We start from the raw sequence: 72089 nt of genomic DNA, 5'->3' as shown, positions 1-72089 counted from the left end.
CCCATAACTGGGTATTTGCTGGATATAATCGCAGGACCCCATAACTGGGTATTTGCTGGGTATAATCGCAGGACCCTCATAACTGGGTATTTGCTGGGTATAATCGCAGGACCCCCATAACTGGGTATTTGCTGGATATAATCGCAGGACCCCATAACTGGGTATTTGCTGGATATAATCGCAGGACCCCATAACTGGGTATTTGCTGGGTATAATCGCAGGACCCTCATAACTGGGTATTTGCTGGGTATAATCGCAGGACCCCATAACTGGGTATTTGCTGGGTATAATCGCAGGACCCCATAACTGGGTATTTGCTGGATATAATCGCAGGACCCTCATAACTGGGTATTTGCTGGGTATAATCGCAGGACCCCCATAACTGGGTATTTGCTGGATATAATCGCAGGACCCCATAACTGGGTATTTGCTGGGTATAATCGCAGGACCCCATACCTGGGTATTTGCTGGATATAATAGCAGGACCCCATAACTGGGTATTTGCTGGGTATAATCGCAGGACCCCCATAACTGGATATTTGCTGGATATAATAGCAGGACCCCCATACCTGGGTATTTGCTGGATATAATCGCAGTACCCCCATAACTGGGTATTTGCTGGATATAATCGCAGGACCCCCATAACTGGGTATTTGCTGGATATAATCACAGGACCCCCATAACTAGGTGTTTGCTGGGTATAATCGCAGGACCCCATAACTGGGTATTTGCTGGGTATAATCGCAGGACCCCATAACTGGGTATTTGCTGGATATAATCGCAGGACCCCCATAACTGGGTATTTGCTGGATATAATCGCAGGACCCCCATAACTGGGTATTTGCTGGATATAATCGCAGGACCCCCATAACTAGGTGTTTGCTGGATATAATCGCAGAACCCCATAACTGGGTATTTGCTGGATATAATCGCAGGACCCCCATAACTAGGTGTTTGCTGGATATAATCGCAGGACCCCATAACTGGGTATTTGCTGGATATAATCGCAGGACCCCATAACTAGGTGTTTGCTGGATATAATCGCAGGACCCCTTAACTGGGTATTTGCTGGGTATAATCACAGGATCCCCATAACTGGGTATTTGCTGGGTATAATCACAGGACCCCATAACTGGGTATTTGCTGGATATAATCGCAGGACTCCATAACTGGGTATTTGCTGGATATAATCGCAGGACCCCATAACTGGGTATTTGCTGGATATAATCACAGGACCCCATAACTGGGTATTTGCTGGATATAATCGCAGGACCCCATAACTGGATATTTGCTGGATATAATAGCAGGACCCCATAACTGGGTATTTGCTGGATATAATCACAGGATCCCATAACTGGGTATTTGCTGGGTATAATCGCAGGACCCCATAACTGAGTATTTGCTGGGTATAATCGCAGGACCCCATAACTGGGTATTTGCTGGATATAATCGCAGGACCCCATAACTGGGTATTTGCTGGATATAATCGCAGGACCCCCATAACTGGGTATTTGCTGGATATAATCGCAGGACCCCCATAACTGTGTATTTGCTGGATATAATCGCAGAACCCCCATAACTGGGTATTTGCTGGATATAATCGCAGGGCCCCATAACTGGGTATTTGCTGGATATAATCGCAGGGCCCCATAACTGGGTATTTGCTGGATATAATCGCAGGACCCCCATAACTGGGTATTTGCTGGATATAATCGCAGGACCCCATAACTGGGTATTTGCTGGGTATAATCGCAGGACCCTCATAACTGGGTATTTGCTGGGTATAATCGCAGGACTCCCATAACTGGGTATTTGCTGGATATAATCGCAGGACCCCATAACTGGGTATTTGCTGGATATAATCGCAGGACCCCATAACTGGGTATTTGCTGGGTATAATCGCAGGACCCTCATAACTGGGTATTTGCTGGGTATAATCGCAGGACCCCATAACTGGGTATTTGCTGGGTATAATCGCAGGACCCCATAACTGGGTATTTGCTGGATATAATCGCAGGACCCTCATAACTGGGTATTTGCTGGGTATAATCGCAGGACCCCCATAACTGGGTATTTGCTGGATATAATCGCAGGACCCCATAACTGGGTATTTGCTGGGTATAATCGCAGGACCCCATACCTGGGTATTTGCTGGATATAATAGCAGGACCCCATAACTGGGTATTTGCTGGGTATAATCGCAGGACCCCCATAACTGGATATTTGCTGGATATAATAGCAGGACCCCCATACCTGGGTATTTGCTGGATATAATCGCAGTACCCCCATAACTGGGTATTTGCTGGATATAATCGCAGGACCCCCATAACTGGGTATTTGCTGGATATAATCACAGGACCCCCATAACTAGGTGTTTGCTGGGTATAATCGCAGGACCCCATAACTGGGTATTTGCTGGGTATAATCGCAGGACCCCATAACTGGGTATTTGCTGGATATAATCGCAGGACCCCCATAACTGGGTATTTGCTGGGTATAATCGCAGGACCCCATAACTGGGTATTTGCTGGATATAATCGCAGGACCCCATAACTGGGTATTTGCTGGATATAATCGCAGGACCCCATAACTGGGTATTTGCTGGATATAATCGCAGGACCCCATAACTGGGTATTTGCTGGATATAATCGCAGGACCCCCATAACTGGGTATTTGCTGGGTATAATCACAGGACCCCATAACTGGGTATGTGCTGGATATAATTGCAGGACCCCATAACTGGGTATTTGCTGGATATAATCGCAGGACCCCATAACTGGGTATTTGCTGGATATAATCGCAGGACCCCATAACTGGGTATTTGCTGGATATAATCGCAGTACCCCCATAACTGGGTATTTGCTGGATATAATCACAGGACCCCCATAACTAGGTGTTTGCTGGATATAATCGCAGGGCCCCATAACTGGGTATTTGCTGGATATAATCGCAGGACCCCCATAACTGGGTATTTGCTGGATATAATCGCAGGACCCCATAACTGGGTATTTGCTGGGTATAATCGCAGGACCCCATAACTGGGTATTTGCTGGATATAATTGCAGGACCCCTATAACTGAGTATTTGCTGGATATAATTGCAGGACCCCATAACTGGGTATTTGCTGGATATAATCGCAGGACCCCATAACTGGGTATTTGCTGTGTATAATCGCAGGACCCCCATAACTGGGTATTTGCTGGATATAATCACAGGACCCCCTGGATATCACACGTCTCCATGAGGGCGGCCGGCAGGGCTGCTGGTCAGGGGGATGATCTGAGAGAGAAGTCTCTCCTCTAATTTACATTCCTCAGGGCTGTGACAGGAAAGTGCAGCTTAGGCAGTGCTGTAATTACCCTGCTATGTGGCTCTCAGATGCCTGGGCTGTGGGATGGAGGGAGCACTGTATGAGAGGCTTTGTGTACACTGTGTAAGTGGCAGGTTCCGGCCCAGCTTCCTGCATGTCCTGCTCAGTGGTTCAATCCCAGTAACATGTAATCTCATCCCTACATATCACCTTTACCTGCTGGATAATATGAGACTGCACCTCAGAGGACCACATACACCCCCATTCTGTGATATGTACGCGGGAATGGGCGGCGCCTTGCATTATATACTCAATAAATGTTATCATCAGCGATAAGTACACGAGACCGGTCATTACAGTCACACTGCACAAAACTCCCTGAATTTCAGATCATGGCTCCCTCTCTCTGGAGTGCAGCTCCCTCTGTGGAGTGCATGTCATGGCTCCCTCTCTCTGGGTTGCAGGGGGGTGTAGTTATGAGACCGCATTAGGATGGCACTCTCTCAGGAGTACAGGACATGTCACTCTCTCACTCTCTGGGGTACAGGCCATGGATTTTTATTGCTCTCTGGAGTACAGGAAAGGCACTCTCTCTTGCTCTCTGGAGTACAGGAAAGGCGCTCTCTCTTGCTCTCTTGAGTACAGGAAAGGCGCTCTCTCTCTTGCTCTCTGGAGTACAGGACATGGCACTCTCTTTGGAGTACAGGACATGTTCCTCTCTCTGTCTGGAGTAAAGGACATGGGGCTCTCTTTCTCTGGAGTACAGGACATGTGTCTCTCTCTCTCTCTGGAGTAAAGGACATGGCACTCTCTCAGGAGTACAGGACATGGGGCCCTCTCACTCTCTGGAGTACAGGCCATGGATTTCTTTTGCTCTCTGGAGTACAGGAAAGGCTCTCTGGAGTTCAGAACATTGATCTCTCTCTCTAGATTACGAGACTTGGCCCCTCTCTTTCTCTGGAGTACAGGACATGTCTCTCTCTCTCTCTCGCCCTCATTCAGAGGCGGTCGCAAGAAGCGATCGCTCTCTCTGAATGAGGGCGGCCGCTTCCTTTTTTTTAGTGCGGTCTCCTGGTCGCTAGCTAAGCTGTGTGTTACCACCCACAGCTTAGCGAATGACCAGGTTGATGGTCGCGATGGTGAACACCATTGGGGCTTGCCACGAGACCCTAAGGTTGAGTCTCGGCAACCGCAAGCCCCAGGGAGCTTCCTGCTCTGATCGAGCAGGAAGCTCCCCACTGACATCACTGCTGATGTCAGTGCGGCCGCCCACAAAACGGTAGGCGCCTTAAGGAACGCCTTCGTTTTTTGAACCACCCCCCCGGCCCGCCTACAAAATGGGGCGAGCTGTCAATCAACATCGACAGCCGCCCCTTTTGTAGAGAGCTCCAGAGTGAGTTTTTGTCTCGCTCCGGGGCTTGCGCACCTGCAGTGCGGGGATCACCATCGACCCGGTTGCGAGCGCATTGGCTCTCTCTCTCTCTGTAGTACAGGACATGACTCTCTCTCTCTAGTACAGTACATGTCTCTCTCTCTCTCTCTCTCTCTGTAGTACAGGACATGACTCTCTCTCTGTAGTACAGGACATGACTCTCTCTCTCTCTCTGTAGTACAGGACATGACTCTCTCTGTAGTACAGGACATGGCTCTCTCTCTCTCTGTAGTACAGGACATGGCTCTCTCTCTCTCTCTGTAGTACAGGACATGGCTGTACAGGTAGTTGCCCCTGCCGGATCAGATGCTGGCTCCTGTGCTGCTGGTGAAGATTGTGAGTGTGCACCAGTTGCCAGGAAGTGTGTTGTATGATCAGATTAGAGCAGCATTATACGAGTATGAGTCACTCTGTGCTGCGCCTTACTCACATTGTCATATTAATGATAATTACCTGTGTGACCAGAGCAGAGACCTATTCCAGGTTCCCAGGCACAAGGCAGTAATATCCGGCACAGCACTGTCATTACATTCTCTGCATTCTCTGACACGCCAGGTCCCAAGCACAGTCATTGGTGTAAGCGCAATGTAACTCATCACAGACATTATAAACTATTTCTATAGCGTGTCATTTTGGTATTGCTTTGTGAAGGCAAGTACTTGTCTGATATATAATATGTCACCCCCTGATTTGCATTACACTACTCATTATACAAATATCTTATTTTACTACGGAGCTATAAAAAGCATTCACTGTCCGAAAACTGAAATACTGAGAAAACAAGTTCCAGTTCAAATCAGGACAAGTTCTTAAGTACCCCAAACAGACACTATGGGGTAAATTCTCTAAGCTGCCGATTTCTATTTGATGTCATCCGAGATCAATCTCGGATGACATCGTCCATATTCATGTGTTTTCATTTTTCGAACAGGTTACTGAATTTACTAAGCTGCCGAGTTGCTATCATTCGTGTTCGATGGTGTATTCATTCGATATAATGTATTTAGAGTTCGATTTTGACTAACTCGAACGAACAGATACACGGACAGATCAGGGAGATCCGTGATACATGCATCTGTCTGTAAATAAACACAGAAACATGGATCGATCAGGGAGATCCGTGATACATGCATCTGTGTGTAAATAAATAAACACAGAAACATGGCTAGATCAGGGAGATCCGTGATACATGCATCTGTGTGTAAATAAACACAGAAACATGGATAGATCAGGGAGATCCGTGATACATGCATCTGTGTGTAAATAAATAAACACAGAAACATGGATGGATCAGTGAGATCTGTCTGTGTTTTCAAAAATTAAAGAAAATAAATAAATAAAAATCGGCATGGCCCCCCCCTCCCCAAAAGAACAACCAGCCCGGGACTTTGGAGACCCAGTACTGGTTGTGCTAAATACAGGGGACAAACGACGTAGTGGTCCCCTGTATTATGCAGAACCAGCTCCAGGATATTTAGAACCAGTCACTGATTGCCAAAAAACAGTGGACAAATGATGTTGGGGGTCCCCTGCATTTAGCGCAACCAGCACTGGGCTCTGATTCGGTCCTGGAAATACAGGGGACAAAAAGAGTAGGGGTCCCTTGTAATTTCCACAACCAGCACCAAACTTTTTCTAGCAGCGGGGGTAATGCCACAGCCAGAGGAACCCTTTCACATAAGCCCTGACCTCTAGTCAGCCCAGGCTGGGGATCCCTGGGGAGCTGGAGACCCCTCCCCCCAATAAATGGGTTGCCCTCTCCAGTGCACCCCAGGCCTTGGCTGATAGCCCAGGGGCTATCCCCGGAACCCCTGGAGTGGTGGGTGCCGGGTTGATTATGTAAATTGTGGTGCATTTGAAAGAGTTAAAAATATTGTCTGTTGTAGTAGAACTACTGGACCCGGCAAGCCTCCCACGCATGCTGGTTCTTGGAGAACCAGAAGTACCAGCATGCTGGGCATTACGGGCTCTCTGGTACCTGTAGTTCCACTGCAAAATAAATGCTTAAAAAACACAGAACACGTAAACAAGTAAAAGTTTAATTAAACATACATGCACACACACATGCACACTCACAATCTCACACACTCACCAGTGGCGTCACAAGGGGAGTGCGGGCCGCACACGGGTGTCACTCGCCGAGGGGTGACACCAAGGTGTAGACTGACACTCCCCCACAGTGATAGGAGCCGGGTGCTGCACTGTAGTAGTAAGTGCAGCACGCGGCTCCTGATACTGTGACAGAGCCGGCACTGCAACTCAAGCAGTGAGCACCCCCTGCACCCCCCCTCCTCTCCCCAGTAATAATAATGGGACCACAGGGGATCCGGATCGCGCCACGAGGCCACGCTCCTTTTCGGGCCGCGCTCAAAATGTCCCTCCCTGCACCGGGTGACACCTCGAGGAGGGACGCCACTGACACTCACCAATGTATTCCTGAAACCAATCATATCCCCTTCTCCAAGTAGATAATCCATACCTGTAAAAAAAAATTCCATACTCACCTCTCCCTATGCGTGGATCACATCCTCTTCGTTCCAAAGTAGGCATCCATAGGGCTTGGCAAAACAACAAACCGAACGGCCAAGCGGACATTAGTACTGTCTTCTAAGGTAACTACAGTGGAACTACAGCTACCAGCGGACCTGTAATGCCCTGCATGCTGATACTTGTGGTTCTCCAAGTACCAGCATGCGTGGGAGGCTTGCTGGGACCAGTAGTAGTCTACTGCAGAATGCAATATTTTTAACTCTTTTAAATGCACCACACTTTACATATCAACTCGGCAACCACCGCTCCAGGGGTGCTGGGGATAGCTCCGAGCTATAAGCCTAGGCCTGGGGTGCCCTAGAGAGGGGGACCCCTTTATTGGGGGGGTTCCCCAGATCCCCAGCCTAAGCTGATTAGCGGTCAGGGGTAATGCTTTGTCTGGGGGTCCCATTGAAAGGGTTCCCCTAGCTGTGGCATTACCCTCCCGCTAGAAAGTCTGGTGCTGGTTCTGGATAATACAGGGGGAGCCTACGCATTTTGGCCCCTGAATTTCCAGAACCAGATCAGAGCCCAGTGCTGGTTGTGCTAAATACAGGGGACTCCTACTTTGTTTGACCCATGTATTTTGGCAACCAGGGCTGCTTCTGAATAGCCTGGTGCTGGTTGTTCTTCTTTGGGGGGGGAGGCACTAAAAATGTTTTATTTATTTTTACACAGGTTTTCATTTTTTTAAACCCAGAAGCACAGACATGTCTCCCTGATCCGTACGTGCATAGTTGTCTATTGATGTCTATGGTAAACGGCTGCCGAGTTGGTTTATGTGTCCTAAAACATGTTACCGTCCGAGATTCAGGTGTTCTCGATCAATTTTTCCGCTTCCAATGGAGCAAAGTCGGCAGAGTTTAACCTTTAGGAAATTCCGAAAATTTATTTGTCCGATTTTGCCGCATTCGATGTCATTCGAGCTTAGTAAATTTACCCCTAATTCTGCAAAATCACAAGTGTAGTAGTGATACAGCGATGTTGAATGGATGAAAGCACCATTACTGTGGGGACTCCTCTGTATATAAATGACCGGCCTTGTGTAATAGTGATACAGTGGTATAGAATGGATGTAGCACTATTAGTGTGGGGACTCCTCAGTATATAAATGACTGGCTTTGTGTAATAGTGATACAGTGGTGTAGAATGGATATAGCACAAATATGGGGACTCCTCAGTATATAAATGACCAACTTGGTGTAATAGTGATACAGTGGTGTAGAATGGATGTAGCACTATTAGTATGAGGACTTCTCAGTATATAAATGACCGGTCTGGTGTAATAGTGATACAGTGGTGTAAAATGGATGTAGCACTATTAGTATGAGGACTTCTCAGTATATAAATGACCGGCCTGGTGTAATAGTGATACAGTAGTGTAGAATGGATGTAGCACAAATAATATGGGGACTCCTCAGTATATAAATGACCGGCCTGGGTAATAGTGATACAGTAGTGTAGAATAGATTTAGCACTATTTAATATGAGGACTCCTCAGTATATAAATGACCGGCTTGGTGTAATAGTGATACAATTATGTAGACTGGATATAACACTATTAGTGTGAGGACTCCTCGGTATATAAATGACCAGCCTGGTGTAATAGTGATACAGGGGTGTAGAATGGATGTAGCACTATTAGTGTGAGGACTCTTCAGTATATAAATGACCAGCCTGGTGTAATAGTGATACAGTGGTGTAGAATGGATGTAGCACTATTAGTGTGAGGACTCTTCAGTATATAAATGACCAGCCTGGTGTAATAGTGATACAGTGGTGTAGAATGGATGTAGCACTATTAGTGTGAGGACTCTTCAATATATAAATGACCAGCCTGGTGTAAAAGTGGTGTAGAATGGATGTAGCACTATTAATGAGGACTCCTCAGTATATAAATGACCAGCTTGGTGTAATAGTGATAAAGCAGTGTAGAATGGATGTAGCACTATTAATATGAGGACTCCTCAGTATATAAATAGCCAGCTTAGTAAATTTACCCCTAATTCTGCAAAATCACAAGTGTAATAGTGATACAGTGGTGTTGAATGGATGAAAGCACCATTAGTGTGGGGACTCCTCAGTATATAAATGACCGGCTTGGTGTAATAGTGATACAATTATGTAGACTGGATATAACACTATTAGTGTGAGGACTCCTCGGTATATAAATGACCAGCCTGGTGTAATAGTGATACAGGGGTGTAGAATGGATGTAGCACTATTAGTGTGAGGACTCTTCAGTATATAAATGACCAGCCTGGTGTAATAGTGATACAGTGGTGTAGAACGGATGTAGCACTATTAGTGTGAGGACTCTTCAGTATATAAATGACCAGCCTGGTGTAATAGTGATACAGTGGTGTAGAATGGATGTAGCACTATTAGTGTGAGGACTCTTCAATATATAAATGACCAGCCTGGTGTAAAAGTGGTGTAGAATGGATGTAGCACTATTAATGAGGACTCCTCAGTATATAAATGACCAGCTTGGTGTAATAGTGATAAAGCAGTGTAGAATGGATGTAGCACTATTAATATGAGGACTCCTCAGTATATAAATAGCCAGCTTAGTAAATTTACCCCTAATTCTGCAAAATCACAAGTGTAATAGTGATACAGTGGTGTTGAATGGATGAAAGCACCATTAGTGTGGGGACTCCTCAGTATATAAATGACCGGCTTGGTGTAATAGTGATACAATTATGTAGACTGGATATAACACTATTAGTGTGAGGACTCCTCGGTATATAAATGACCAGCCTGGTGTAATAGTGATACAGGGGTGTAGAATGGATGTAGCACTATTAGTGTGAGGACTCTTCAGTATATAAATGACCAGCCTGGTGTAATAGTGATACAGTGGTGTAGAATGGATGTAGCACTATTAGTGTGAGGACTCTTCAGTATATAAATGACCAGCCTGGTGTAATAGTGATACAGTGGTGTAGAATGGATGTAGCACTATTAGTGTGAGGACTCTTCAATATATAAATGACCAGCCTGGTGTAAAAGTGGTGTAGAATGGATGTAGCACTATTAATGAGGATTCCTCAGTATATAAATGACCAGCTTGGTGTAATAGTGATAAAGCAGTGTAGAATGGATGTAGCACTATTAATATGAGGACTCCTCAGTATATAAATAGCCAGCTTAGTAAATTTACCCCTAATTCTGCAAAATCACAAGTGTAATAGTGATACAGTGGTGTTGAATGGATGAAAGCACCATTAGTGTGGGGACTCCTCAGTATATAAATGACCGGCCTGGTGTAATAGTGATACAGTGGTGTAGAATGGATGTAGCACTATTAGTATGAGGACTTCTCAGTATATAAATGACCGGCCTGGTGTAATAGTGATACAGTAGTGTAGAATGGATATAGCACTATTAGTGTGAGGACTCCACAGTATATAAATGACTGGCCTGGTGTAAAAGTGGTGTAGAATGGATATAGCACTATTAGTGTGAGGACTCCACAGTATATAAATGACTGGCCTGGTGTAAAAGTGGTGTAGAATGGATATAGCACTATTAGTGTGAGGACTCCTCAGTATATAAATGACTGGCCTGGTGTAAAAGTGGTGTAGAATGGATATAGCACTATTAGTGTGAGGACTCCTCAGTATATAAATGACCGGCCTGGTGTAAAAGTGGTGTAGAATGGATATAGCACTATTAGTGTGAGGACTCCTCAGTATATAAATGACTGGCCTGGTGTAAAAGTGGTGTAGAATGGATATAGCACTATTAGTGTGAGGACTACTCAGTATATAAATGACCAGCTTGGTGTAATAGTGATACAGTAGTGTAGAATGGATGTAGCACTATTAATATGAGGACTCCTCAGTATATAAATGACTGGCCTGGTGTAATACTGATACAGTAGTGTAGAATGGATGTAGCACTATTAATATGAGGACTCCTCAGTATATAAATGACTGGCCTGGTGTAATAGTGATACAGTAGTGTAGAATGGATGTAGCACTATTAATATGAGGACTCCTCAGTATATAAATGACTGGCCTGGTGTAATACTGATACAGTAGTGTAGAATGGATGTAGCACTATTAGTGTGGGGACTCCTCGGTATATAAGTGACCGGCCTGGTATAATGTGCAACGTTATAGTGGTGTTCAGGTCGTGCATACATGTGCAACTTTATAGTGGTGTTCAGGTCGTGCATACATGTGCAGCATTATAGTGGTGTTCAGGTCGTGCATATATGTGCAATGTTATAGTGGGGTTTAGGTCATGCATATATGTGCAATGTTATAGTCGGGTTTAGGTCATGCATACATGTGCAATGTAATAGTGGGGTTCGGGTCGTGCGTACATGTGCAGCGTGACCGGAAGGTCCTTATCACGTATACATGTGTAAGGAGCAGACTATGGATGTCCAGTTCGGTCACATATAATAACGCTCTGATGTTTCCTGTGAAAGGGCATTAGTGTCACAGTTACAGACACTGAACAATCTACATGTGATATATGAGCAGCCAGAAAGCTGCTATTGATTTCCAGATAATCCTCTCTCTATTGCACAATTATCTTCTGGGACTTCTTTATAGAACGTGTTACAGGCGACACCTAATAAGCGATTACATGACCGATAAATCTTCTTGCCTGAAGTGACGGCTCCTGAGCATAAGCTGTGAAATCAGACAGCGGAAACACGTGCAATGTGGGGACATCATGTTACTGGCTTCCCAAAGACACAAGTATCCCGCAATCTGCACCGTCACACACACACCATTATAGCCAACGAGAAAATCGGCCAATAACCCAGCTGTAATCCCATCACAGATCGGGAGCGTAGGGGACCTGAGATGTACTGTTCTGATATTTACGCAGTTTAGCGTAAATCAATTGATTGCACGTGTCACAGTTGTACTGCGCATGAGCCAAGGTACCTATGTGATGTCACTCGCAGTGAGAATTATTTCTCAAAGTGACCATTTAGGGGAGATAACGGGAATGGCAGAAAAAAACCACAGGCGTGTCCCAGCCATTTTTATGGGCATGTTGTAGCCTGTTCCTGCGATCCCGTACGCAGATAAGTGTTCTTATAAAATATCTTATAACACTTCCCCTATCTAACAAGTCTGCTAGGGGTACGTTCAGTATCCCGACAAAATGGATACCGGCGGTCAGAATGCCGATGCCGTAAACCTGGAGCTGGAATCCCGAAGGTAAATAGCGGGGGCAGGAGATTTAGGGTTAGGTTTAGGCACTGGGTAGAGAGGGTTAGGGAGCGGGGGAGGGTTAGGATACCGACCGATAGGTGTCGGTATCCTAACCCTGTCGGGATGCCTGGCTTCGGGATTTTGACGGCGGGCATCCCGTACTCCTCTACGTTCCTTATCAGCTTCCTGTGATATATCCCCGTGTCTCAGATATACTAGTTGCTGTATTTCCTGCTCCCCCATAACTCACAGCATTTGCTGCACTGAATCCGCTTCCTGCGGTTGGGAGGTGTCCCAGGTCGGTAACGGCACCATACAAGATCCATCATCGGAATAAAATTATGGACAGAGATTACCTGCATATTTTTCCATTATTATTTAAGGCTTTGATTAATAAATATAACCTAAGGGTAGGCAACCTGTGGCACTCCAGTTTTGCAATTAGGGCATGATAAATTTGTCAGGGATGCTTGCTGGGATGTATAGTTCTACAGCAACTGGAGTGTCACAGGTTGCTTATTTCTGATCGAAGAGGAGACTTTCTTCTGATAAAGCGGTTACCGCCGGGGGAGGCAGATCGGAATTGCATGGAGATCCATGGTATTCCTGGGTGGTGACTTTCGTTAGCGGGCGTCAGGGACTGCATAGGAAGACGCAGTGCCATTGGCACCGGAGGCCAGGTACCGTCAGACATTCTGAGCAATCATAAGGTTGCTCTAATATTCGATGGCGCGGCTGATGTCCACTCGATGGTACGACTATTTGTGCACCGCAGCGGATTACAGCCGCAGCCAGTTGGAGTCTCATCGCCTGCGGCATTTGCGTGAACTTTGTGCCACCTCAAAACGGATGCCGATCGGGACTCGCCCAGCACATATAATGGAAACTATCACGTTGCACTTTGGAGCAGAATTACCAGGCGTACTCAAGAGTATTGCGATAAGACACAAACATAAAAACGCTGATTGGAGGATTCGCGAGGGAATGAAACAAAAAACGCGGTTTTCTTTTGAAAAACTAAATGTGCAGGTTTTATTTTCGAGGAAAAAAAAAAAAAAAACTATTGAGAACTATTAATAAATATAAAAAAATAAATAATTAAAGACAAATGTACAGCATTAACACTGAGAACAATTCCTAAATACAAACAAGGCACAGAGGAATAAATTAAAAATAAAAATCAGGACTGCGGCGATTGATTGGTGAAAGGCACTTGTCGGGAACAGAAACTGTTCATCAAACCTGTTCATTCATGTGAGATTTGATTGTGTGCATGTGATACATACACCATAGGTCTGTGCTGGATACAGGGTGTGATCTTGCTCTGAAAAAACGTCTCCAAGGATAATTTAAGGGGAAAAAATTTGGCAGGAGGGTAACAAGTGAGTTTTAAGGTCATTAAAACTTGCAGCTCAGTCTGTAAGTTTTAATGAACACAGGTGGAGGTAAATTTAGTGTTGGATCAGGCTAGCGGCTATCACGGGACACATCGGGACACATCAGGACACACACACACACACAGTATGTTTCTGAAATGTGGCTCCTGGCTCGTACCATGTCACAGAAGGCAGCCGCAATGAAAAAGAAATTTTTTTTTTTTTTTTTTTTTAACCAAGTCAAATATAGACGTCAAGCCCATGCCAACCTTGCAATTTACCAGGAATGCCCTGAAGTAGGTTTGTTTCATAATTGGCCAGATGTTTCTCCTCTCTCTCAGCCCTGAGCCTGTAGGTCATCAGGGACTGCTGTGGTTACAGACTCTGGATGCAGAGTGCTGCTTATTTTATAACAAAATATATATATTTATAGAACATCTGAAAGTGCTTCGAGTCCAGCAAACACGCTGCATTCTGCAGCAAATACAGCCCCTCATTATCTACATCCTAGGCAAGAGCTAGTTCTGCCGTTAGCCCCCGTGGTGGTGGTGAAGATGAACGGTTCTCCTGAAATGCCCAGCTGCGGTGTGATCCTCGCTCGCGTGGACCTCTTTCCTGAAGTGTAGCAGCTCGATGGGGTGTCCAAGACCCATAGTACCTGCAGGAAGCCTCATCGGCAGATCAGCACCACCTTATAAGGTCACATTGAGCAGAACACAACACCCTCAAGAAGGAAAGTCTGCATGACCAGCCGGGGGATGGAAACCACTTGTGTGCTGGTCCCCTGGGGTCCTGGCTCCAGTAGGTTCTGCAACTGTAGGAGAGTTCAGTCACCAGTAACGAGGGCTGGAGTTCTGGACTGCAACACGGCAGCAAACTTCATCGTAATAGTTCCTTGATGGACTGTATATCGGTCCTGCCAAAGAGACCATGCTCAGATCGGGATACCGATTTGGCTGGCCTGTTCCTTGAGCCCCAGGATACTGAATGCAACCCTCTTCTGGTGTCCTGGAAGACGGATGCCCAATTGCTTGATGTCCCTGTTAGAGAGAGAATTTGGTTTATCATCATGTGCTGTCCTCTCGGTGATAGTCGTGTCACATCTGCAGAGAAAAGTATTCCATAGAAATATAGAGATATGAGGCTTCTGTACCCAAAAGGCCACAGTGACTAACAGAAGAGAGCTTAAGCAATTATACAACTGACCAGATGGTGCAGCCGCTACGGGGATGGGATTGGGGCCTGGTTGTACTTGGTCACCCGTGGATCGTTCTTCCGAGCATGGCCAGAGACGGCACGGCTCTAGCCAAGGTTTTACCCTGCATTTGCTGAACCGGCGCCAAGCTAAAAAGAGGCCTCTAATGATCTTAGAGCAGTGTGGGGTCGGCAATCCTGCTATGGGACCTGCTGGTAACTAGTTCTGCTCCGGCATATGGACCTCTCTACATTTCGTACCGGATCATTTATACAGCTATAGGGTAGGAGAACACTCACTCTTGGTTCATCAGAATTATTTTGTCCATGGAGTTGAACTGGGAAGACATGAAACAGTCGGTGTATTGTTGCATCTTGATGGATTCCAGCCATTCCGCGATGCTTCTAAAGGGCATCCCTTCGGACCCACTGGTGCTGGGCAGACGTATGGAGATCCTGTGGGGTGACGGGAGAGGCTGGGGTCAGGTTCACATTCACAAATTACTTTTCATAAACCATAGAAGAAACTATATGGATAGGAGGCTCATGGGGGTATATTTCCGAAGGTGAAAGTTTTTAGAAGTGGAGATGTTACCCATAGCAACCAATCAGATTCTAGCTATTATCTTCTAGAACAGGGGTTCCCAACCACGGTCCTCAAGGCACACTAACAGTCCAGGTTTTAAGGATAGCCATACTTGAGCACAGGCAGCTTAATTAGTACCGCCAATATTTTGATTAAACCATCTGTGCTTTAGCATGGATATCACCAAAACCAGGACTGTTAGTGTGCCTTGAGGACCGAGGTTGGGAATCACTGTTCTAGAACAATGGTTCTCAAACTCTGTCCTCAGGACCCAACACAGGTCACGTTTTACAGTTCACCCAGCAGGAGCACAGGTGTATTCATTACTCGCTGACACATTTTAAAAGATCCAAAAGGTGGAGTTAATTATTTCAGCTGTGATTCTGTAAGGAGATCTGGAAAACATGTACTGTTTGGGGCCTTGAGGACAGAGTTTGAGAACCTGTGTCCTAGAAGGTGCCAGTGAAATGTTAAGTAGAATCTGATTGGTTGCTAAGGGCAATATCTCAATTTCTAAAAAACAGAACTTTAGTAAATCTATCCCATGGTCTCAATTTTCTACACAGTGGTAAAGGTGTTTGCATAAACAGATTATTATATATAAAAGCACATCTTCACCATTACAGTACAATAGATTACATAGATTTCACCCACCTTGGGTCAAAATCCGCCAACGTCTTCAGGGATTCTGGGGCTCGGATCAGTTTGTCCAGAATGCTGACTATGTCCGGGAACTTGGGGCGACGGTTGCGTTCCTGCTGCCAGCATTGCATCATTAGCTGATAGATGGCCGATGGACAGTCCATTGGGGCCGGCAGACGGAAACCTTCGTTGATAGCCTTCATGACCTGCGACAGACACAGATTGGAGTCAGCAAACATAAGTCGACCACCAAACCATAAAACTCAGCTCTGCGTTGGCACAGAAACGATACGTACTTCCTGGTTGGACATCTCCCAGTAAGGCCGTTCACCGTAGGACATTACTTCCCACATGACAATGCCGTAGCTCCAGACATCGCTGGCCGACGTGAATTTCCGGTAGGAGATGGCCTCTGGGGCGGTCCAGCGGATTGGGATCTTGCCACCCTGTAGGAGAAGAGGAGCGTGATTTTCACAGAATACTTTTTTTAAGTTTACTCCACAACAAAGCACCAGATCATCACAAAGTGATCATCTAAAATCCAAGAAAAATGAAGTAATCCAGGAATCGGCACAATGATAAAGACCCGTCTTCATCCCGAAACAGCCGCAGATACCAGGCCGGCTGCTAAACAGGCCCTGATTCTACAATTCTTCAGAGAGTTGTGACCAAATGTCAGCTTTATGCTGAAACGTGGCTCCATTATATTATTAACTATATGGAAAATATATTTCTGCCAAATGATAAAGCCTTTTTAATGTTTTCTCCTCGATAGCTCTCCCGGCGCGTCTATGCGACGCTGCGATACCATCTTGCTTTGTTTTTGTGAACCGGATTGAGGGACTGACTCAAATATATATACGTAAACCCGATGGATTCCATACATCATATCCGATGATGAGTCATCTGCGCGTGCGCAGGACCCGTTCTGCATATGTGTAGAACAGGACCTGCGATCACATTTGCATGCCCGCTTCCTTGCATCTGTGCAATACCGTCCACATCTAAAATCAGACCCTAAAATATCTAACATACAGTTCTGGCCACGTGTTCTTTCGGTACTCACACTGGTGGTATATGTGGCCTCTGGATCGTCTTCCAAGACCCGCGAAAGTCCGAAGTCTGAAACCTTGCAGACCAGCTGGCTGTTCACCAAGATATTCCGGGCGGCCAGATCGCGGTGGACATAGTTCATCTCCGAGAGATACTTCATGCCAGCAGCGATGCCTCTTAGCATGCCCACCAGTTGGATGGAGCTGAACTCTCCGTCGTTATCCTGCAGGGAGGAAACACAGGACAGCGTAAACGCATATCCGATATATCACGCCATAGTCTAGACGACAACAGCAATACACTAGTGGCTCTGGTACGTAGACGGACAGGTCCTTGTTGCAAAAGGCTTAAATACCTCCGTGGATCAGGTTCTGTTTTACAGCTAGTAGGAAGAACTTACCTTCAGAAACTTGTCCAAGGCTCCATTCTCCATATGCTCGGTAATGATCATCATGGGTTTATCTGTAGAGAGGAGGGAGTCACAGGCTGAGCACGGAAACACATCACAACGAAAAGTGACCAAACCACCCCAGAATCACCACCGGAGAAGCAGAAATACATAGTTGTAGACTGAGGATCATCTCCTTACATTTAGAGACCACCCCCTCCAGTCGGATGATGTTGTGGTGGCAGAACTGCCCCATAATACTGGCTTCGCTCAGGAAATCCGTGCGCTGCTTCTCCGTGTATCCGGCTTTCAGAGTCTTGATGGCTACGGGAATCTCCTTCTTTCCCGGCAGCTTGAGGATCCCTTTATACACCTCCCCAAACTCTCCTGAAATAAAATGGCACCGTCAGTTCCAGCACCAAGGGGATTTCAGGCACGGTTCTAGAGCAGTGGTTAACAACTTGGAATCCTTGTGTTGTGGTTCTAGAGCAGCCGTCAACAAAAGCGAAAGACACCCTGATCGTCGCTAGCAGGGGTCTACGTGAAGCGGACCCTTACCTGCCCCGATGACTTTCTGCCGGGTGACTGCATTGGGAGCAATCTCAGTGGTGAACTTCAGAACGGCCTTGTTAGGATCTTCATAAGTGTGTGGGTCTACGTAGGTCTTCAGGGGTTTCAGTTGCTCTGTAAAGTGAAAAACAGATGGGGACAATATGAGAAACCGTAAAGGTGGAGAACGCACAGCACGTGCCCACTGTCCAGAATGGAAGATATCTTACCAGATTTGGAGAAGTACACATCGTCGGAGGACTGCCGTGTTCGGCCATTTCTTCTGCTGCAATATAAAAAAATATTGCGATATTAGCACCACAGCTTTACCAGGTGGAACAGTGATCGCACAACGTACCCGTTATTCATTTCTGGAAAGTACAGAATGGCTGCTGGGGCCAAGAAAGTGGGTGAAAGCCTCAGGAATGAAAACGAAGTATGAGCATCACAGGGTCATATAAAGAGAACACTGGTTTGTGGAGTGATCCTGGGATACCTAGAGCCAGTGCTTGGTGAAATATAGGGGGGGGCGGCACAATGCTTACCTTCGGTGTAAAAGAATGGCAATCGTTATCACCATTATAATTAAGAGCACACCAGCTGCTGCTCCTCCTATGATGGCAGCCTGACTGGTACCTTCTGGCTCTGCGGGAAAGATAACAAACATGAAAGCCGTGTTCTGCATTTTCATTGGTTTTTAAAGCAACCAGATTTCCCTTTACAAGTGTTTACAACGGGCATATTTAACAACCATGCACAGGGTTCCATCTGCGTGTAGGAACACCACCATTTTCTGACCACGAAACTTGGCGCATTCTAAAGCAAGGACATAATCTGAGTGGTAGGATGATTGTGAAATCTAGGAATGGACTGGAGCCAAGACATGGACCCCAATCTATGGCGCGTACATACGGGGTGCGCTGTGAGTCACGTGGCTTCGCCTCGCAGCACACCCCGTCTCAGTATGCCTGATGAGCAAAGCCCTGGGAGAGGACTGGTCAGGCCTTCAGGCGTCCGGACCGGCCTATTAGGTCATCAGTCCTTCTGATATTTGCCAGAAGGTTAGTTGAGCCATGGTGGAACCAGTCTGGTGTGATGGGAACCGTGTTCCACATTCACTTGTCATTACGGTGATTCAGCATGTACTCTACCTAGAGAACGATGCAACTGGTCAGAAAATTGTGGCGATCCAAAGTCCCACTGTGAGCGCGCCCTAAGATCAGCAGGAAGGTCATTTAATTGATCCCAGTCTTGTACTGCATTCACAATATTTATATAAATTCTTTAATGTTCCCCAAATTCACCTGCAGGGAGGGTTTCAAATTCATACTCCATGCTATAGGTGCCAGATCCCTCTGGGGTTTGGGCCTGGACCCGGACAAGGTAGATTGTGCCAGGAGAAAGTTTTGGGATAGTTACGGAATTCCCATCACACCGATGAACGGAGTAACTGTTCTCATCATTCTGGAACCGAAGAGAAGGGTCATGGTTAGACTTTATCACAAAAGGACAGAGCAACTTAAGAGGCAGAAGTTATGAAGGAGAACCCCTACCTTTTTATTGTAGGCCACCTCATACTTCAGGGCACGGTTCTGTTGGCGGGGTCCAACCGTCCAGGACAGGCTCAGGGAGTCCTTACTGCGGCCATCCAAGTTCACAGACGTCACTTTAGGGGGATCTAAAAGACAGAAACTTAGTCCACCTGCATACGAAGACATCATCATCATCACCACCACTACCAGTCTCCTGACGAGAGGGAAGCCCTTACCTGTCTGATTGACACTGACACGCAGAGATGTATAGCTTCGGCCTGATTTGGCGCTTGACACTCCATTGCGTGCCTCTACAATGAAGGTGTAGTTCAGGTGCGGCTCCAGATCACTGATGGTCAAGGTGGTGCCTTTCAGGTGCTGAGGGTTTTCAGAGTACCGTACACTGGCATCACAGGGCTGGCATTCTCCTTGCTCGGGCCAACACTGCTCACAGGTGATTACGTAGGTGATATCCTCGCGGCCTCCGGTGTTACTGGGAGGTAACCAGTGCAGCATTACCTTGGAGCCATCACCCACCACACGAAGTTCACGAGGAGCCGAGGGGGAACCTAGAACCGAACATTCAATTAGAATTTAACTCTTTAAAATGTTCTTCCCATACTTCAGTCAGACCTTTCATTACTCACTGGTGCAGGGAGAAGAAATGGGGTCAACTGTAGCCCGAAAGTAGCCATCTTTACAAGGACAGGAAGTTGCACCTTCTGACGATAGCTCAGTGTGCTCCGGGCATTGCTGGCAGGGACTGTCGGAAGCATCGGCTTTGAAGAATCCAGGTTTACAAACTGGAGAAGAGAGACACAGTAATGGTAAATATCCTACAAGGAATGGTGTGCCGCACAGATTCGCTTTGCAGGCGGAAATGTACAAGCGTTCAGTAGCACACACAGAAATCCAAGCTAAAGCACAGAACAAGATAAGTATTTAACCACATAGTCACGTAACATACAAAAGGACAAATTAAGACGCCTGACAATTAGCCCTAAACCCTTCCAGGGCAGCGGATACATCTTTTCATATGAGAAATGTCTGCTGATCCCTGGAGCAAACTTTTCTGAGGAGCAGAGGGAGCTCCTGATGTCTGGCCGGCCCTACTGCCTGCACTTTACAGGTGTCTGGCCTGGTTATTAATTGTTTATAATGGAATCTGCAGAGCTGTCTGGCAAACACTCAGACACAGCGTGCGGAAACGAAGCCTTTCCCAGGTCTGTCCTGGGCTGTGGATTAGGTCTGAGAGCTAGAATGTGGGACATTTCCCTGTGTCACCACTAAAAAGCTTCAGCTTCCCTCTGCTGCAACAAGCGGGCACCTCGTTCTAGAGATGTGTGTTCCGTCACCCCACCAGAGGCCTCTCTAGGTGCAGCTAGTCCAACCAGTTCCTCAGCAATTTTCTCATCGTAGCTTATTTCAAGCAGTCAGCAGATACGGGGGGGGAACTTCCCTCTACCTGGTCAGACATTTTAGTTCCTAAGCCAGCATGGCCTCCAGTTGGGCACCTAACAGCATAAAGAGACCATACATTCCGGCACTCGTGCGCTTTTCAGGGATCATATAAATAATAAAAAGGAGGGAAGGGGTGTTGGGATTTTATTCTGTAAGGCCCCAGAAGTTTGCCCGGGTTTTTCCGACAGGCATTTTAATACACTGCCTAGACAGGTAATGCAATTCGCTCATTTTAAAATGCTTTAACAGTAAGCAGTTTGGCTGGAAGAGAAGCCAAAAGCGCTTCTCACCGCAAATGAGAAACAGATGCAAAATATCCGATGTCCCAGAAGGAAGGGTCCAGACATTAAACATAAGCATTTAGTGGTCTGGTCTACGGACAGTCCACAGCCTGAGGTACCCGGTCAGCTACAAAAGTATATTCATGTCCTCTCAGTCTGGAGTTAAATAAAGACAACGCAACAATGGAGAAAGGGATCAGAGTAAGACGCAGGATTACAACCAAAACCCCCAACTTCCATTCTCTTTGAACACGGGGAGAGGATGGGGAGAGGTGGGGAGGAGGAGCTGGGAGTACAAGTGTTTTGTCCTTAAAATAAACGCAGGTTTCCTGCCGGCAGCTAAGGCCTGGATCACATGAAAGGCAGCGGCTGGCAGGACACATTTCTAAAAAGTTTTTCTGAACACCAAAAATATATTCCAGAAAGTGGAAAAAATGTCAAATCTACAGCATGTATCCAGGCGCAATCATTACCGAGGCGGCAGAACGGATCACGTCACCGAAAAAGGTGATCGGGGTTTATTGTTCTTCAGGCTTAATAAAATGTTATTTACTTAAAAATAAACGAAAAACAAAAAAAGAGTTTTAAACCTTAATACGGTTTTCCAGAAAGCGACAAAGCCGTCACTGGACACCAAGATGGCTTCCAGGGCATATATACGCAATAAATAGGCACCTCCCACCACTCTCTAGAACGCCAACTTTCCCAGCTTAGATTGATGGAGGTCATTGGGAACCCTTGACCCGACTTGTCGCAAGAGTGAAATAAAGCGCACATTCTGCACACCAGACCGAGGAGGAGTCTTTGTAAGCAGATTAATTGATTGCAGGACAATGGGTGGAATAATAATGAGCAGGGGGTCTCGGAGCATCTGCCAGCAGCAGGGAGGCCCTCGTGACTCCAGCGAATCCAACGCAGCTCTCCAAAAGCATTCTTATACGAGGACTGCCGTATCCGTGGGAAATGGCTCTGTAGAGACGAATGCATTGTCCTGGAAACTCATCAAAAGGATCAAGGGTCTCTCTCTAGTACCGAGGGGTGGGCAATGTACAGTAACACAAACACACCCCCGCACTCTGTGTATCCAGGAGGCTCCCAGGCCTGGCAATGTTCCCGAGATATCGCCGGCGGATCTGGGCAGATGTAACTGAGCAGAAGACTGACAAGAATATACCAAAGAGGCCCATTATACAGTAACCAAATCAGCAACACACTGACTAAAAAAAATCCAGACACTCTCCAGCACCATGAGACCTGACGGAGAAATGTATAAATACAAGAACAATATCATAGGGCTTGTATTAAGCCAAGAAATAGGACACTTTTAAAACTTGTGAATACCGTGCGCTAGTCTGAAGCGATTTCCCATTTATAATATAATCCTCCTACTTGTGGACTGGTGTCAGAAATTCCTATGAATAATGGTGATTGTGAATCAGCCATTAAGAAGAAGTATTTGGGTGGGGGTAGGGGGTGTTCCCACACTCTTCACCTCAATCAACACGTAAGCGTGTAAATTCCCCCCTCTGACAAGGACGGACAATAACAGCTGTAGCTGTGGTAACACTGTCCAGTCACCGGCCGGGAGAGGCCAGAGGACGTGGGGGATCCTGAGCAATGTTCTACTGAGCAATGTGGCTCCAGCACCCCATATTCCAGTCCTCAGGAAGGGGTCCCCTCAATGCTCCATGTCACACAGGGTGCATCAGGAAGGGACTTGTGTACTTATTCCATTTACTCCAGGTCTCAGATAAGGTGAAACGGGCCAAGAAGGTATTCTCAGTTGTGCTGTTAATTCGGCTTCATCAACAGATAAAGAAGTCCTGTGAGGTAAAGTAAGATTGTGGACGAGAGAGGGAGCTGGGGTGACGGATAAAGAAGTCCTGTGAAGTAAAGTAAGATTGTGGACGAGAGAGGGAGCTGGGGTGACGGATAAAGAAGTCCTGTGAAGTAAAGTAAGATTGTGGGCGAGAGAGGGAGCTGGGGTGACGGATAAAGAAGTCCTGTGAGGTAAAGTAAGATTGTGGGCGAGAGAGGGAGCTGGGGTGACGGATAAAGAAGTCCTGTGAGGTAAAGTAAGATTGTGGACGAGAGAGGGAGCTGGGGTGACGGATAAAGAAGTCCTGTGAGGTAAAGTAAGATTGTGGGAGAGAGAGGGAGCTGGGGTGACGGATAAAGAAGTCCTGTGAGGTAAAGTAAGATTGTGGACGAGAGAGGGAGCTGGGGTGACGGATAAAGAAGTCCTGTGAGGTAAAGTAAGATTGTGGACGAGAGAGGGAGCTGGGGTGACGGATAAAGAAGTCCTGTGAGGTAAAGTAAGATTGTGGGCGAGAGAGGGAGCTGGGGTGAGGGATAAAGAAGTCCTGTGAAGTAAAGTAAGATTGTGGGCGAGAGAGGGAGCTGGGGTGAGGGATAAAGAAGTCCTGTGAGGTAAAGTAAGATTGTGGGCGAGAGAGGGAGCTGGGGTGAGGGATAAAGAAGTCCTGTGAGGTAAAGTAAGATTGTGGGCGAGAGAGGGAGCTGGGGTGAGGGATAAAGAAGTCCTGTGAAGTAAAGTAAGATTGTGGGCGAGAGAGGGAGCTGGGGTGACGGATAAAGAAGTCCTGTGAGGTAAAGTAAGATTGTGGGCGAGAGAGGGAGCTGGGGTGACGGATAAAGAAGTCCTGTGAGGTAAAGTAAGATTGTGGACGAGAGAGGGAGCTGGGGTGAGGGATAAAGAAGTCCTGTGAAGTAAAGTAAGATTGTGGGCGAGAGAGGGAGCTGGGGTGAGGGATAAAGAAGTCCTGTGAGGTAAAGTAAGATTGTGGGAGAGAGAGGGAGCTGGGGTGATGGATAAAGAAGTCCTGTGAGGTAAAGTAAGATTGTGGGCGAGAGAGGGAGCTGGGGTGAGGGATAAAGAAGTCCTGTGAGGTAAAGTAAGATTGTGGGCGAGAGAGGGAGCTGGGGTGAGGGATAAAGAAGTCCTGTGAAGTAAAGTAAGATTGTGGGCGAGAGAGGGAGCTGGGGTGACGGATAAAGAAGTCCTGTGAGGTAAAGTAAGATTGTGGGCGAGAGAGGGAGCTGGGGTGACGGATAAAGAAGTCCTGTGAGGTAAAGTAAGATTGTGGACGAGAGAGGGAGCTGGGGTGAGGGATAAAGAAGTCCTGTGAAGTAAAGTAAGATTGTGGGCGAGAGAGGGAGCTGGGGTGACGGATAAAGAAGTCCTGTGAGGTAAAGTAAGATTGTGGGCGAGAGAGGGAGCTGGGAAACAGTGAGGACACTTGGGAACACTGCAATAAATAGCACCACAGTCAATATTGTGCCGACAGCATGAGCAACAGTCCCAGAAGAGCGGTTTATGTGGTTGCTAAGGGCCTCCGCTGCTCTTGTGAATTAGGGGCATTAGCATCAGACGACTTCACAGAGCAGCAGGTGAGCACTCTCAACATGTCAATTACACCAACACTAAATTGCTTCCACACCGAGATTAAACTGCAAGCTCTGCGAACAAGCACAGTTTGCTAATTCACCTTTTGTCTCGGATAATCCCCAAACCTTTTGACAGGTACCCACCAGTCTATACAAGGTCCCCTGTGACCTGAAAGGAGTAAAGCCCCCGCCCTGCCTCGGGGGCAAGAAATGGTTGAAGCAGCTGGAGTAAAGCAAACACTCCCCCCACCCCCCTTTACCCTAAGGCTTGGAGTACAGCCCCCCCCCCCACCCACACCCCAACTGACCTCTGACTCCAATTTGTTATACAGAAGACAAACATTCAATGCAATACTTAGAGGAGAACCAGCGTTATTAGGCTGCAGACTTATCCAAGAACCACCAGTTGGCATTGGGATCTGCAGACGCTCAACGCAGACTATCCTAATTCCACATTCAAGGGAGAGAGAGACAGATTGCACTGGATCAGGGAGCGCACTGGCTGTGGGGGAAAAGGAGAGACAGTCCCAGATCAGGGAGTGCGCAGGCTGTGGGGGAAAAGGAGAGACGGACAGTCCCAGATCAGGGAGTGCGCAGGCTATGGGGGAAAAGGAGGGACAGTTAGTCCCAGATCAGGGAGTGCGCAGGCTATAGGAGAAAAGGAGGGACAGTTAGTTCCAGATCAGGGAGTGCGCAGGCTATGGGAAAAGGAGAGACAGTCCCAGATCAGGGAGTGCGCAGGCTATGGGGGAAAAGGAGAGACGGACAGTCCCAGATCAGGGAGTGCGCAGGCTATGGGGGAATAGGAGAGACAGTCCCAGATCAGGAAGTGAGCAGGCTATGGGGGAAAAGGAGAGACAGTCCCAGATCAGGGAGTGCGCAGGCTATGGGGGAAAAGGAGAGACGGTCCCAGATCAGGGAGTGTGCAGGCTATGGGGGAAAAGGAAAGACAGTCCCTGATCAGGGAGCGTGCAGGCTATGGAGGAAAAGGAGAGACCGTCCCAGATCAGGGAGTGCCCAAGCTATGGAGGAAAAGGAGAGACAGTCCCTGATCAGGGAGCGTGCAGGCTATGGAGGAAAAGGAGAGACCGTCCCAGATCAGGGAGTGCCCAAGCTATGGAGGAAAAGGAGAGACAGTCCCAGATCACGGAGTGCGCAGGCTGTTGAGGAGAAGGAGAGACAGTCCCAGATCAGGGAGTGCGCAGGCTGTTGAGGAGAAGGAGGGACAGATTACACTGGGAGGGAATCTACATTTTTTGTTTCTGGCTACAAGACAGACACAGGGTAGTCACCAAGGTCAAGAATATCACCCCCCACCACAATCATCCCACGCACACAGCTGGGAAGTAAACTTGTGGCTATCCGCGTTCTTTTTGTAAGAACAAGCAGTCTCTTGATCGCAATCCAAACTTTATGATGATCCCTTATTTGCAAGAAATATATTCTTATAAAAGTGCAATGACAGATCCCTTTACCCAGCCCCAATGTACGGCAAGGCACTGTACAGCCACCGTGTGTATGCGCTTCTCTCTATAATAGGCCGGCACGAAGGCTGAGGACCCCATAACTTCCCAGGATCCCTAAAACAGAAGGCAGGGACCTGGGAAACGGTCAGGAAGTGGGATAATAAGGTCGCTCTGATTGTGCAACAAAACTGAATCACCAGAAAAGAGAAAGATGTTTACTTGGAGGAACCTGCGGAATTTAATCTTTACTTATAAACATGATAACAGCACATTCACTCCGTGAGGGGGGGGGCGGGAAGCCTCCATTAATAACTACTAATGACCGTGTTACTGGCAAGTTTTGGGTCAAAATACTTTTTGGGCGAAATAAAAAGATAACTAAACCTGTCCATAGTGCAATATTTGCAGAATATCTGTCTACAGGTAGAGCAGGTAACACCTGACATGATCCATATAAATCTGGGTGAAGTTGGAGCCGTCTGTTCTTAGAATGTACAGTTTCCGTATTCATATTGCACGCTTAATATGCAGAGGGATAAAGTGCAAGCTGCTCCCGATTTGCCCGAATGAACAGTTCCCCAGAATCCACAGGACCAGAATACGTTTTATTCCAGATATCACTGCGATATTCCCTTTTCAAGTCGACTACTGGATCTTCCCAATGACAATGGTCAAAGATTCTCTATTGACATTGCCAGAGGCACTAATAACTCTAGTAACTGGGAGAATGACCCCCTATTAGATCCGGAGGCGAATTCTGTATGTAGAGACTCTTTCACTTCAATCTACCCTGTTGGAGTTTATTATCCGGTACAAATTCCATCATATCCACATCGGATATCCCACACAATCAAACTTTCCTGTTTGCAGCCCGGGTGGGTTCCGTCCTCCGGCCCGACGTGGCTGAAAGCTGCTATGAACTAACTGACCCCGGGATGCAGAGAGGAAGCTCTGCTTCCTCCTGGAATTCTTCCTATTAAGCACAACATGCCACATATCTCCCGGAGCGTTCCCGTGTCCGAGCCGCGCAGCTGCCACCTGCGCATTCTATTCCTGCATAGCCCCTTCTGTCACCACTGTAAGCCCCAGGGAGCAGGGTCCCATCTCCTTCTGCTGGCTCTTAATGACCTGTATAGTGAATCGTTCCCCTTTAGGGTTACATAAAACTAGACAGAGCTGCAAACGCAGCGGAATTACGTAAACAGGCTACATGCAATCATTTATCAAATAGGCAACACGATATGGACGTCTAGGGGTAAATTTACTAAAGTGAGAGTTTTTAGACGCGAGTTTTAAAAGTGATGTTGCCCATAGCAACCAATCAGATTCTAGCTATTATCTTCTAGAAACTGCTAGTTAAATGTTAAGTAGAATCTGATTGGTTGCTATGGGTAACAGCACTTCTAAAACTCACTTCTAAAAACTCTCACTTTAGTAAATTTACTCCCTAGAGTTTAAAGAGCGCCGGTCATAGTTCTGGAGCACCGGTCTGCATTTTTTACAGAGAGGGGGCGCAGGCTGTTAACGGAGATGGGCCCAGCGGCATCGCAGTGGGGGTCAGTAGTCTGAAGGCATCGATAAGCAATTTGTTCGCTGAATAGACGGCCTGGATCTGCCCTGGAGGTGACAGGGGACCAATAAATAATAATCCCTCTTAAATAAAAGGAAATGAAGGATTATAGCAAGAAGGGAGCTTTACACATCCTGAAACCCAGCCTCGTCGGAGGTGATAACATGCCCATAAAATGGAACATTTGTGCTCTCTGCAGTCACCCTACAAGATGTGTGCTGAGGACTTATCCCGGGGACAGGCCCAGGCCTCCTGTCTGCTCTGGGAGTGAAAGACTGATGGGACCACACTTGTCTCCATATATTGTTTGATGAAGGTCTGGCACCTGCTGTCACACGGTGAGTGAAGCTGGCGTTTGTGGTGGGAGGGAAGGGAGCTATAAAAGTGGCCTCGGTCACCCCACTACAAAGGTGCTAGTCACTGCTCCCTGCCCCATTACACTGACGGCACCTCCCAGTTCCCACGGATCTGGCAGAGTTTAATGGAAGCTTCGGCAGATCACCTGTCCGCACTGAATCACACGCTGACAAATAAAAAAGGAGTATCGCTCCTTAAATACATCCGCTCAGCACACCTTAGAGAGGTTGTGTCTACACTTCTAATAATCCCGCAGGTCGGGACTGAGCTGCCTGGTAACAGAGGAAGAGTCCTGTAAATCCGCCCAGTGAGATGCAAACATTGTGATTAAGCATCTGTCTGTGTGTTCCGGGGTGAGAGGAGACTGGGATAGTCTGTACCGACCTCAGGACAAGAAGGCACCAAAAATAGCTCCACGGTCTCTTTCCCACAACCCCGAGTCAGCTCCCTGCAGACTGTGCTGGCACGTACAGAGGATGGGGGCCCCCGGGGGCCTCGCAGGAACGGCAGCTTTATTTACACAGTCATGGAAAGAGGTTTAGAGGGCACTCAACTTTATTGGGATCGTGTCTATAGTCACAAATGCACCACTTTCACATCTCCCTGGAAGAGGTAACCGGCCCCTAAATTCAGCGCACTAAGGCGTACCGAAAATTAGCCCACTGGCAGCTCCCTAACTTTGTCCCACTGGCTTCAAACTCTGACACTATCTGCCTCCCTTCTTATAAACACCCACATAACCTTAGTCTTTGCTTTACTTTAAAAACAGTCTCCATTAGTTGATACAACAGTCACACACCCGTCACTTCTGGCCTGGCACCTGGGTACAAATCTAAGACTTGGGGCATATAAATTGTCTGCACCCCCATAAAAAGTTTGCATGAACAATTGTCCACATTCTCTGGCTCGTCCTGGTCACTTCCTGCCTAAACCAGACAATACCGACCAGTCCTAACACCCCCAGCACCCTCCAATTATCCCTATTGTAAGAACTAATCCCGCTTACTGCAGATCACCGGAACAGTTGCTATATCAGCCGGACTCTCCGCTGCCAGGTCGGGCGGAAGATATATTCGTGGGGAAAGCGCAGGATCCCACCGGATGTGTCCAGGGCAGACGACTCCCAAAAACTTCGGGAAAAAGACTGACTTTATCTAAACAGTAGAATGTTCTATGTAAAGAAAAATGTAAGTCGTCTTTATGCCCCTCTCCCCGAGGGATATTTCCATACCCTTCTCCCACCCTAAACTCTGCGCAGCTTGTACACCTCTGCTCGGAAGAACCTTTGCATAAAAAAACTCAGCCATTCCTGGCATATTTGAGCAGAAATCCCGCAGGCCTGAGGTTTAAGGACACCTGCAGGCTCTCCGTCTGCCTCCCCCATTGTACTCAGGCTTGTGAGTTTGACCTCAGTGCATGCTCTCTACAATAAGACACAGACAGAAAACCTGGATCTAATAAAACCCTCGTTAATTCCAGGCTTCTGAAAGCAGCGAGACACCCACCGAGCCCCCTCCGCCGGCAGCAGGAAGAGACGGGTCCTCTTATTAAACTCTGTTCCTTCTCCAAATTCATTTCATGCGTGTCCTGGGATGGCACGAGGAAATGAAGAGATTTGCCTAAATTCTGGCCTCGGGAAACTACTGAACATACACGTTCTGTGTATTTAAGACAAATAACTCCGGAGACATTAACAAACCCGACTCCGCAGGTCCTGTTGGCAAGGCGCAGAGAGAGGATGGGGTACAGCGAACTGGCGAACTGGGGGGTGGAAGACCGTATTAGTCTCTGCAGACTGAAACTGCCCGTCAAAGGAATTAAATAGCCTGATCTCCAAAGCAGAAACACAAACATATTTACACAGTGGGAGTTGATCGAATAAGAATAAATAAATCTTTGGTTTCCTGAACATCCTAGCAGGATAAATAGGCTTAAAATGACATGAGGAAAAAAACAAAACACGTCCCACAAGGGTGGGTGTATGAATGTAGGTGATCAGCCCCCGGTGTAGTCTGTATGTGGTGCTGAGAGATCTATAGCTCTAAGCAGTGTTAGGAGACAGAGTGAAAAGTGATAAGAAAGTGATAAGGTGCCAGCCAATAAGCTCCCAGCTGTCATTTTTCAAACACAGCCTGTGAGATGACAGTTGGGAGCTGATTGGCTGCCACCTTATCACTTTCTTATTACTTTTCACTCTGTCTCCTAACACTGCTTACGGTAGTAAATAGGCCCCTAGGATACTTAATGCTACTAGTTGGGCAATGAGAAGCCATGAGCCAGCTACGTCACTTTGTTCTATTACACAGAACAGAGTGACGGGACCCTTGCACCGAGCCCCCCCCCGGACTCTCAGGCGTGATCTGTAGCTGCATACAGCTCCTTCCAGTGGTAAAGCGAATACTGTGTCAATACACTCAGAAAGTGCAGGTCCGAGTGTGGCTTAATAAGTGTTTATCCACATACAGGTTATGGGACAACTGTGTGTTTAAAATGTCATTGACTAGGAAACCTGGAACATAGGGGGATGACGAGCCATGTGATGGAGCCAGAGTAATGTGGAGGTGTCTCAGGAGCGGCCGCTGGTCTCCGCTCACCATACCCCCCCCTTTACACATTCCTCAAACCTGCTGTAAGCTGGGAGCAGACCCCATATGCAATGGGAACAGTGTCAGCTATTGTTCCCCCGGCAGACTGAGCGAGAACCTGCTACAGAGGCCTGGAATCCTGCAGCAGCGCTGTCAGTGGGGAGACAGGAGAGGGTCGAGCAGCAGGACCCCCGCTCTTATTACTATACAGATCCATTGACAGTAATATGATGCTAGTAATCAGCCTATCCACACACTATTTCCTAGTGACCTAATTGAGGCATGAGGCACAGAGCCTCATTGAGGTCACTAGGAACTAGTATATCAGCAGGCTGCACATTGTAATTGTTGCTACACCCACAGAATGGCCGACTCCGGTGCGTTCTGGTGCCCGCTGTGGGGCAATTGGGTGATTTTTTTTTTTAAATAACAAATTTAAGCCACACGCCCACTATAAATCTCACCTTGGCATCTGTCCCCCACTTTCTCATATCCGGCCTGGCAGTGGCATTGCCCAATGAGCACAAGCCATTCTCCGTCTGTATTGCAGTGCATGGTTGGTTCTTCCGCGCCCACCGACACAGCGTTTTCCACGCACTTTCCCGCAACTTTCGCCAAGGATTGGGAGTCAGCGCCGGCGACTGTCTCTGGGAATTGCGCCATTCCGTGCACAACCGCTGGGCACTTCTTGTAGTAGATGCGGACTGAGAGCAACGCCACGCAAGCACCAATGTCCTGGAAGGCTAGGTAGAACCCTTTCTTTGACAGCGGCCCCACAGAACGCACTTCGATGTTTAGCTTGACGTTGCGAGAAGCAAAGTCGTCCTGCACGGTCACCTCATCGGGGGCGATCGTATCGATCTTGCGGAACAGGCGCTTCTGAAAGTTTGTGCCGTAATCCACATCGGACTCCGCGTAGTATAGGTTGAAGGTCTCCTTGCACGCACCCGAAACGCCAGGAAAACTGTTGCAGTCGCGGACAGTGAACCGCAGGTCGATGAAGATTCGCTGCCCCTCGCTACGGTAGATCCAGTTGGTGCGGAGCCAGTTATCCTGCTCACCTTCCTGAACATTGCATACAGAGTAGATGTAGATCAAACTTCCATTCATTACGTTCTGCAGAAGATCCCACTGCAAGAGACAGAGGAGGAGACAGTCAGACTCATGGCGCGATCCGCCCTGATTGCCCCTCAACGCCAGCTATGCTCAGTTTAGCCTGAATTAAAGGGGACAGAACGCAGCTCAAGCAGAGCTTTCAAAGGGGATTATCGATCCCTATTGTGATCGCAAAGGGCCGCTCACATGGCAACTGGGAGTAGGCACGACAGAAAGAGAACACAGCTTGCATTATGTATCATAACATCCACCTTGCGATGCCATTTAAATGCCACTTTTGAAACCGTAGGGATATACGATCCCTCTTTTAAATGCCACTTGGGCTGCGTTCTATGCAATCCAGTACAACGTCAGCAAAGCCTGAATACCTGTGCATAGTGCCCTTCCAAACTGTAACCTTGGGCCAATACTGTAGGGGAACTCAAGCCAAACGTACTTATCACACACCAGTCTACAGTGCTGTTCTGCTTTTATGAGGTTCCCAAGCACTCTATAGACATACTTTATACCTCATTCACTTTTTTTTTTATGTAATCAGACATTTAAATCATGGACACGATGGTGGCAATTCACGGCTAGCACTTTTCCCATGTACACAACCCAATTACCCCTTTTGCCGAAGTGCAATTTCAATAATTACAGCTATCTGACCTCTTCCTTAAGCTGAATTAATAAGACAGTTCCCGTCATATTTACCAGTGATCCCGGCTCCATATGTGGGCCGTCACGTGTTTACACGTGGGAAAGAAACATTTTGGAACTGAAGGATGGAATCAGCGTTAAGTGGCTGCTGATTAGTAAGAGGAGAGCGGCTTATGGCCGTCAAGGGAACCAGTAGCATTAACCCCTTCATTTCTTATCGGAGGCTTCCGATCAATCATATATTCCCATCTGGTGCGCATTAATGATTATGCAAAGAAAATAAATATATAATAACAAATATTTAAACTGACAACTGAAAAAAATATCTATTGAATTAATATATCTAGTAGAGAAAAGCAGTCAGCGCTTAGTTAGAATTAAAGTGTCCGATGGGACTTCGCAGCTAATGATTAAACCCAGCGCAGCAATCACAGAGTAAATAGAGGGAAGAGCGCTCACTCCACCTTCGGAAAAAATGAAGCTAAATTATGGCGACTGCTGCGGGCTGGAAAGACAAATACAGTCCCTAGCACGTACAGGAGAGCTCGGGGTGACAAAGGACACCACCCCACCACCACAAATAGGAAAGAATACAATAATAGGGGGAAAAAAAGAAAGTCAGCCATGTTTGTGAGGACTCCGGCTTACCCCTTTCATAAATGGACTTGTCAGCCAGCCGAGTTCTCCTTGTGTCTTCTCAAAGTCCAGCAATACAACTGAAAGAGAAATGGAGCTTAGTCAGTGATGGGAACCAGCAAGCCAGATAAACAGGACACACACTTCACTATACAGTCTACATTTACATGAGGTAGGGATCAGCCTCCATATTAACAGTGAACGAGGTAGGGATCAGCCTCCATATTAACAGAGAACGAGGTAGGGATCAGCTTCCATATTATCAGTGAACGAGGTAGGGATCGGCTTCCAAATTATCAGTGAACGAGGTAGGGATCAGCTTCTATATTAATCGTGAATGAAGTAGGGATCAGCCTTTATAGAACAGTAAATGTGTATCTCCATAGGCTTGCGCAGAAGCCGGCACGGGGTGCCGCTTCGGCCCTTCCCCCTAAGCGGGGTTATGGACTAACCCGTCCCCCCCTAAAACTGGGACATAGACTACTCAGCCAGGTGAGTAGTGTATGTCCCGGAGGGAGGGGGGAGGCACAAGGTAGTCCATTACCCAGTGGATGAGGCAGTTCCAAAGCAGCACCCTCTGTGCCAGGGTAGGGATCAGCCTTCATATTAACAGTGAATGAGGAGAGGATCAGCCACATTAATAGTGAATATGTAGGGATCAGCTTCCATATTAACAGTGAATGAGATAGGGATCAACTCCTATATTAACAGTGAATGAGGTAGGGATCAGCCCCCATATTAACAGTGAACAAGGTAGGGATCACCTCCCATATTAACAGTGAACGAGGTATGGATCAGCCCCTATATTAACAGTGAATGAGATAGGGATCAGCTCCCATATTAACAGTGAACGAGGTATGGATCAGCCCCTATATTAACAGTGAATGAGATAGGGATCAACTCCTATATTAACAGTGAATGAGATAGGGATCAGCCCCCATATTAACAGTGAACGAGGTATGGATCAGCCCCCATATTAACAGTGAACGAGGTATGGATCAGCCCCCATATTATCAGTGAATGAGGTACGGATCAGCCCCTATATTAACTGAATGAGGTAAGGATGAGCCCCATATTAACAGTGAATGAGGTAGGGATCAGCCCCCATATTAACAGTGAACGAGGTAGGGATCAGCCCCCATATTAACAGTGAACGAGGTAGGGATCAGCTCCTATATTAACAGTGAATGAGGTAGGGATCAGCCCCCATATTAACAGTGAATGAGGTAGGGATCAGCCCACATATTAACAGTGAACGAGGTAGGGATCAGCTCCTATATTAACAGTGAATGAGGTAGGGATCAGCCCCCATATTAACAGTGAATGAGGTAGGGATCAGCCCCCATATTAACAGTGAATGAGGTAGGGATCAGCCCCCATATTAACAATGACTGAGGTAGGGATCAGCCCTAAATCAGCTCCATATTAAACAGTGAATGAGGCAGGGATCAGCCTCCATATTAAACATTACATTCTTTAGACTTTGTTAGGGGGTTAGTATAAGCTGTATAAAACTCAAAGCTATTGCCTATATCAGACAGAGTGGAACAGGTGACACAATTATTCTTAAGCCATTTTCCAGGGTCAATGGAGAATTCTCCAGGCTTCAGCAAGATGGCTTCCAGAAACCATTTGAGATTAAAGATGGCCACCCACTCCTTACCTCACCCCTTCCCCTGTATTTTTTGAAATGGAAAACAGATGTGCACGTATGAAACTAAAACTTTAGCCTGCATTTTTCCACAATTTAATAATTCCTAAACACATGTCCAGACATGCCCGCCACGCCGAGCCAAGACTCTCTCTGTGGGCACAGCTATGTCAGTATGGCCGGTCAGTGTGGGGAATTTCAGCGCAGGTTGTGAAGACATCTGGCAGGAAGATTTACAGAGCTGCGACTGGCTGGAAGATTCCCGACACCTAGATCAGGTTCTTCAAATAAAAACCATGGCATCTGCCAACATTTTCCACTCAATTTAAGACAGAAAATAAGAGAATCTACTGGATGCCCATTTTCTTCCAAAACCTGAAGCTCCAACAGGAAAAAAGGCAACAAGTCAAAAATGACAGCAAGTACAAAGTTATAGCTTCATGGTATTGATAATTCAATGAGTCACTCCTAGCAGCTGGGAGTACTTTTATTTCAGTCAGCAGAACAGCTCGGCAATACTTGGAGCACCAGAGGAAACATTCCCTGGCAGAGGGAGCTCTGGAGACCTCTCCAAGGTGCGGATTTATGACACAACCCCAGGTAGGTGTGTTACCAGCTCATGTCTCGGTGCCAACTCCCTAGATAAACAGTCACAAGGCAAACAGTACCGAATGCCGGCTCAGAGGACAGGGCCGTGTCCTTCATTACCTGCAGGTAGGGGCACCCCCTCACCCATGCTGAGATCCCTCCCCCAATATTGTGCAGTGTCAGGACCATGGAAATGTACCTCTGTCCCCTCTACAGGGACCCAGGAGATAATACACCAGTGCCTACACAATGTGCTGCAGCCAGCAGTAGGGTTAATGAGGTATGTACCAAAGTATGTATAAGTTTCAGCATTTGGGGAGGGGGGTTGTCAGGGGAAAGGAAGAGGAGACTTTCAGGCGTGTGTATGGGAAGCGCTTTCGAATACAAATACAGGATAATACCGTCATGCTTCCTGTGCTGGAATTTCCCAGTAAGTGAATAGAAACTGCTGAATATTATAGACCACATGGCCCCTCCACAAACTGCAGCACCCACCACCCCGGCCGCCGGTATCATGCGCTAAGTGTGCCCAGCCGCACCCAGTACCACCAGCTTCTCAACTTGCTCTGTATCCCGCACCACATAACCCACTACCCCGCATATCCCACTACCACACATCACAGCTTACCCTCTATGCAACACCGCATCACCCACTACTCACCACCACCCACTACCACACATCACAGCTCACCCTGTATGCAACACCGCATCACCCACTACTCACCACCACCCACTACCACACATCACAGCTCACCCTGTATGCAACACCGCATCACCCACTACTCACCACCACCCACTACCACACATCACAGCTTACCCTCTATGCAACACCGCATCACCCACTACTCACCACTACCACACATCACAGCTCACCCTCTATGCAACACCGCATCACCCACTACTCACCACCACCCACTACCACACATCACAGCTCACCCTGTATGCAACACCGCATCACCCACTACTCACCACCACCCACTACCACACATCACAGCTTACCCTCTATGCAACACCGCATCACCCACTACTCACCACTTCCACACATCACAGCTCACCCTCTATGCAACACCGCATCACCCACTATTCACCACCACCCACTACCACACATCACAGCTCACCCTCTATGCAACACCGCATCACCCACTACTCACCACCACCCACTACCACACATCACAGCTCACCCTGTATGCAACACCGCATCACCCACTACTCACCACCACCCACTACCACACATCACAGCTTACCCTCTATGCAACACCGCATCACCCACTACTCACCACCACCCACTACCACACATCACAGCTCACCCTCTATGCAACACCGCATCACCCACTACTCACCACCACCCACTACCACACATCACAGCTTACCCTCTATGCAACACCGCATCACCCACTACTCACCACCACCCACTACCACACATCACAGCTTACCCTCTATGCAACACCGCATCACCCACTACTCACCACCACCCACTACCACACATCACAGCTCACCCTCTATGCAACACCGCATCACCCACTACTCACCACCACCCACTACCACACATCACAGCTCACCCACTACTTCACACCATCAGCTTCCCATCCCACCCACTACTCACCACCACCAACTACCACACATCACAGTTCACCCTCTATACAACACCGCATCACCCACTACCACACATCACAGTTCACCCTCTATACAACACCGCATCACCCACTACTCACCACCACCCACTACCACACATCACAGCTCACCCTCTATGCAACACCGCATCACCCACTACTCACCACCACACATCACAGCTCACCCTCTATGCAACACCGCATCACCCACTACCACACATCACAGCTCACCCTCTATGCAACACCGCATCACCCACTACTCACCACCACCCACTACCACACATCACAGCTCACCCACTACTTCACACCATCAGCTTCCCATCCCACCCACTACTCACCACCACCCACTACCACACATCACAGTTCACCCTCTATACAACATCGCATCACCCACTACCACACATCACAGCTCACCCTCTATGCAACACCGCATCACCCACTACTCACCACCACCCACTACCACACATCACAGCTTACCCTCTATGCAACACCGCATCACCCACTACTCACCACCACCCACTACCACACATCACAGCTCACCCTCTATGCAACACCGCATCACCCACTACTCACCACCACCCACTACCACACATCACAGCTCACCCTCTATGCAACACCGCATCACCCACTACCACACATCACAGCTCACCCTCTATGCAACACCGCATCACCCACTACTCACCACCACACATCACAGCTCACCCTCTATGCAACACCGCATCACCCACTACTCACCACCACCCACTACCACACATCACAGCTCACCCTCTATGCAACACATTGCCTACACCACCACATCACCCACTACTTCACACCACCAGCTTCCAAGCTCACCCAATACCTGTGTCTCAGCTAGCTCTTCAGCGGGTACACCCCTTCTTGCCCCAGGTTACATCACTCTCCCCCACAAACACCCCAATCTGTACTTAACTACCACATCTACCCACATTTCTGTGCCACGCATCACCAACTACCACCTTCAACCACAATTCTGTGCTACGCTTTGCTCCATCCACATTTCTGTGCCACACTCTGCCCCCAAGCTACCACCTCTACTCTGTGCCACACTTCACCTTCAATTACCACCACCACCCACATTTCTGTGCCACGATTCACCTCCAGCTACCACTTCCACTCATATTTATGTGCCACGCTTTGTCCCCCCACACTACCACCTCCACTCTGTGCCATACTTCACCTCCAATTACCCCCCGCCGCACACTTCTGTGCCACGTTTCAGCCCCAACTACTCCCTCCACAATGATGAGAGAGAAATGAGGACACCAGATGACACGCTCCTGCTCTACACAATGACTTACAGGAATATACCTGTATCCAACACATCTGCCAACTTCTCGCACACCCTCATCCCCTGCATGCCTGGTCATGTCATGCTCAGACACATACTTCTCCAGTGAGACCATCCTTACCTGTGCTTTCCTCGTGCACGGCGATCCCTCGTATAGTGCCGCAGAGGGGGTCAGAGACCCCGTCTACCAACCAAAAATATTATACTCATAGGGCGGAATTCAATTGTTTTTATCCCCTATCGCACCCGACGGAGCTATTCTATTCTTGCTCCTGTCGGGCGCGATCAGCTGCCAAGCGCTACATTTCAGCTCGCAGCCCCTGGGGGATGAGAGCTGAAATGTGCGAAAAGTGACATGTTTGGGCGCCCAAACATCACTTTTCGCGATCGCGACCAGCACTTTGGTCGGGTTTAGCTGCTTTACGCGGCTAAACCTGACCTCTATGGGCGCGATCAGCGCCAAGAACGGCAGCAATTGAATGGCGGCCCGCGATCTCCAGTCACTTTAGACGGGAGATCCGGACAGCGTAATCAATTGAATTCCGCCCATAGTGATTATATTTTCCAAATCTACACGACAAGGAGGATCGGTTCCTGCAAACCCTTACTGGTGATCTATAAGTGACGGGAGGGTATTGCAGCTCTAAATAATGTTACGCGCGCGTCGGCGGCTTTCTATTTCAAAATGACGCAAGACCTGATGGACTACAGAAACGGACAGCGCAGCCCAATCACCTGACTCGTAAACTGACCGCAAATGGTCAAATCGGGTTCAGAATCCAATAGGGCCACACTGGCCAAGATCAGGGGTTACCCTGCTCCAGCATTACTGGGGCCTATTAGTGCGGTGGGAAAATAACGGAACAGCCATCCGGGGGCCACATTTACCAACATGTCTAGTAAAGGCACTACGGATTTCCACTGGATTACTTATGGAGATAAGTGACGCCCCTGGGACCAGACACTGCAATGTCAGACTAATCGCCCGGTGTCGCTGTAGAAATTGCAAAGTGTGTGACTAGCATTAGACATCAATCAGAAAACCGGTGATTGCAAAAAAATAAAAACGTATCGGTAAGAGTCCTACAGTCCGCATCCGCCGAATTATTCCCTATCCGCTGATTCTGACTTGGAGAATTTAACATTTCTTCTTGGCCCTATTTTCCAGCAATATAGATACACAATAAAAATAACCAATTTTAAAGAAAGTATTCTTCTTTTCTAGACTTTAAAATATATAGTTTAGAGAATGTTAGTATTAACAGTACAGGTGGAGTCTCCCATATCCAAATATTCCGAAATACGGAATAATTGTGGCATGACTGAGATAATGAAACCTTTGATTTTTGATGGTACAATGTACACAAACTTTGTCTAAGGCACAAATTATTAAAAATATTGTATAAAATTACCTTCAGGCTGTGTGTATTAGGTGTATAGGAAACATAAATGAATTTCATTTCTGTGCACAGACTTAGTTTGAACCACAAAATTAATGAATATATTGTATAAAATGACCTGCAGGCTGTGTGTATAAGGTGTATATAACACATAATACATTCTGTGTGTATATTGGGGTCCCATTCCCAAGATATCTCATTATGGTATGCAATTATTCCAAAATACGGAATATTCCGTTATCCAAAATATCCCTGGTCCCAAGCATTTTGAATATGGGAGACTCATTGAACCATCAAAAATCAAAGGTTTAATTTTCTCAGTCATGCTAAAATTATTACGTATTTCGGAATATTCCGTATTTTGGAATATTTGGATATGGGAGACTCAACCTGCACAATAATCCAGAAAGAGACTCCTATCTGGAATAACATATGAGCAGACGTATTAGAAATGGCATCGGCCATTACAGCAGGAATGAGCGGGGGCACATTACAGGCTCAGAGGACCGCCTGATGCCCATTACAGATTTAAAATGACTATCTAATTTAGTAAACAGGACACTGTAAAATTATGCCAACCAAGACTTATGACATCATTAAAAGCCAATTTAAAAAAAGAAAAAAAAAATCATTATTCTTATTTTTTTAACCCTGTAGAAGTGAGAAGGGAAATGGTAAAGACTTCACTCCTGCTTGCTCCCGAATTATCATTTATAAAGAACAGAGGGGAAAAGTGCTTTCATCTGCGAGGAAGTGAATAGGAGAGAGATCCCCCCAGGTGGGAGATCTGCATATAGCAAGGAGGTTTGGGAGACTTCCCCTCCAACATCATCTCCCAGAAGGTGAGAGGAGAATTTGCAAAACGCATGACACCCTTTTATCATTGGTGAATGGGGCCATCAGGAATGTGAATGAAGCTCGTTAGCGTATGAATAAGCAAGATGAGGTCCTGCTGCATTCAAGGGAGATTTGTCAGGTTCAGGAAAACCTGGTTCTCATAGAAACCTAAGTGGCCAAACATAGTTCTGATGTGACTCAGGGCCCAGTGCTCATCCACTGGTGAGGGCGCAGGCAGCCATGATTTATCAACCAATCAAATCAGCCCTATCTGGTGACGTCACAAAGCACCTCAATGAGGTCACACGTACCTAGCAAATCAAATTGGCTGGATATTATTTTAAGCGAATGATCAGTTGTAAATATGACTGCACCCCCTGATATTTGGGCCTTCACTGGGTCAGGAATTTGGAGAAACGCTGGCAGCAGGGAACCCGCTCTTCTCGCGCGAGGTGCGTTGGCGTAATTTCCATGCTACTACATTATGAAAGAGTCGCCAAGCATATGGAAAGGTTACTGCTTTTCTTAGAGAACAGCATTTTTATTTTTTTTTCTGCCAATTTATAAACCGCAAGTGGAAGCTGCCATTTCGGTTACCCTGAGGAGATAATCTAGAAAATAAACCTTAGATTCCAATACAACAGCGCCCTCAGTGGTCACATTACTGTGAAAAAGTAGCACGTTCACATTATCTGCATGGCGTAAATGGAGCTAAACCAGCAACATTGTTTGCTTTATGTCGTTTTAGGGTCAATTCAGCACATTCTAACAATTTCAGGGGCCCCGGAGCCTGACGGCTGCGAGTGACTTTCCTATATTAGATATTGACGTGAGGTCAGGCCCCCAGAGAGAAAGGCTTCGTATAAAACTTTACAATGAGCCTGAGAACACAAAGGTTGGTTTTACACCTTTACGATCCCAGGACGATATGTCATTTTGGCGGACAGATGAATGAGCATTCCTAAGCATGAATCAGGCGCACATCGGCCGCGCCCCATACTCTGCCGTGACATATTGAGCAGTTCCGGACAGAATACCAGGTTAGTGTCCTCACCGTAACCACTGCCTCCCACCCTAGTCTGCTGACATTTATGAGAAATATTTCCTGAGCATTTCATACAATGCAGGGAGCCAGCAGTCACAGCTGAATATTACACACTTCCTAAACTGCTTATGGCCCGTCAGCACGGATCAGTCACAAGACCAATACACGTTTACCCTGGCCCCTAAAAGATTGTGAGCTCCTGAGCATGGCCGCAGAATTTTAGTTATGTCCCTTTTACAGGCCCCATACGCTTGGTGCACTAGAGAAGTAATAACTATATGCAGGTGTACGGCCCCTTATCGGAACGCCTAGCAGTTGGGGTCTTATGGAAAATATTTTTTCCATAATTTAAAATCTACTAGAAACGTTTTCAAAATAACCATAACCAGAAATGTTAGCGCCACTGGCAAGGTGGAAGTTTGACGCCCTTAAAGCCCTCAATTGTAGCTAAATTACCCTAAAGATATTCATTCCCTGTGGCCCCTTCTGATTTGCACCTTGGGAGGTTGCCCCTATTGCCCATCCCTGCTTCTATCCTTCCCCAATGTGCCCCTGTCACTCATAGTCATTATATAATCTAACAGAGCTCCTCACAGTGACCATAAACCTGTGTATATGATGAAATCACTGAAATGCATCAATGATTCACAATTTTACAGAACTCTCTGGATTACAGGTTAGCAGATAAGAAATCCTATGATAGGGGCAGGATATAGCCTGTGTACCTAGTGTGGCAGGGAGGCAACTACAGCTGGGGTCAAAGAGCAAGACAGAGACGAGGATCAAAGGGCAGATACATTTCACGGTCACGCATGTTACACAAACCCAGGCGACAGGTACATACACCAGGCCTTCCTGGGCAACATACCGGCAACTGCAGAGTTACTCATAGGGTTGGATTCAGGGGGTAACTAAAACTTCAGAGTTGACACAAAATTTCACAAACTGGCAAGGATACGTATTTAAGCCTCAGGTATAGATTGCAAGCTCTGCGGCTAACCCTCGCTCTTCTCTGCTTGTGCTGGGAAAGAGTTAATTGCTGCTTCCAACCAAACCCCACAACGTGACACTTTCCACTCTCAACTGGTAAATGGCCTTAAAACCGCAACATGAATCACTGGACACAGAGACTTTTGTGTAAAAGGACAAATAAATAAAATATTAGAACAGAGTGTCCCAAAGCTTTGCCTGTGAGGTATGTATGCATGTAAAGAAGCACCATTTCTGATTTTCATGGCCATAGGAACCAAAGAAAAGCACAAACTATGGCAAATTAGAGAATTTATATATATATATATATATATATATATATATATATACACACACACACAACATGCTGTGTACATATACATTATACCTAGGTTCTTAGATCTAAGTGAGAGCCTGTCATGCTGTGTGTGGGCCACAGAGCTGACTCTTCAAGTGGGATCCAGCTCTCTGGCGCCCCTGCTGGAGGTGGTTATAGGTGTAAGGAGAGCTTTCAGTCATGTGCTGGCACTAGTAGACATATGAAGCAGTTCCCCCCTGGGACCCGGAGAGCTATATTTGAATCTTGCACATATAACACTGTAGCAGTATACAGTACACCTTGCAGTTCCTGTCTCATTAATCGCAGCACACGTGTGATCTCATCCCACAGACGCTTTAATCCTAATTAAAAATATGTGCAAAAAAAGCAACAGTGAGAACTAATGATTCATCCTCCACTCCGGCTCTCAGGATGGGGTGAGAGGGGCTGGGAGGCACCTCTGGTGAGGGGATACCAGCTAACTTATAGGCAGCCTGTGGCTCTGCTGTCAGCCCCCCGTTGGGACTTGTAGTTCCTCAACAGCTGGAGGAACATTAAATCACACCAGGGCTCATACTATATAATGCAGCGCAGAAAGCGACCTAACACTCAGGTAGTAACCACACTGCGGAGGTGCCGGCATCCGCTCAGCCCCAGGAGTGGGGATCACATTGTCACACTGTTCATAGCTGGGCTGGCGTGGGTAACTGTTGAATCACTAGTTTAATGCATAGCGCTGGAAGGGTTAATGCCGGGGGATGATTAACCCCGTCACTGCTGCATGGGAACGCAGCACATGCCAGGTACATGTATGTACACTACTAACCCAACAGACCGGTTCCAGACCCCGCACTTCCGCGTCAAAAAGGGGTTAAAGATCACCCCACCCCTGAGGCAGCTCAGCCAGGACCTCCACATGCTCAGCAGGGGCCACTAAGCCATCCAGGGGCCCAACACCACAATCTTATAGAAAGCAGACACATGTCTGGGGGCTCCCACACAACTGATCAGATGGGACACCCCCCAACACCCAGCCTGGCAGCCTCAACCCAGCACCACCATCCCTGGAGCTCCCTGACACTCCAAACAGCTGACTAGAGAGCATGAGTGCTACCATCCAGGGGTCCAGCATCACAATATCATATAAACTACAGTCTGGGGGTTCCCTGACACCCAGCATAGCTGATTAGAGAGGGAACCCCAACATTACAATATCATATAAACCAGGGTATTGGGGCTCCCTGGCACCCCCACACTACTAAGAGAGTGTAGCCCCAATAACTTCAATACAGGGACCCAGCATCAAAACTTAATGTAAATCAAACTCTTGGGGCTCAGCAGCACAGCTGACCAGAGAGGTAACCCCAACACAAAACCTGGCACCCCCAACTCAGGGACCCAGCACCACAATCTTCTACTAACCAAACATCATTCTGCCCTGAAGACCCCTCTTGGGGCTCCCCCCAACACAGCTGTGCAAAGAGGGCACCCCACAAACACACCCTGGTTCCCACAGTCCAGGGTCCCTATAGGACAGACACCACAGTACACTCTGGGGGCAACAGACAAAACAGTCCCATACCAGTGACCCCTCTGGTGACAGTGCAGCCCCCAATATGCAGGTAGTCTCCCCCTGACTCACCTTCTTTGGTCTGGAGGGAGAGGAAGACATTGCCTGCGAGGAAGATGAGGAGGGTGACAGCTCTCGGAGGTCTCATGGCTGGAGCTCAGCTCTCAGGATCCTCTCTGTAACTTCCCGGAGTTACTTTGTGTCTGAGCCTTGAGAGAACATCCAGCTCATTCATGGCCCAGCCTGGCCCCGCCCACTTAAAGGCACAGGCACAGCCCTCTGCCAGGGATCACTAGAATAGTGCACAGACTTCACCAGGAGGCTTAGCCCATTGTCTGGGAGTTCTGTCCTTATAAAGGATCTCTTCCACAGCTATGCACCATTACTGAATATATAATACAGGAACTGTGATAAACAGAGGCGTTCACAATGCAATGTGCCAAGTGACCCTACAGAAATTAAGCACAGGTGCAGCGACCCTTGTGCCATTAAGTGTGCCACCAAGCGCCCCTTCCCGACAAAAAGTTAATATTTTAATTGATGAATAAGTTGTTCGAGGGGCCGCGGGAGGGGGGGGTTATTGGGGCCTCAGTGAAAATGTCACCGGAGATGGGTGTCATTGGAAGATTGGGGATATTTATTAAACCCCTAATGCCTGATGAATCACTGATTTCTCGGACATTTACATAGTTACCAGCGGTACTCACTCTACAGGGTGAGAGTTTTTAGAAGTGGTGATGTTGCCCATAGCAACCAATCAGATTCTACTTAACATTTTGCTGGCACATTCTAGAAGATAATAGCTAGAATCTGATTGGTTGCTATGGGCAACATCTCCACTTCTAAAAAAAAACTCTGTTTAGTAAATATACCCCTAATGGTAAGTACGCATCTGAGCGCCCTGGTGGTTGGCCGGCCGTCACCCAGACCGTGCAACCGATTTATTAAGCATACACACTTACCAATCGGACACACGATATGTCTGGACAGACATTACAACTGGGTGGGCATTTAAATTTGTCCGCCCAGTTGTGATGTCAGTGTCGGCGGTTCCTGCGGCCGATGTATCGAGTTGGGCGCCCACACACACACCAGCAGATGCGCACAATGTATCTGCAAGATATAATGCATCTGCCGTGCTAAATGGTTAACACAATATATATCTGTGACGGACATCATTCGCAGATTTATCGTGCGTACGTACCAGCCGACACACTTCACAATATTTGTTCGTTGGCTTTCCAAGCAATATATTGACTATTGTGTACCCAACATAACAAAAATGACCCAGTTTTCCTTTCGGAGCTTGTCCCCGGTAGCTTACGCCACCTTTGCCATTTACGCTTATGCAGTAGAATTCTTTCGACGCTGCGATAAATGGGAGAGTGTTTCGCCTGTACAGTCTCCTTCCATGGTCTAGATCTCAGTGGGTACTATGACTAGGAGCATTACGGAATTGGGATTTAGATTGATGGGGCTCATTCACTAACGTGCCCTGGGGCCAAGTCATTTAAAGGGGGACTGTTTTTAAAATATATTTTCAACAAAATTCCCCCCTCGCTGCCCCCATGCAAAATAACAACAAACAATTTGCAGCGTGTGATCCCTGTCCTTTCACTCTCATCTCTCTGGAAGGTAAGCAGTCGGGAAGCCGGTGGACGCAATCCCGACAGCCGGCTTCCAGACTGCTTTATCCCGGCGAGGGTTAAACGTCAGGCATCTAAATATATACGCCTGTCATTTTACAGACGCCGGGAGACCGGTGCCCGGCATCCTGAGCGAAGTGATGCCGGGCGCTGCTGCGGACAGTCACGGGGGGGGGGGGGGGGTTAGGGCTCCCGGGGGGGGACTTAGGGTTAGGCATCACCCCGGGGGACTTAGGTTTAGGCGGCGGGGTTAGGTTTAGACACTTAGAGGGGGGATTAGGGTTAGGCACTGTGGGGAAGGTAATGGTTAGGCACCCCTAAGGAGGGTTAGGGACCTCCCCGGGGGACTTAGGTTTAGGCAGCGGGGAAGGGGGATTAGGGTTAGGCACCCCTAAGGAGGCTTAGGGTTAGGGGTGGGAGGTTAGGTTAGTTAATACTTACCTTGGGACGATCGGGATTTTCAGCCATGTCGGCCAGCCGCTGTCGGGATTAATTCATACAGATTCCCTCTGGAATATCCTTCCCCACGTGTTTAACAACCCCCCCACCCGATATATGTCAGTTTCTGAACCCTCTGATCCAGGGAGTAATATGGATGATCTGTCGGTGACTGTTCCCTACTGTCCGGGCACCACTGGACCACATCACACTCACTCCGTGACAGCCATCTGGAAGACAAAGAACGGAATTGTATGAATCCTTGTGTTATCACAAGAGGGCTAGGGAGGGCACGTCTGTTTACACACATGTTACACACATGTACATTAGCATACACAGGAAATGCCAACAAACAGCTCCAATCAGTAACATGTCAGCCACACAGACATCAGGAAAAGTCCTATTTTATATACATAACCTATATGCAGGGTACATCCTTTTACAAATAAGCCATGGTACAAGTCAGGGCAGGAATGCAATTATATATGCAAGAAATTATCAGCAGAAACAGGCTCCCACCAAGGAGAGAAACGTTCAGGAATTAACATCAGAAATAACCCGATTACAAAGCTGCCGTCTGTCCCAGGTTGTAAAGTTTTACCCCAGGAATATTGACTTCACCATAAACGTCCTCTTTTCAGCATATTCTATGTGATTCCAGCTATTCATTCCTACTACCGGGTCTCGCAAGTCAGTGTTTACTGAGGAGTAAATAAAAGTGCAAAAAAGCATATTATAGTCACCGAATCGAAACGTGTCATGCTGGGGACTGTAGTACTCCAAGGTTTACCGTGACATTTGCTTAGGCTTATATGCATGGCTTCTCCTTGTGTAGGTGAATCAGTAAGGGGGCACTTGACAATGACAATAGCCCATTATCAATAATCGCATTCTTTGAAGTGCAGCCAATAGGGTACAGCAGTAAAACGCCACCTTCAGATGGCATTAGCAACGGGGGCCAAGCTAAAGAATGCAAAGGTAAATCCGACAGCATGGCATCCCCCCATAGACACCTATAGGGGTTGTGGTGCTGGTAGAAATGGAGGAACCGAAGAAGATATATGCTGCCGTCCCTCCAAAATACATCTGGGGGATACTAAATTTAATTGCGAGTATCCCCCGAAAACTAGTGTTTTCGGGGCATATGCCTGAAATATTTAATGATACATAGGCCCCGTAGACTGTAAGCATCATGAGCAGGGCCCTCCTCCTTGTTCAGCTTACGCTGACTTCATTGCCCACCTTGCATCAGTGGTTGTGTTGAGATTTGTAGTGTTATTTGTTACTTGTCTACTCTATTGTACTTTACTGTTTTACTCTGTACTGTCCTATTGTTTTGCCCTCTGTACCGTGCTGCAGACCACTTGTGGCGCCTTATAAACAAAGTTTATTAATAATATTAATAATAATAATCTTGGAAATTAGTACAAGTAAAACAAACAACCCTCTGATCCTCTATAATGTGACTCTATAAATTATAACTTCTAATCATTATCTAACCCAGCATGCATCTCTCCACCAATAGAATATCCATATGTACTTGGCTGTGGATAGATCCCCTTCAGTAGCTGTACCCTGACGTCATTAGTTACTATCCACGTGGATATAGAGGCCCTGATTCAGAGCCGGACGCTCTGACAGAGCGCTCGCTCTGAATCAGGGCCGGGCTATTTTTTTATTTAGAACGGCCTCCTGGCCGCTCGCATATCTGTGGGTGACCACCCACAGCTATAGCGAGCGGCCAGGAAGATGGTCGCGATGGTCAAGACCATCGCGACCATCGGGTTTGCGACGAAAGTGGTAGGGTCTCGTTGCCGCAAGCCCCAGAGAGATTTCTGCTCTAACAGAGCCGAAATCTCTCCCACTGACATCACTCGTGATGTCAGTGGGCCCGCCCCTAAATGGAGGCGTTCACATGGGAACGCCTCCGTTTAGGCAGCCCCCGGCCCGCCCACCAAAGGGGGCGTGCTGTCACTTAGCCGGCTCCGTCGTGCGCATGTGCACCATCGACACATTGCGAGCGCTCAGCGATAAGGGCCAGAGGTGAGTGAAGCGAGTCCGCAAGGGTACGAATTCCTACAATTGGTGGCCAGATATTACAGTGGACACAAAATAATGTCGCTGTCAGGGCATGGAACCACACTTCCGCCCTCCGCGTCACAGCAGGTACATTTATTGAATGGGAACTATACACAACCATATGTACTTACCTCTGTATCTACTAATAACCAGCATGTACCCCTCCACTGATTTTACCTCTATGTACTTACCTCTATATATCTAACTATAAATGCCCAGCATGCACCTCTCCACCGTTACTTCTATGGGCCGTATTCAATTAGGCTGCGAAAAGCCATTTTCGATGATTTTATCGCAGTTTTCACTTACCCCCGAAGTCAATTTGTCCGACTTGTCGCCGGTGCGAAGCATCAATGCATCAGACCCTGCGAAAAAGTATCACCTATGAATAGATGGCAAAAAGAAATGCAGAATTGGGGTTTTGAGATGCAAACTTTAAAACCATCCTGCACCCCTTGGACAGACCCCCAAAGGTAATCTGTGTCAAAAAATGTTTTAAAAAGTTTGACAGGAATCCCCAAAAACAGTACTTTTGTTTTGGGGGTGAGAAAAAAAAAAGGGGGGGACAAACTAAAACTAGCGAAATAGTCTCAGGGGGGGTCCCCAAGTATGCCCCAGGTGTTTTTTTTTTAAATATGCTTGCACCCCTTTTCATGTACCCCACATTTGATGGAACTACTTATTTTGTAAAAAAAAAGTTGCTAAATGCTAATCTTCACCACTTTCTAAAAAAAAAAAACGCAAAACAGCAGCTATAGAGACCATTTAAAGGCCCCACATACCTTTAGCAGGGCTATTCGGGGGGTACTCATAGTGAACCCCCATGTCAGAGCATCTTTTGGGGGGTGTCAGGCTGATTTCCCCAAAAATGACAGGACTGATTTAGTTTTCGCCGATTTGGAATTGAATACGGGGATACGCGGGCACGAGGCGCGATACTTTTTCGAACCTGAAACCAGCGATGACGGCGAAAAGTGCGGCAACTGACTTTTCGCTCCACATTGAATACAACCGTATATCTAGTAATAAATACCCAGCATGCACCTCTCCACCGGCTCTACCTAAATGTACTTACCTTTATATCTAGTAATAAATACCCAGCATGCACCTCTCCACCAGCTCTACCTAAATGTACTTACCTCTATATCTAGTAATAAATACCCAGCATGCACCTCTCCACCGGCTCTACCTAAATGTACTTACCTTTATATCTAGTAATAAATACCCAGCATGCACCTCTCCACCAGCTCTACCTAAATGTACTTACCTTTATATCTAGTAATAAATACCCAGCATGCACCAAGTCTACCTATATGTACCTACCTCTATATCTACTAATAAATGCCCAGCATGCACCTCTCCACCAAGTCAGTCTACCAGTATGGACTTCCCTCTATATATAATACCCAGCATGCACCTCTCCACCAGTGCTACCTATATGGACTTACCTCTATATCTAATAATACCCAGCATGCACCTCTCCACCAGTGCTACCTATATGGACTTACCTCTATATCTAATAATACCCAGCATGCACCTCTCCACCAGTGCTACCTATATGGACTTCCCTCTATATCTAATAATACCCAGCATGCACCTCTCCACCAGTGCTACCTATATGGACTTCCCTCTATATCTAATAATACCCAGCATGCACCTCTCCACCAGTGCTACCTATATGGACTTACCTCTATATCTAATAATACCCAGCATGCACCTCTCCACCAGTGCTACCTATATGGACTTCCCTCTATATCTAATACCCAGCATGCACCTCTCCACCAGTGCTACCTATATGGACTTCCCTCTACATCTAATACCCAGCATGCACCTCTCCACCAGTGCTACCTATATGGACTTCCCTCTACATCTAATACCCAGCATGCACCTCTCCACCAGTGCTACCTATATGGACTTCCCTCTACATCTAATACCCAGCATGCACCTCTCCACCAGTGCTACCTATATGGACTTCCCTCTACATCTAATACCCAGCATGCACCTCTCCACCAGTGCTACCTATATGGACTTCCCTCTACATCTAATACCCAGCATGCACCTCTCCACCAGTGCTACCTATATGGACTTACCTCTATATAACACATGTTGCTGCTGCTGCCAGAGCTGGGATAAGTGAGGTGTATGCTGGGTAATTTTGTAACAGGCTCCCATCATGCACCGGGCTAATAATACCCAGTATTACCCAGCATGCACCTGCTTGTTGTGTCAGGAGGTAGTAAGTTGTTCCCAACCCCCCACAGCCTCCAATAACGGCAGCTTTTGACTGTCTGGACATGCTGAGCTTTGTGGTTCAGCAAGAACAAGAAGTTTCTGTGATGTCTGAGCCTGTCTCCCAGGTGAGGTATCAGCATGGCAGGGGGCACCCAGTGTATTATTCCCTATAGGACAGCTTATAGTACTCACCCCCAGTGCCTCTTTCAGCTTTATTATTATTACTACTACTATTACTCCTGTTACTCACTGCCCCCTTGCACTGCACATTGTATATGGTATATAAATGGGGTATTAACAAATCCAGGGTCATGTCACAAAGATACAATGGGGCTTATTTACTAACATGGTGCAGTGAGCGCCCACGTGCTGTAACCCATGTCAACCCATTAGATTACCCAGCACTAGGAAAAATCTGGCTGCTGTGGGTTACGGCACCTCTGTGCTCATAGGTCCCTAAGTAAGCCCTGTGTCAGTGTGCTAACACGGCGTCGCCCTGCGTTATTCTAAATCACAATCTCCAGTCCCTCGGTGTGAATTCCTGTCCCATGTGCTCTGACATGGCTGTCGCCCCTGGGGTGATAAGGCGCTGCATGCCCCGTCCTCTGACTGAGTCACTGTGGTGAGAGGATCACACGTCCATGACTTCACGCGGCTTGGGATCCTCTCAGCGATCACTCGCGTGGCTGTCTGCCTGCGCACACCTCCCTGGGAGTTATTTGATGTATAAATAAACACCTCCGTATATTTGGCCCCCGAGGCCACCCTTGCGATAGCAACGGAAAATAGAGACGTTTTGTATTTTGCGGGAGCTCGGCCCACAGGCTAGGCTTCCAACAAACAGAAGCGACACGTGTTTCCTATTATCCCTTACAGAGGGGGGTTTATGAATCCCCCCACTCTGCTTCACCAGCATTTATTAACCTAAAAAAAATTTAAATCCTTCATTAATTTGGCAGTTGTTCGCCGCGGGGTTAAACTTCAATGGAATATCTCACACCTTTGTACATATCCCTGTTTACTATGTACCACATCAGGCTCCGACAGACTGGATTAACCTGTTAGAGTCATTCTACCCTACGATTTTCATTTTAAACTCCTGTGATTTGTTTTGAAGGATTGGAAGACGGAGGCGTTACGCGGACCCCAGGGGCTTTGCTGTGTCTAACGGTACACTGCGCAGGCTGTCTATAATATGTTTTGTACCCACATACATAAAGAGAAGCCCTCCCCCCCAAATAACAGATTTTTGAGGTTATGGATTCAGTGGGAAACCGGATATCACAGACTTTTTTTTTTTCAGGGAGACCGTCCTCAGTGATCGACGGCTGCAGAGACAAGGGGCGCAGAGGGAGGTCTACATTATTTGTACCATGACTCCATCATTTCGTTACATCCCAAAATCACTAATGGCGCAAAGGCTTATGTCCAACGCTGGTCTCTGCTGCAGTTATCCATAGTCGTTGGCCATTGTCAGATTTATTTATTTATTTCAATTTTCCATGCATTATGTCCGGATAATGGCTAATATCAACATTATCCATGCATTATGTCTGGATAATGGCCAATATCAACATTATCCATGGATTTCATTAAGCAGGGGATGGTAGAATAAATGAGCTGAGCTCTCTTGAAGCTCATAGTTTAATGGTGGAAATGTGTTTGTTTCACAACCTGGAATGTATGTGCCCCCCCCCTCGGAATCTGTGTAATAAGCCCTCCAACCCCCCCCCCCCCCCCCCCCCCCGCCTTCGGAGTACATCACTGAGCTCACACAGGAAATGTATAGGATATATAGGACTAATGAGTGGAGACTGACACTGCACATGCACACTGATTAGAATGAGTCCAGCTGCCATTGTCCAGATTGTCAGCGCTTTACAAGGTAGCACAATGCACACACAATAAAGTGCTTAAACTGAGAGGGGCCAGGGGAGGGGGGGGGCATTCCTGAGTCTCATTGGGGAAATGATTGTGCCTGCAGTTTTATAGGTGCAGTCACAGATCCGGTGTGAAGGCTGCTGCTGTATTCCGCTACAATTGTCTGATCACTCCATGCCGGCCACTCTGGGCTGGGAAATAGTCTGATAACTGTACAGTTTGGAGGAAAATGTGAAGGAAATGAATCTTGGAGATGACTGGAACTGTCCCTAATATCGCTCGGAAGCTATATGAGGATAATTTGCCACAGTCCCTACTTTCTCATCTGATTTATGCCCAGTACCTTATCCATCGCCTTCATCCTAACCACAGTCCCTACTCTCTCTCATCTGTCCTATATCCAGTCCTTAATCCATCCACCTCACTGCAGCCCGAGTCCCTACTTTCATCTGCTTTACAACCAGTCCTTAAAGTGATTCATTTAACCTAACCAAGGTCCTTTTGCTCTCCTCTGTCCCTTCCAGCCAATAATCTGCCACATAGACCTCATACCAGGCCACAGTCCCCACTTTCTGCCAGCTCTGCACCCAGTCCTTCAAAAAGAAATAAAGGTTTGAGGCTGTGTAATTATAACGTAAGTAGCACTGCCTCCTATCCTCTTCCTCAGCATGCAGTATCAGGGGCGTCCGGGGGCGGAATCGGTTTGATTTACCACCGGACCCATACCCGGCGGTTGGAATTCCGACAGCGTTATCCCGGCAGAGGAGGAAATCCCGATCGTCCTAAGGTGAATATATACTAACCTATTTCTACCCCCTAACTCTCCCTTAGGGGTGCCCAACCCTAACCTTCCCCCCCAGTGCCTAACCGTAATCCCCCCTCTAAGTGCCCAAACCTAACCCCCCCTTCCCCGCCGCCTAACCCTAAGTCCCTCCCGGGGGTGCCTAACCCTAACTCCTCCCCCCCGGGTTGCCTAACCCTCCCCACCCGCGCGGCTGTCCGTTCTCGGCGCCCCTTCGATCGGGATGCCGGGCGTCGGGCTCCCAGCGTATGTCTAATGACAGGCGTCGGCATATTGACGCCTGTCTTTAGACCCTTGCCGGGATATGACAGTCGGGATTAGGTTCGCCGGCTTCCCGACTGCATATCGCGTGGGCCATTGTACTTTTTATGCTACCAGAATGCTGCTGACTCTGTCCCTTGCCCCAGCATCTGGATAAAGACTCCAATCGTCCTGTGACGTCTCCTATCATTAATAACCACATATCTTTATGCATGCTTTTGCTGCGTAAAGTAAGGTACTCTCAGTGCTGAGAGTCGCTGGGTATGTAGCCGGCCGCTGGGGGTGGAGCTTATTAAAGATATTGCTGCGTGACTGTACTCATCTTATTACATATACATAAGCAGAGAAATGAGGTCCATCTGCTGATTTATGTACATGGCTGTTATTCAACATTCTTCATTAATGTCTAATTCTTGAAAAATAAAAGTAAAGTGACCCTTACTATGGCATGGCATAGCAACCCCTTTAATCAAGCTCCTCCATATAATCTGGAATCAATCTTCCTCCATCCAACACCCATTCACATCCCCTCCCCCTGTTCCCTTCCTTTGATCCTGGTCCTTTTACCTGCTCCACTTCCTCCCTCCCCCCACTCGCTGTATTAGAAGGAGCCTCGGATCTGTAGAACTGTAGCTGACAAGTGCTTATTAGCTGCAGCAGGAAAGCGTCCTGTAAGAAGCTATTTTTTGAAGTGTAAGCCCCGACTTCCTCCTTGCCGTGCATGCTCCCTTTGGTCCCCCCTGTCTGGCCCTGCTCCCCAATTCTCCCCCCATAGTCCATTCTCCCAGACTGCGCTCGCTTGGAGCCTGGCTGTTACAGGGATAAGGTGCATATGAAATCGCGTATCTCTGGGTAGAAGCTGCTGTATTATCGGAATCAGATCTTTATTTATCGGACAAGTATGAAAATACAAGGAATTCATTTTGGCGGCTGCTCCTCCCATAACATATAAAAAACAGCAACCATAACACACCCATAAAATAAAGAAACACATACTAATAATACAATACAGCACAGATGCCAGGACCTAATATTCTCTAGGCTAATCCTTCATTGTTCAGCACAATAACTGCCTGTGGAAAAAAGCTATTTGAGTGCCTAGTAGTTCTAACCCGGCACGATCTATAACGCCTTCCTGACGGGAGGCGCAGGAACAGGTCGTAGCCGGGGTGCGTTCCATCCCCCACAATATTTTTTAATCCTAGTCAGATACAATTCTTTAATAGGAGGAAGATTAACACCGATAATTCTTTCCACCGCCCTGGTTTGTCCAGTCTGTTGTGTAGTTATCGATCCAAACCATACAGTGATCGATGTACACAGAACAGACTGGATTATTGCCGTATAGAAAAGAATTAACAATTCCTTCGGCAAGTGATACTTCCTGAGCTGCCTCAAGAAATACAACGGTGGCTGTGACTTCTTAACAATGGCGTCTGTATTGGACCCCCACTTCAAGTCCCTGGATATCACAGAACCCAGAGGTTTCCACCACAGACACCGCACTATCTACAACAGTGAGTGGAGGCACCACAGGAGTGCCTCCTAAAATCCACTATCATTTCCACCGTCTTGAGCGGGTTTAACTCCAGGTTATTTCGACTACACCAGTGTACCAGGCGCTCAGTCTGTCGTCTATAAGCGGACTCCTCACCATCCCGAATGAGGCCAATAACCGTGGTATCGTCCGCACATTTCATGGATGAAAGTGAAGTCATTCGTATATAAGGAAAAAAGCAAAGGGGGATAGAACACATCCTTGGGGAGCCCCAGGATACCCCGGCTGATGGCAAAGGATCACTAAGAAAGCTGAAAGCTCTAATGATAATCTAATATGAATAGAAATCGCAGTGACGACAATATGCGCCTCATTTCATACCGAGTTATTTGAGGTCTGCTGAGGGGCGGTGTTGGTGTTGCTGTGTGCAGCTCCCCCCCCATCTCCCCTCTTATGGTTCTCACTCTCCCATGCAATGGCTGACAACGCTGGAGACTCTCAGGCTGCTCGGTGACGCTCGACTGCAGACTCAACACAGCAAAGAATTCCTCAGCACGTTCCGTCATGTCACCTTCACAGGACATTAGCAGAGAGCAGCCAGTCAGCAACATTGTCATCCTTCTGTGGGGGCCCCGGATCAGCCTGCCTGAGGAGCTGACAGTCTAGGCCAGTGTTGGCTAACCTTGACACTCCAGCTGTTGTGGAACTATATATCCCAGCATGCCCTGCCACAGTTTTAGCATTCCCTAATAGCAAAACTGTAGCAGTGCATGCTGGGTTTTGTAGTTCCATAACAGCTGGAGTGTCAAGGTTAGCCAACACTGGTCTAGGCCACCAGCAGCCCATAGATATTAGGGGCAGGGTCTTACCTGCAAATGTACATGGATATACATTACTAAACACTTATATTAGAGGGAACTGATGAGGTATCTGCACTGTGGAGGTAAGTGCCTGAACACTCAGATACGTCCGGTGCTTTAAATGGATTTATAGAGGACCTATCTGTAAGAAAGGGGCTCTATAGCTGGTTTACTTTCATTTGAAATCACTGCAACTAATTACGTGTCCAGTTATCACCTGACAAGTGACACACATTACATATAGACTGTGTACATCTTCTCTCTTACACAAGTGGCTCATTAATCATATCTTCTATCGCTGGGTTCCCAACAGAAGCTGGGTAGCCCCCTCCTCGGCCTCTGACACCTTTCAGAATCCCTTTGTCCATTCCCAGGGGCCAATTTATCATTGAAAATGACAGAATAATAGCTTGTATTTACCAAGGGCTAACATTGGTACAAAACATCTCTCAGACATAGGAGTCCCCTCTTTATTTTACTCAGCAAGGACACTTAAAAGAATTCCATTTGTCTCAGTATAATATATATTTAAAGTATACCAGTCACTACTTTGCTGGCTAAACCGAGGGGCACCGAGAGGGGGGGGGAGCAGGTACTAATTACCCGGGCCCGGGCTTGCTGGATAGACCCGGTGCTGCCCCCACTTCCCTCTTACATCAAAGCAGCCCAGCACATGCTACTGTGTGCTGGGCTGCACTAGGAGACGCCTCGCGGCTGCCTAGCAGCAGCCACAGCAGTCTCCAATGCCTGTGGGGAGAGCGATCACACTGATTGCGCCCCCCACTGGCTATGCGCCAGGGTGAGGCTCACAGCGCCCCCTCCCCAGCGCGCGGCGCTGCAAAAAAGTGTTTTTTTTCTTTTCTGAGGAGGCGTGGCCAAGCCTCACTCAAGTAGGCCACGCCCCCTTCCCCGGGCCCAGCGCGACTCTCGTCACCCCTGGCTAAACCAATGTATGAGAATGCAGCCTGTCCCAATTACATCAATGAGGGGCCTATTCATCATAACTAGAAATTCTCTGGAGGTAATTAGGTTTAGAACTGGCATGGAGGTCTACCTAATTACCAGAGGAATTCATCATTCCACCTCCCTATAACTATCTATTTTGAAAAGCTGTCATTTTTGCGATAACAGCTTTTCAGGAAGTAGATACTTTTCCCTACCTAGTCCTATCCTACCGCATCTGTAATCAGTGCTGCGCATGCGCTGTTACATCCGTTAAATCAGCACATGCGCAGCACTACATACAGCTGCGGTAATTCTGTGTGTACCCCTCAAACCCCCCCCCCCTCCGCTCACCTCACCCCTCCGTCCCCGACTTACCTGCCCGCTGCAGCCGCTACAGCTCCGTCTGACACTGTTCTCCAGGCAGAACACAGTGTCAGCACAGCCACCGGAGCCAGAGGAGAGACCAGGGAGCGCCTTTTCATTCACTAGGAGCCAGTGACATCACAGAGCCATTGGGCAATCTTTGGGTCTCCTGCAATGTAATATGTTTGCATTGTAATACTGCTCCCAGCATATAAATCTGTTGTGCTTTACAATTAGATTATCTGTTATCATTGAGTGAGAGGATGTGCAAGACAAATGTGTTAATGGTTGAACAGATCCAAGGCACACTTTGTGCAAATGAAAGGGTAAAACAATTACACTATTATACTCCCATTACTGAGTATGATGGCAGATTGTACGATTCTGGGCTCCCCTGCTACATTGGAGCCAAACCCCATGATTGGACATCAGCTTCTCCCTATGGGGCCTACTTACCAAATAACAACTGCAGGATATCTACCCGTTTTCAGGGGGTACATATATATATTAAGGATCCCCTGAACGTATCCATGGGGGACTGCAGCAGATATCTGAGCTCATTCCCCTGTTTTCAATCACAAAAGCAGCCCACTTAGGTTTCTGTGGATGCCGCTTTATTGCCGAATTTACCAAGCTCAGGAATCCGAAGTGTTCCAGAGATTTGCCCAGGAAGCGAACACCATCTACAGATGGAACCTCAAAGTGATCAATTTACTATTACACATCGCAGGGGTGGGCGATAAGCAATTATAATAATAATAATGTTAATAAATGGCCCCCTATAGCAGGGAAACCTACAGATGTGCCGTTATATAACCTTGCTGCAGTTGCCAGCTCTCGTGAGAGACTGCTAGCGCCGGGTGTTGGTTTTTGGGTCTTTTTTATTTGCAGAAAATGCATCTAAAGGGCATATTCAATTAGACGCGAAAAGTCGGAAAGGTTTCGCCTGCCGTACTTTTCGCGTGTTTTGGAGGCGAAAGCCTTTCGTGCACGGCCCCGCTTTTCACCCTATTCAATTCCAAAGGATGCAAAAACGGCACCCAGGCGAAACTCAAACAGGCAAAAAGTGCTGTCAGATTTGGGGAAATCAGCCTGGCACCCCCCATAGGATGCACTAACATTGGGGATCAATGTAGATGCCCTGTATAGCCCTACTGAAGCTATTTGGGGTACTTAAATTCAATAGCTGCTAATTAGCGTATTTGCACAAGTGGTGAAGAATAGCATTTAGCAGGGGGGGGGGAATAAGTAGTCCCAGCAAATTTGGGGGTACATGAAAATAGGTGCAAGCAAGGTTAAAAATCTCAAAAGTGAAGTTTTAAAAAACGCACATTCAGCAATCACCTGCAATAAATAAAAAACCTCCCCCGTACTTGCAGACCCCCCAAAAGCTTATTTCGCTATTTCTAAGTTTGTACCCCAACTCTTTACTTTTTTGCCCCCTTTTTCAAAGTAATTTTTTGGGGTGTTCTTGAATTTTTTGGGGGGGATTTTTTTTTACGCAGTTAACCTTTGGGGGCATGTCCCAGGGATGCAGGGTGGTTCCCCACCTTTGCACCCCAAAACCGCAATTCTTCATTTTTTTCCGCATGCTTTCATAGGCGAATCTTTTTTGCCTATTCCAATGCATTGACTCTCCGCGTAGGCAAAAAGTCTTTGGAATTGAATACGAGGATAAATTTTCGCCTGTCGAAATGACGTCATCATCAAAACTTTTCTGCCGAAAATGACTTATAGCGGCTAATTGAATATGCCCTAAAGTCGCAATCTGAAGTGACTTTGGCGCACCAGCAGACTGCGCTGATTAATGTGATATGTGACTCCTGTATATCTGTGTGTGACTGTATACAAAGTGCTGCAATGTAGCGGCCGCAGCTTTTTTCATTCCAGGTTCCGTTGTGGTTCATGTACAGACACAGGGCCTGATTCAGCAAGGGACGCAAGTGAGAGAACGCACGCACTCGGCCGATGTTTTTGTACTGCACATGTGTATGCATGGCACTGCGCGTGTGCCTAAACTAGCCAGTGCGATTGGGTAAGGGTACGCAGACAGGGCCGGTTCTCCCGTTACGCATGGTACGCAGCTGCGTAAGGCGCCACATAGTGGAGGGCGCCTCAGCTGCGTACCATGCGGACCGCGGGCAGGCTGTGTCTCTGTGACAGCTGCACCGCGTGTGTAGCGCTGACCGGACGGAGTTCGGTCAGCGCTACACAGCACACACACACAGCCTCCGGAGCCGGCAGCTGTGTGTTTGTTTTAGCAGCTGATGAGAGTCAGACAGACTCTCATCGGCTGCTGCTCCCACTGCCAGAGCCGGACATCTTCCGGCTCCCGGAGTGGGTAATGGGAGTGACATCATTACGTCTCCCCCATGATGCAAAGCGGCCAGGGCAGGCGGACGGACGGAGGAGCTGATAGCAGCGGCGGAGCAGGAGCGGGTTTCAGGTAAGTACTTTTTTTTTTTTTTTTTAATTACGTCTCTACTGCGGGGGGGGGAATACTACTGGGGGCACCACAAGGGGGGGTACTACAAGGGGGGGCTACTACTGGGGGCACTACAAGGGGGGACTACTACTGGGGGCACTACAAGGGGGGCTACTACTGGGAGCACTACGGTGGGGGGCTACTATTGGGGGCACTACAAGGGGAGATTACTACTGGGGGCACTACAGGGGGGGAATACTACTGGGGGCACTACAGGGAGGGAATACTACTGGGGGCACTACAGGGAGGGAATACTACTGGGGGCACTACAGGGAGGGAATACTACTGGGGGCACTACAGGGGGGGAATACTGCTGGGGGCACTACAAGGGGGAGGGAATACTACTGGGGGCACTACAAGGGGGGAAATACTACTGGGGGCACTACAAGGGGGGATTACTACTGGGGGCACTACAGGGGGGAATACTACTGGGGGCACTACAGGGGGGATTACTACTGGAGGCACTACAAGGGGGGATTACTACCGGGGGAACTACAAGAGGGGGGACTACTACTAGGGGCACTACAAGGGGGGGAACCACTACTGGTGGCACTATATAAAGGGCACTGCATAGGGGGTACCACTACTGGGGGCACTGCATGGGGGGGGAGTACTACTGGGGCACTATATAAGGGAAATACTACTGCACAAGGGGCACTGCACAGGGGGGACCACTACCGGGGGCACTGTAAGAGGGGCACTGGATAGGGGGTACCACTACTGGGGGCACTGCATAGGGGGACTACTACTGGGGGCACAAGGGGCACTGCATAGGGGGACTACTACTGGGGGCACTATATAAGGGGAATACTACTGGGGGCACTGCACAGGGGGGACCACTACCGGGGGCACTGTAAAAGGGGCACTGCATAGGGGGGCGCCAAAAAATACACCCGCTGACCAAAAACTTTGGTCTTGGGCCGGCCCTGTACGCAGACTACATGCAGTGTGTACGCAGACCATTCCGATATTGAGTGACAGGAAGTGCTGATTGTGGGTGGTGACGGGAGGGGGGCGAATGCAGGCGTGCCTGTGCGTCTGAATGCCGTTACAGGGGCGTGCTTAAACGAAGTTGTGCGGCGGCATACGCAGCCGTACGTCTCGATAAACACAGGAAGCGGACAAAATACTGCGTCAGGTCATCCTCTATTGTGTGTGTGTGTGTCTGGTGGTTCTCGATGTTACCGATGTTTGCGCTATCCTGCCTACTGATTGAGCACTGAGTAAAGGGAGATGGCCGGCACTATGTATTGCTGGGCGTCTGCACCCTTGTGCGGCAGATCCCGTGCGTATGCAATGATTAGCATATACTCGCAGCGGCCGGTCCGTGCAATCTCTCACATCCGTCCCTTGCTGAATCAGGCCCTCAGTGGCGCACAGATATACAAGCGTCATATATGACATTAATCAGCACAGTCTGCTGGTGCGTCCTGGTCACATCACATACCACTTAGATGCAATTTAGGAAAATAAAGACGGGACCTAGCGGCTCACTCTTGCCAGACAAGTCCCGCTGTGCGGCGTATTGCGGCTAGATGTAAGAAGACACATCTGTACTGTATTACAGTGGGAATGTCATCAATTATACTGGAGATGCTGCCCCCGTGAAGCTCCATGTTTCAGCTGCACTGGCAGCCACTAACTGTGAGGGTATGCTGGTGCCTGCAGTTCATTTAATGGCTGTCCGTGTATGCTGGAAAATGTAGTTCCACAGTAGTTGGGTCACTATGGTGTCACATCCATCTTTGCCGTCCGCCAAGCTGCGTGGGTCAGGTTCTTCCAGTGATTTAGTGGAGCTGTGGATGGGAAAGGTGAAGCTATTATTGCATCCATGAAAAGTTCCACTTATTGCGCAGAAATGAATAGGCCCATAATTCCATACCCAGCGTGTACGGCCCCATGTATATTATACAACATCATAAATAGAGCATATAAGAGTGACAATTTGAGGTTTAGTATTATCGTTACTGTTACTTTATAATGCACCAGCATATAACTTAGGGCCTGATTCAGAGGCGCTCGCTATTTGCGAGCGCTCGCTCTGAATCAGGGCGGATTTAAAAAAAAAAAAAAAACGCCTCCAGGACGCTCGCATAGCTGTGGGTGACCACCCACAGCTTTTGCGAGCGGCTCGTCGATAGTCGCGATTATCGCCACCATCGGGCTTGCGTCGAGACCCTTGTGGTAGGGTCTCGGTTCCCGCAAGCCCGAGTGAACTTCCTGCTCTAATAGAGCAGGAAGTTCACTACTGACATCACGAATGATGTCAGTAGGGCCGCCCACAAACGGCAGGCGTTCCTTCGGGTTCGCCTCCATTTGTCCAGCCACCCCCCCTCCCACCCTACAAAACACGGCGAGCTGTCGATCAACATCGACAGCCGCCCCGTTTTGTAGCGAGCTCCGGAGCGAGTGAAGTTCTCTCTCGCTCCGGGGCTCGCGCACACCGCGCGTGCGCGCTGGCCGACCATCGACCCGCTTGTGAGCGCTATGCATCAGGCCCTTAGTGCTGTACATTAAGCACTTCATAATACAAACAAACTGCATGCAATGATAAGAAACAGAAAGTAAAGATAGCCCTGCCCAGATGAGCTTACAATCTAAGAGGTACGGGGAACAAATGATCCCTAAGGTGGAGGGATAACAGTTGTAGCTGGTGGTGAGGTACGTAAATCCGGCTGCTGTAAGGTGGAAATATTATCAGCCACCAATATTAAAGCACCTAATTTAGATCTACAGCTCTGTGTGACTACCGGTGGCGTGGCGAGGATGAAATGAGGACAGACGGCTAAGGGTGCGGGCAGCTGGGAACGTTGACTGTTCCCCACCAGCTACGCCAGCCTATCCTTCCTACCCTGGCTCCAGAGACGGCTTCTGCTCACCATGGCGCGAAGATCACCAAAGATGGTTGAGATGGCAGCAGCAATGACCAATGATCTCACTGGTTCCAGCGGCTGAACAGTGCAATAACGATGTCTTGTGATATAGATGATAATGCTGATATATTAGGGTTTGGGGTATCATGTTGTGTTACAGCGGATAATGATGATATGTTGTGATATAGATGACACTGTAAATTGTAATATTTCTGCATTATCACAATATATTGTTATATAGTGGATAATGATGATAATTTGGGATATGTTGTGATAACGATATGTTGTGATTGGGGTATAATCACGGTGTGTTATGATATGGTGGATAATGATGATATGCTGTGATTGGGGTATAATACGGGTGTGTTATGATATAGTGGATAATGATATTCTGTGATCGGGGTATAATAACGGTGTGTTATGATATAGTGGATAATGATGATATGCTGTGATTGGAGTATAATCACGGTGTCTTATGATATAGTGGATAATGATGATATGCTGTGATTGGGGTATAATACGGGTGTGTTATGATATGGTGGATAATGATGATATGCTGTGATTGGGGTATAATAACGGTGTGTTATGAGATAGTGGATAATGATGATATGTGATTGGGGTATAATACGGGTGTGTTATGATATGGTGGATAATGATGATATGCTGTGATTGGAGTATAATCACGGTGTGTTATGATATAGTGGATAATGATGATATGCTGTGATTGGGGTATAATACTGGTGTGTTATGATATAGTGGATAATGATGATATGCTGTGATTGGGGTATAATACGGGTGTGTTATGATATAGTGGATAATGATGATATGGGATTGGAGTATAATCACGATGTGCTATTATATAGTGGATAATGATGATATGTGATTGGGGTATAATCACGGTGTGTTATGATATAATGGATAATGATGATATGTGATGGGGTATAATCACGGTGTGTTATGATATAGTGGATAATGATGATATGTGATTGGAGTATAATCACGGTGTGTTATGATATAGTGGATAATGATGATATGCTGTGATTGGGTATAATACGGGTGTGTTATGATATAGTGGATAATGATGATATGCTGTGATTGGGTATAATACGGGTGTGTTATGATATAGTGGATAATGATGATATGTGATTGGAGTATAATCACGGTGTGTTATGATATAGTGGATAATGATGATATGCTGTGATTGAGTATAATACGGGTGTGTTATGATATAGTGGATAATGATGATATGTGATTGGGGTATAATCACGGTGTGTTATGATATAGTGGATAATGATGATATGCTGTGATTGGGGTATAATACGGTGTGTTATGATATAGTGGATAATGATGATATGCTGTGATTGGGGTATAATCACGGTGTGGTATGATATAGTGGATAATGATGATATGCTGTGATTGGGGTATAATCACGGTGTGTTATAATATAGTAGATAATGATGATATGTGATTGGGGTATAATCACGGTGTGTTATGATATGGTGGATAATGATGATATGCTGTGATTGGGGTATAATACGGTGTGTTATGATATAGTGGATAATGATGATATGCTGGGATTGGGGTATAATCACGGTGTGGTATGATATAGTGGATAATGATGATATGCTGTGATTGGGGTATAATCACGGTGTGTTATGATATAGTGGATAATGATGATATGCTGTGATTGGGTATAATACGGGTGTGTTATGATATAGTGGATAATGATGATATGCTGTGATTGGGGTATAATGCAGGTGTGTTATGAGATAGTGGATAATGATATGCTGTGATTGGGGTATAATACTGGTGTGTTATGATATAGTGGATAATGATGATATGCTGTGATTGGGGTATAATCACAGTGTGTTATGTTATAGTGGATAATGATGATATGTGATTGGAGTATAATCATGGTGTGGTATGATATAGTGGATAATGATGATATGTGATTGGGGTATAATCACAGCGTATTATGATATAGTGGATAATGATGATATGTTATTGGGGTATAATCACGGTGTGTTATGATATAGTGGATAATGGTGATATGTGATTGGGGTATAATCACGGTGTGTTATGATATAGTGGATAATGATGATATGTGATTGGGGAATAATCACGGTGTGTTATGATATAGTGGATAATGATGATATGTGATTGGGGTATAATCACGGTGTGTTATGATATAGTGGATAATGGTGATATGCTGTGATTGGGGTATAATCACGGTGTGTTATTATATAGTGGAGAATGATGATATGCTGTGATTGGGGTATAATCACGGTGTGGTATGATATAGTGGAGAATGATGATATGCTGTGATTGGGGTATAATCACGGTGTGTTATGATATAGTGGATAATGATGATATGCTGTGTTTGGGGTATAATCACGGTGTGTTATGTTATAGTGGATAATGATGATATGTTATTGGCGTATAATCACGGTGTGTTATGATATAGTGGATAATGATATGTGATTGGCGTATAATCACGGTGTGGTATGATATAGTGGATAATGATGATATGTGATTGGGGTATAATCACAGCGTATTATGATATAGTGGATAATGATGATATGCTGTGATTGGGGTATAATCACGGTGTGTTGTGATATAGTGGATAATGGTGATATGCTCTGATTGGGGTATAATCACGGTGTGTTATGATATAGTGGATAATGATGATATGTGAGTGGGGTATAATCACAGCGTATTATGATATAGTGGATAATGATATGCTGTAATTGGGGTATAATTACGGTGTGTTATGATATAGTGGATAATGATGATATGTGATTGGGGTATAATCACGGTGTGTTATGATATAGTGGATAATGATGATATGTGATTGGGGTATAATCACAGCGTATTATGATATAGTGGATAATGATATGCTGTAATTGGGGTATAATTACGGTGTGTTATGATATAGTGGATAATGATGATATGTGATTGGGGTATAATCACGGTGTGTTATGATATAGTGGATAATGATGATATGCTGTGATTGGGGTATAATCACGGTGTGTTAAGATATAGTGGATAATGATGATATGCTGTAATTGGGGTATAATCACAGTGTGTTATGATATAGTGGATAATGATGATATGTGATTGGGGTATAATCACGGTGTGTTATGATATAGTGGATAATGATGATATGCTGTGATTGGGGTATAATCACGGTGTGTTAAGATATAGTGGATAATGATGATATGCTGTGATTGGGGTATAATCACGGTGTGTTATGATATAGGGGATAATGATGATATGCTGTGATTGGGGTATAATCACGGTGTGTTATGATATAGTGGATAATGATGATATGCTGTGATTGGGGTATAATACGGGTGTGTTATGATATAGTGGATAATGATGATATGTGATTGGGGTATAATCACGGTGTGTTATGATATAGTGGATAATGATGATATGTGATTGGGGTATAATCACGGTGTGTTATGATATAGTGGATAATGATGATATGTGATTGGGGTATAATACTGATGTGTTATGATATAGTGGATAATGATGATATGCTGTGATTGGGGTATAATACGGGTGTGTTATGATATGGTGGATAATGATGATATGTGATTGGGGTATAATCACGGTGTGTTATGATATAGTGGATAATGATGATATGCTGTGATTGGGGTATAATCACGGTGTGTTATGATATAGTGGATAATGATGATATGCTGTGATTGGGGTATAATCACGGTGTGTTATGATATAGTGGATAATGATGATATGCTGTGATTGGGGTATAATCACGGTGTGTTATGATATAGTGGATAATGATATTCTGTGATTGGGGTATAATCACGGTGTGTTATGATATAGTGGATAATGATCGTATGTTGTGATTGGGGTATAATCACGGTGTGTTATGATATAGTGGATAATGATGATATGTGATTGGGGTATAATCACAGCATATTATGATATAGTGGATAATGATATGCTGTAATTGGGGTATAATCACAGTGTGTTATGATATAGTGGATAATGATGATATGTGATTGGGGTATAATCACGGTGTGTTATGATATAGTGGATAATGATGATATGCTGTGATTGGGGTATAATCACGGTGTGTTAAGATATAGTGGATAATGATGATATGCTGTGATTGGGGTATAATCACGGTGTGTTATGATATAGTGGATAATGATGATATGCTGTGATTGGGGTATAATCACGGTGTGTTAAGATATAGTGGATAATGATGATATGCTGTGATTGGGGTATAATCACGGTGTGTTATGATATAGTGGATAATGATGATATGCTGTGATTGGGGTATAATCACGGTGTGTTAAGATATAGTGGATAATGGTGATATGCTGTGATTGGGGTATAATCACGGTGTGTTATGATATAGGGGATAATGATGATATGCTGTGATTGGGGTATAATCACGGTGTGTTATGATATAGTGGATAATGATGATATGCTGTGATTGGGGTATAATACGGGTGTGTTATGATATAGTGGATAATGATGATATGTGATTGGGGTATAATCACGGTGTGTTATGATATAGTGGATAATGATGATATGTGATTGGGGTATAATCACGGTGTGTTATGATATAGTGGATAATGATGATATGTGATTGGGGTATAATCACGGTGTGTTATGATATAGTGGATAATGATGATATGTGATTGGGGTATAATACTGATGTGTTATGATATAGTGGATAATGATGATATGCTGTGATTGGGGTATACTACGGGTGTGTTATGATATGGTGGATAATGATGATATGTGATTGGGGTATAATCACGGTGTGTTATGATATAGTGGATAATGATGATATGCTGTGATTGGGGTATAATCACGGTGTGTTATGATGTAGTGGATAATGATGATATGCTGTGATTGGGGTATAATCACGGTGTGTTATGATATAGTGGATAATGATATTCTGTGATTGGGGTATAATCACGGTGTGTTATGATATAGTGGATAATGATCGTATGTTGTGATTGGGGTATAATCACGGTGTGTTATGATATAGTGGATAATGATGATATGCTGTGATTGGGGTATGATACGGGTGTGATATGATATAGTGGATTATGATGATATGCTGTGATTGGGGTATAATCTCAGTGTGTTATGATATAGTGGATAATGATGATATGTGATTGGGTATAATCACGGTGTGTTATGATATAGTGGATAATGATGATATGTGATTGGGGTATAATACTGGTGTGTTATGATATAGTGGATAATGACGATATGCTGTGATTGGGGTATAATCACAGTGTGTTATGATATAGTGGATAATGATGATATGCTGTGATTGGGGTATAATCACAGTGTGTTATGATATAGTGGATAATGGTGATATGCTGTGATTGGGGTATAATCACGGTGTGTTATGATATAGTGGATAATGATGATATGCTGTGATTGGCGTATAATCACAGCGTATTATGATATAGTGGATAATGATGATATGCTGTGATTGGGGTATAATCACGGTGTGTTATGATATAGTGGATAATAATGATATGCTGTGATTGGGGTATAATCACGGTGTGTTATGATATAGTGGATAATGATGATATGTGATTGGGGTATAATCACGGTGTGTTATGTGATATAGTGGATAATGATGATATGCTGTGATTGGGGTATAATACGGGTGTGTTATGATATGGTGGATAATGATGATATGCTGTGATTGGGGTATAATAACGGTGTGTTATGAGATAGTGGATAATGATGATATGTGATTGGGGTATAATACGGGTGTGTTATGATATGGTGGATAATGATGATATGCTGTGATTGGAGTATAATCACGGTGTGTTATGATATAGTGGATAATGATGATATGCTGTGATTGGGGTATAATACTGGTGTGTTATGATATAGTGGATAATGATGATATGCTGTGATTGGGGTATAATACGGGTGTGTTATGATATAGTGGATAATGATGATATGGGATTGGAGTATAATCACGATGTGCTATTATATAGTGGATAATGATGATATGTGATTGGGGTATAATCACGGTGTGTTATGATATAATGGATAATGATGATATGTGATGGGGTATAATCACGGTGTGTTATGATATAGTGGATAATGATGATATGTGATTGGAGTATAATCACGGTGTGTTATGATATAGTGGATAATGATGATATGCTGTGATTGGGTATAATACGGGTGTGTTATGATATAGTGGATAATGATGATATGCTGTGATTGGGTATAATACGGGTGTGTTATGATATAGTGGATAATGATGATATGTGATTGGAGTATAATCACGGTGTGTTATGATATAGTGGATAATGATGATATGCTGTGATTGAGTATAATACGGGTGTGTTATGATATAGTGGATAATGATGATATGTGATTGGGGTATAATCACGGTGTGTTATGATATAGTGGATAATGATGATATGCTGTGATTGGGGTATAATACGGTGTGTTATGATATAGTGGATAATGATGATATGCTGTGATTGGGGTATAATCACGGTGTGGTATGATATAGTGGATAATGATGATATGCTGTGATTGGGGTATAATCACGGTGTGTTATAATATAGTAGATAATGATGATATGTGATTGGGGTATAATCACGGTGTGTTATGATATGGTGGATAATGATGATATGCTGTGATTGGGGTATAATACGGTGTGTTATGATATAGTGGATAATGATGATATGCTGGGATTGGGGTATAATCACGGTGTGGTATGATATAGTGGATAATGATGATATGCTGTGATTGGGGTATAATCACGGTGTGTTATGATATAGTGGATAATGATGATATGCTGTGATTGGGTATAATACGGGTGTGTTATGATATAGTGGATAATGATGATATGCTGTGATTGGGGTATAATGCAGGTGTGTTATGAGATAGTGGATAATGATATGCTGTGATTGGGGTATAATACTGGTGTGTTATGATATAGTGGATAATGATGATATGCTGTGATTGGGGTATAATCACAGTGTGTTATGTTATAGTGGATAATGATGATATGTGATTGGAGTATAATCATGGTGTGGTATGATATAGTGGATAATGATGATATGTGATTGGGGTATAATCACAGCGTATTATGATATAGTGGATAATGATGATATGTTATTGGGGTATAATCACGGTGTGTTATGATATAGTGGATAATGGTGATATGTGATTGGGGTATAATCACGGTGTGTTATGATATAGTGGATAATGATGATATGTGATTGGGGAATAATCACGGTGTGTTATGATATAGTGGATAATGATGATATGTGATTGGGGTATAATCACGGTGTGTTATGATATAGTGGATAATGGTGATATGCTGTGATTGGGGTATAATCACGGTGTGTTATTATATAGTGGAGAATGATGATATGCTGTGATTGGGGTATAATCACGGTGTGGTATGATATAGTGGAGAATGATGATATGCTGTGATTGGGGTATAATCACGGTGTGTTATGATATAGTGGATAATGATGATATGCTGTGTTTGGGGTATAATCACGGTGTGTTATGTTATAGTGGATAATGATGATATGTTATTGGCGTATAATCACGGTGTGTTATGATATAGTGGATAATGATATGTGATTGGCGTATAATCACGGTGTGGTATGATATAGTGGATAATGATGATATGTGATTGGGGTATAATCACAGCGTATTATGATATAGTGGATAATGATGATATGCTGTGATTGGGGTATAATCACGGTGTGTTGTGATATAGTGGATAATGGTGATATGCTCTGATTGGGGTATAATCACGGTGTGTTATGATATAGTGGATAATGATGATATGTGAGTGGGGTATAATCACAGCGTATTATGATATAGTGGATAATGATATGCTGTAATTGGGGTATAATTACGGTGTGTTATGATATAGTGGATAATGATGATATGTGATTGGGGTATAATCACGGTGTGTTATGATATAGTGGATAATGATGATATGTGATTGGGGTATAATCACAGCGTATTATGATATAGTGGATAATGATATGCTGTAATTGGGGTATAATTACGGTGTGTTATGATATAGTGGATAATGATGATATGTGATTGGGGTATAATCACGGTGTGTTATGATATAGTGGATAATGATGATATGCTGTGATTGGGGTATAATCACGGTGTGTTAAGATATAGTGGATAATGATGATATGCTGTGATTGGGGTATAATCACGGTGTGTTATGATATAGGGGATAATGATGATATGCTGTGATTGGGGTATAATCACGGTGTGTTATGATATAGTGGATAATGATGATATGCTGTGATTGGGGTATAATACGGGTGTGTTATGATATAGTGGATAATGATGATATGTGATTGGGGTATAATCACGGTGTGTTATGATATAGTGGATAATGATGATATGTGATTGGGGTATAATCACGGTGTGTTATGATATAGTGGATAATGATGATATGTGATTGGGGTATAATACTGATGTGTTATGATATAGTGGATAATGATGATATGCTGTGATTGGGGTATAATACGGGTGTGTTATGATATGGTGGATAATGATGATATGTGATTGGGGTATAATCACGGTGTGTTATGATATAGTGGATAATGATGATATGCTGTGATTGGGGTATAATCACGGTGTGTTATGATATAGTGGATAATGATGATATGCTGTGATTGGGGTATAATCACGGTGTGTTATGATATAGTGGATAATGATGATATGCTGTGATTGGGGTATAATCACGGTGTGTTATGATATAGTGGATAATGATGTTCTGTGATTGGGGTATAATCACGGTGTGTTATGATATAGTGGATAATGATCGTATGTTGTGATTGGGGTATAATCACGGTGTGTTATGATATAGTGGATAATGATGATATGTGATTGGGGTATAATCACAGCATATTATGATATAGTGTATAATGATATGCTGTAATTGGGGTATAATTACGGTGTGTTATGATATAGTGGATAATGATGATATGTGATTGGGGTATAATCACGGTGTGTTATGATATAGTGGATAATGATGATATGCTGTGATTGGGGTATAATCACGGTGTGTTAAGATATAGTGGATAATGATGATATGCTGTAATTGGGGTA

The 72089-nt window shown here is 46.1% G+C and overlaps 1 protein-coding gene across 1 annotated transcript; it reads right to left on the bottom strand.

The window, feature by feature from the left end:
• Window positions 1-13967: 13967 nt before the first annotated feature.
• On the bottom strand, window positions 13968-44777 carry EPHA2 (EPH receptor A2). The gene is made up of 17 exons (XM_088463214.1): window positions 44670-44777; window positions 33312-33379; window positions 31370-32036; window positions 20425-20580; window positions 20014-20346; window positions 19799-19923; window positions 19550-19709; window positions 18791-18890; window positions 18476-18531; window positions 18255-18380; window positions 17898-18083; window positions 17709-17770; window positions 17322-17531; window positions 16552-16701; window positions 16268-16461; window positions 15328-15483; window positions 13968-14873 (listed from the first exon to the last, which is right to left on the bottom strand). Exons 1-17 carry the CDS (start codon window positions 44743-44745, stop codon window positions 14768-14770), a joined length of 2931 nt encoding a protein of 976 aa, XP_088319340.1. The 5' UTR covers window positions 44746-44777; the 3' UTR covers window positions 13968-14767.
• Between the last annotated feature and the right edge of the window lie 27312 nt (window positions 44778-72089).

Source organism: Taudactylus pleione, unplaced genomic scaffold (assembly GCF_031769625.1).
Source record: "Taudactylus pleione unplaced genomic scaffold, aTauple2 ptg001334l, whole genome shotgun sequence".
In the NCBI taxonomy this organism is placed as follows: Eukaryota; Metazoa; Chordata; class Amphibia; order Anura; family Myobatrachidae; genus Taudactylus; species Taudactylus pleione.
This window is presented reverse-complemented; position numbering and strand designations above follow the sequence as displayed.

Coding starts and splice junctions, on each gene's coding strand:
- EPHA2 (XM_088463214.1), bottom strand. CDS start 44,745: ATGAGACCTCCGAGAGCTGTCACCCTCCTCATCTTCCTCGCAGGCAAT. Junction 20,347..20,424: donor CATTTCTTCTCCCTGCACCA/GTGAGTAATGAA, acceptor GTTCGGTTCTAG/GTTCCCCCTCGGCTCCTCGT. Junction 18,084..18,254: donor GCAGAAAGTCATCGGGGCAG/GTAAGGGTCCGC, acceptor ATTTTATTTCAG/GAGAGTTTGGGGAGGTGTAT.